Genomic DNA, 72,089 nt, shown 5'->3' on the forward strand with positions numbered 1-72,089 from the left:
ATGCATTTTAAAAGAGAGTTGCCCCATTTTGTGTTGATGGGAGAGAGAGAAAATAAACTCTAACAGCAAACTTTTAAAGGACATCAAATTTGACCTAAGTACTCTTTCTTCCCTTCCATATTCATATATCTCTTCTTCTTGTACCACAATTAGGTCCTTATTCTGGATTGTTTTTTTTTTTTAAGGCTTCTATTCTCAACCAGGAGTCCATAAAGACATAGGTTAAGGGGACTCCTGGGTGGCTCAGATGGCTAAGCCTCTGATCTCAGGGTTCTGGGATCGAACCCCGCATTGGGCTCTCTGCTCAGCAGGGATCCTGCTCCCCCGCACCCCTGCCTGCCTCTTTGCCTACTTGTGATCTCTGTTAAATAAATAAATAAAATATTTATATAAAAAAAAAGACATAGGTTAAATAGCTGTTAGTATTAGTCCCTGTAGAGTATCTGAATTTTAAACGATCATCAGATACTTCTGGTGCCTATCTTGTATGTGCGGCCCTGTGGGGTGTCAGAAGACCTAGCTACTGCTCACAGGATATTATCTTAGTTGGGTTGATAAGAAGCGATGGTAAAGAGGGGAATAAAGATGATAGCTGATTAATTGCTCTTCATATAATCACTGACTTAAAGCATTATCTATTCCAAACATATGGAGAATATATGGGAGAATATAGCCTTCTAGAGAGAATTATAGAATCTGGAGCCAGCTTACTTGGCCTTCCCTCTTGGTTCTGCTACGGACTAGCTACATGACCATGGGGGAAATCTCCTAAGCTACATATGCCTTGGTTTTCATATTTTGAACATGGAGACAATTACAGTACCTTCCCCTGTAAGTATTCTATTAGTATTACATAGTAATTCCATGTCTACATACTCCTGTAGTGTTTGTTCTGCTCCACGTACTATTCTAAGCACCAGCGTGATTATTATAAATAGATGGTCATAATTGGATACCACTATTTATTTTATTCTAAGGAACACAAAACAGTTGGCCACAATTAATAATGCTAAACACATTATTGGCTTTCAAATAGATAATTTATGTTGCAGGCTGTTCAACAATAAGTATTAAGTAATTACTTTGTTCAGACACCGTTCAAGGTGCCGTTATGACATAGTAATCATTACAACATCCATGTTGTCACTGAGCTTGTGTTCTAGTTATAAACAATTGCATAGTCTGATAATGTCAAGGAATACTGACTTCTCTGATGGTAAAGGAGCAATGAGTGGCGAAGGCGCCATTTTAAATAGCATTATCAAGAAAGGTTTCCTTGACAGCTTTTTCTATGAGCAGAGATGTGGGTTTGATGAGGGAGAAAGCTATGTGACTATCTAGGGGATAAACATTCCTCTCAGGTGTTGTGAGTGTAAAGGGCCTGAGACTGGAAGGTACTTAGTGTGTTCAAGGAATAATGAGGAGCTCGTTTTGTTTGCTGTGGAATGAGGGAAGATAGGAAATGAATACAGGAAAGCAACGGTTGATCATACAGAAGCTGGTGGACAAGGTTCTTATTCATAATATGTTGGCAAGTCATTAAAGGGTTATAAGCATTACCATGACATGATCTCATTTACATTTTGGAAGCACTGGAGAGGTTTATGGGTAGGTTATGGTCCAGAGTAGGGGTCAGAACATAGTAGAAGAAAAGTGAGTTAGGAGGCGAGGCTCTTGCAGTTCAAGGAAAAGCTAGGACATGAGGATAAGCGTAGAGGAGGTAAGTTGTGAGATTTGGGACATATAAAATAGAAAAGAGGATTTTCTCAGCACTCTCACAATTTCTGACCACATTTACTGTAGACCTCTCCTTATTTCTCTCAGTTTTAATAAAACTCATAGCAAAGACAATGAGGATGATGTTTCTGTAGAGTCTAAAAAACATGAATTATTCACAAATGACTGTGTTATTAGTGACAGATTATGTGTGAGGCATCATCCTCACCCCCCCCCCATCCATGGGGGCTGATGTGTTTTGGGGAAACTAAATCAGAGAGGTGAGATCAGAACTTGAGTCTTTCATGAGTGATTTAGGTTTTCACTCAGAAGGAAAGGAGAAAGGCATTCTATTAATGGCCAACAATCTCTTCAGACCCAAGCCTGATGCTCTGGAGAGAAAAGAAAGGCAGTCAGCTGCCACTTGGGGGAAGGAAATCCGTGTTTCTTCTCTGTAATTAAATATACCTTGTTTTACCTACTCATCATACTGTCTAGTACAAGTATGAAAGAGGAAATATCTTCAGAAGGCAAGAGTCCAAGTGATGTGTTCAGCTGTATTTGTCATTCTTCCCCTCTCTCCCTGAGAGTTGTTTGCTGGGGGATGAACCTTGCCAAGCATGTGTGTCCAGCACCTTTCAGGTTTAGCCTATAAACGTGAACACTGAAAGATTCACCACACCTAATTAATATTATGAGGCCATTTCATAGGGCCACAACTACATTTTTAAGCAGAAACACTAAATGACTTCTCTTCTTCACCGAAGTCCAGATGGCTAAAGAGGAAAGAGCAGAAACCGTGTGAAAAACCTGGCACCAGAGCTCTAGAGATGGTAGAAAAAGTCCCTGTCGCTGAACCACGTGGAACCGGAAGTCATTTAGCTCAGTGACAAGGGTGAACACATTCTTTCTCCCTAGTGGAAGGGGACATGGCTCAGTGGTTCTGAGAAGCTCAAACAGCAGGAATTGTCTGGGGTGAGGAAGCCAACACGAAGACTTTGTCCTGAAGGGAAAAACATCAGCTGCTAATGGAAGAGCAGGGGAGTGACATGACATTTCTACTCCCTGATCATTTTGCCTAGCCTATGCCCTTGCATAGTTTTCCCACCACTGATACATTTCTCGCCACTCTCTTCGTGTGCTGAAATTTTCCTTGGTCTTCAAAGCTGTATCAGTTATGAATATTAACAAGGTTCTGTATCACTTCCAACAAAAAGTTAAACAAAGGCAACAAAAATGGGTAGGGAAAAATGCATATAGACTTATTAAATTATATAAAGTATATAAGATATATTTTGTATAGGTTATATATAATTTTATATAATTTATATATTATATGTAATTAAAATTTTATATATATTTATATATTAAAACATATAATATATATTTTATATATAATTTATATATATATAACTTATATAAAATATATAAGTTAAGTCCAAAAGTGGAGGTTTAGCTTCCAGCATGGCTAAGCTCAGTGCTTAAATGACGTCATCAACAATAGTGATATGGGAATAGATTCCAGACATGTATAGAAACACTGACGAGCAGTAGGAAGATACCCAGTCTTAGAGAAGAGGGAGGCAGCTTTCTGTTAGATCAAAGTGAGACTGGGCCTCATTGGCCTGGTGGTCACGTGTTATGTGTCACTCCCTGAACTAAGTATTAGGGCCAGGAGCATACACTTTCTAGTTGGCCCAGACTTTGCCAGCTGCGTACAGATAACCAGTTGGAGTCAACCCCACCAGACCACAAGGGCTGGAACAAGGAGAGCAAGTCTCCTAAATAAAAATAAGACCATAAGATTTTATTATAGCAGGAGGCATCAGTGGTTGCTGTATGGAGGGCAGGTGGGGGGCGGGGAGCCACCATCACCAAATCACCTACAAATGCTCACTTGAGGCCTTATTCAAATTTTCTGTCCTTCAGGAAATTTTTCCTGATATGCCAGCCAGAAGTAAAACTTTCCTCTCTAAATAAGCTCCATTAAGCAGTTTTGTTTGTTTGCCTTGTCACATATCCTTACATGTATGCCTTTTCTTTCTTATTATCCTCACTGAAGGGCAATTTTTTCTATTTGCACCTAAGCTAAACATAGGTTATAGTGCATGTTCCATACCAGAAGTATGTTATTAAGAAGAGATGGTTATTGCGTTAGATTGTTTTTTTTTTATTTGAAGAATTGGTTATATAATTTTTTAGAAAAATGAAATAAGTATGAATGATGACAGACCCAGGGACATCAGTCATGAACAGTTTTTGTGGATTTCTCCTATCATTAACAGACACTATTGACTGTCATATTTACGATTTTCATAGATCCTTGATCATTCATAATTATTTCATTTTCTAAAAATAACATTAAGCAGTACTTGTTGAATGCCTTGTATGCATAGGAAATGAATCATGCAATTTTACTTTATAAGCCATTTCCCATACAAACCTAGTATTATAATTTCCATTTTACAGGTTATGACGCTGAAGTGTAGAGAGCTTAAAACACTCGGGCCAACTGTAGAGACACAGGGAAAGCCTCGATTTGAATTTGATTCTGACTCCAAAAAATTTGCTTTTACCATATCATAAATATCTTTTTTTTTTTTTTAATGTTTTCACACTTAAGTGTCCTGGTTTCCATCACCTGGAAGTAAGCTGATGCCTTTCAGTGATAATAATCGGAAGATGAGGACATAGTTTTATTGTTTTCTTAAGTTTTAAGACATACCAGATAATACATTTTCCCCTCCTTCCCTCCCTTTCTTCCTCTGTTACTATGCTTGAAGGGTAAGTTGTAGGACAGTCAACATTTAGAAACATGGACTGGCATTGGGGTTCCCTGCTTGGCCTCTTGGGGTGAGCAGTTTTAGGCTCACTTACTGCCTCCACCACTGAAAATGCTATGATTTTGATGAAGATAGTAAACCTTTGTTTTCTTTTTAAAAAGTGGCTAAAATAATAGTACTCATTTTAAAGGGTTGCTATGAGAATTAAATGGAATACTTTATTAACACAATTAGCTTTGAGCCTGGCGCATAGTAAATACACAATAAAATCCGGGCTCTCTTGGTTACCATTTATTTTATGAAGTAAATTTGATCTCCCAGACTTTATGATCTTTGAATCGTTTTAACAACTTGAGTATCTATTTCCATAACTAAAAAGGAGAACTATTTGAAATCATCAAAAGATATTGGTCAAATAAAGGTTAGTGATAATCATTTATGTCCACACCATCGTTTATGTACACATTAAATATTTAAAGAATAATAACAGAATCCTACAGCAGCAGGTTCTCAAAGGAATCAGGTTCTCACGGAAATAGTCCAGCACTGTTATCTCATGGACTCAAAAACTCATAGAATCAGTTTCTAATGAGGTCAGGCCCTTCTCATAAGAAGAGAATAGGTCCAATATCCAACTGCAAAGTGAAAATCAGCCAATAAAACCATGGAAATATTTTGATTTTTTGGTTAGTCATTTTTTTCTTACCTGAAAAATGTGAGAAAGATCAGAGTTATAATATCCATACAGGTCATTGTCATTTGTAACCATAACACTCCCTCAGCTCTGTGAACAATCTCTCTCTCTCTCTCTCTCTTTTTAGTTTGATCAGATCACTGGCTTGAAGGGTAAAGGACTGAATAGTGAACCCTGAGTTCTGGGGCTGAACTGACCATTTGGGAACACGAAAGAAAGGAAGATAGGAGCTGGATCACATTTAACATCTGCAGAGTTAATGATAGTTCCTTCTTTCTGCAACCTGCTCTAACATCTCCCTCTCACCAATGTCCTGTGGTTGCTAAGCAACCCCTCACAGAAGTAGTGGAGTGAGCAAGATCTGTCAAATTCATTATTTTTGCCTCAAAGAGGCAGTGGCTATGATGAAAGCCCAAGTAGTATATTTTATCTCTGTTTATAGGAGTGCAGACTAGTAAAAAGGAGCTTTGCTCTTTCAATCTCCCCTTCCGTTTTTTTCCCACTTCCTGCTTTTAGATATGAAAGTCCTGGAGATCCAGAAAGAATTGGAGGTAAAATTATGTCTGACATAGAGAAGGAAGTAAAGGAAAAAAAAGGCCAAGTTGCACACTTATAATTTTTTTTCTTAATTTTCATTTCCAGTCACTCTGGAAGCAAGTTACAAAATCTCTCAGAATCTTGGAATTCAGCAAAATAAGAGCTGGAGGGAAATTAATGGTAGCTCTGCATATGCTTCAAGAGGAGAAGAAATCATAGCTTTTCTGATCCCTTCATTATATGTTTCTGGGAATATCTGGTGTATTTGATATGTGTGAGCTATGAATCTAAGACAAAGTTATTTAGCATCAGGCAGCGGTGACAGAATAAAGACCGAGGTGGCTATTAGGTACACAGCTTCTATTTCTGCATACAACTTTCTCCTAAATATTACATTATGATTGAAATTTCTTATGTGTGATTTCTTCTACTGGAAATAATTTCTTTGGAGACTAGATTGGTCTGCATTTCCATTTTTCCATGGCAATCTAATGGATCTTTTCAGAATAATACCTTGGTTTCTTTCCATGGAATAAATAGCTATACAAAATAAAATAGTGGTTAATAGCATTCATCTGGGAAGTATATTGAAGACATATAGCATATGATCTCTCTTACCTGTGGAATATAAACAGCAACAAGAATGACAACAAGAACCGAGCTCATAAGTACAGAGAATAGATTGGTTGCCAGAAGCAGGGGGTGAGTGGTGGGTAAATTTAGTAAAGGCGGACAAAAAGATAAATTTTAACAAACTAGGAAGCTATAAAAAATAATTAGGTAAACATTCACATTAAGTTTACAGTCAAAGATGTATTTTTGGCTGACTTTTGAGCTGTTCCTACCTCGGAAGAGCACATATTTTGAAAGTTTTTAATGAAAACAGAAACACACACACACACATAAAGTAGTGGTTAATAGCATTCACTTTGAAAGTACACAAGCACGAAGTTACAGCTTAATTCCAATTTACTAGTTGTACAGTCTTAGACGAATCATTTAAGCCCTGTTAACTCTTGGCATTCTAATCCATAAAATGAAGACACTAAAAATACTGTCTCCTGGGGTGGCTGTGGAGAGTAAATGAGGTAGTAATCCATGTAACTGCTGTAGAAGGGTGAATGACAGAAGTAACTGTCAAATAAGTATGTTATCAGTGTAATTTTTGATTTTTATTATTTTTGATTTGAGTCCTTCCCAGTGCTTCTGCCTTATTTGGAGGTTTTATGTGAGCATGCATTACTTCTGTGACAATGCTAAGTATAATGTTAAAATAAAAAAATGAAAAGTAAACATCTCCATTCAGGCACCAGCACCATCTCAACTCCTACCCCAACTCCCATAAAACAAACAAACAACAATAACAACAACAAAAACAAAACAAAAAAACAACAGTCTTACATTTTGAGTAGCCTTCAAAGTTGATATTAACAAAGAAATGCTTTTTCGAAGTTCCACTGAATATAAGAGCTTTTGCTGAGATTTTGTTCTGCTGGAAGTCCCTATATGTTATTGATCAAGGGTGGTGATCCAATGTTCCTTTTCTCCTTCTCCACATGACTCCAATCCCTCAACAGAGCCAAAAGGGACATCAGTGACTGATGTCACATTTCAACAACAATGTTAAAGAAATAATTTGACTGACAAAGTATAATAAAGGAAGATTCCTGAAATGAGATGAATCCTAAGAATTCTAAGCCTTTAGGAATTTACTGATTTTTCAATATAAATGGATCAGGTTGGGAAATCCTGTGAGTCTTATAATACCCCCACTGTCAGAAATAAAAGGACAGCATTTCATTTCCACTCTCATGGTTTCACACAAACACTGCTGAGTTTTATTTAAACTTTGATTTTCTCTGTAGCCATGGTACTCGTGAGCATGCTTAAGAAAAGGCAGGTGTGCAGTAACTTACTGATATCTTTGGGAATGAAGCATTTTAGAACTAAAATTAATGTTAAGCAGTAAAGAGTATTTGTATGTGTATATCACACATTTTAAATGTGGTGTACATAATCCTTTGCAAAAAGATAGCCAAATTAGGAAACTCGACTGGAATTTGGGTAATTCTGTTACAGGCCTCATCAGTAATCCTAATCAGACCATTCTCTCTCTATTTCCTCACCTGATTAATAAGATCAATATCACATCACCACTGTGTGGCTTTCAAGAAAACTAAGCAAGAACATAAGAATAATTAAGAACAGCTCTAAATCTTTCGGAGAAAAAGCATCAGGAAGAGAATTCTAGAGGAAATTTCCATTGATTCAGCTGGGTTGGAGGATAAGGACTATTTCTCTGATTTCTTCATTTGGGTGATCACGTTTTATAATGATCAAGGGCATATAAATCAGTCACATCTGGATTTAGACCTAGATTTTAACGTGCACTTACTTAACCTTTCTGCATCTTGGGTTTCCATTATAAATGGAGAGTTAGAACAGAGCTGTTGTAATGACTGTGTACTCAGCACAGTGGCTGGAACATACGTGAACTGTTACCACCACCATTATCTTCTTCATCAGTATCACCTTTTAATCATTTAAATGAGCAAGTGTTCTAAAAGTATTTCTAAGGCCAGGATACCTCTGTCTATAGGTAGCCCTATAATTCTCTTTCAGAGGAGGCACCAAATTTTTACAGGGATATAGATTCTCACAGATTTATATTTCTGTGGCTTAAGTTAGTTAGAAAAGTGACTGGAAGGTAGGCAGAGATGACCAGATATCGACAAATATGCCCGGTGACTAGGAATCAGGGGAATTTTACCTTCCCATATTATAGACATTGTTAACTCAGATTATACATTTTTCCAAGTCGGAAATCAAAGTGGTAAGTAAGTTCTGAAAAATGATCCGGAAGAAGTGAGATGTTGGTCTAGATTTGACTCTCTGGGGAGCAGGAATTTCCTCACTAACCAAATTAGGTGTCAATTGAGGGTTTATTTAATGTCAGCTGTAATATAAATATTTCATATTAAATATATCATCAAATCTCTTGTGATCCTAGTATTATATTCCTTGGGATTTTAGTTTCTTACCCTTCCTTTCTCTCTCAACTTGGACTAGTTATGAGGAATCAATAAGTGACATGCCAAAGTGTTGAGAATTTTCATTCAGTTTCTGTCAAGGGACTTGTCTGCAATTTCATGAAGGCCAGTGGTGCTGCTGGGATTATGCTTATAGAAATGATCTAACATGGTGCCATTATGTCTTTTTCAATTAAAAAGCAAACAGAATTTGCTGTAAGAATGCATAATATAAATACTGGGCGTCTCATCAGGGTCTTCTTTCAGCTCTAATGTGTAGGTTATGCTCAGGCACTGATTTCATGTTTATTTGTAAGGAAAGTGATCCTAGCCATGCAAACTTCTGCCTTAAAGTGATTTTCAACCACTCACCAATCTATCTTCTTTTTCTGGGAAGTTACATCTTCCTGGACGAATTCCCAATTCATTAACAGTGACTAATTCTCCACAATTTATATATATATAAAAATATATTATATATAATAATATATTATATATATATATTATAAATATATATATAATTATATATATATAATATATATATATAATATATATATATAGTTCCTACAATTATCTATCTATATATTTATTTATATGTGTATATGTATATATATATACACACACATATATATACACATTATATATGAATTCCTACAGTTTTATATATATATAAATATATATGTATATATAGTTTAAGCCAATGCAATAATACATTTCTGAAATAATTTGTCCCCAGGTACAGTTTATGTCATTCAACTAGCACTTACTTTGTCCCTGCTGCACACCTAAATGAGTGCCTTTCCTAGACGGAAATTCTAAACTAGATCACTCATATCAGTCTTCATTTCCTATGATCAGTACACCCACGTTTTTGAGTTAAAAATATCAGATGTTACCATGAGTTGTCCTCGGAGGAAAGGGGGGTTGGACGTCTGGAAAGTAAAGCTTGCTTTCTGTCTGATAGGGTTAGATATGACCAGTTGCTAACTCACGGCCATTGTCAGATGCAGAGCCACAAACTTCCACTGCTTTCTTTTTCTTTGTTCAGGAATCAATTCCGTCCAGAGCAGAGAATCTCAACACCCTCCCCCCATCTCTCTCATCTGTCTCTCTGTCTCTCTTTGCTCCATGTGCAGAAATTGTCCTTTACTCCCTCTGATATTATGTGCTGAACACATTAGGCTGTGGAGCTTTTATGTGTTTCTACGGTAATTATGCAGCTTTAACCTTTACACATGAATAAGTTGCTATGTGGGTGGCAGGAGGAACAGTGAAAGAGCACTGCTGTTGCAGAACAAGGACGTGGGGAATGGCACCGCACAGCGATTTAAAAACTTGACGCTCTCTCGTGCTTCCTGTTTTGGTTACCTTAGAGCAGGGTCTCAAAAAGGATTGCCAGCATGCTTGTTTATTCACAATTGCATTTCTTCCATCCTTTAGAGAAATTGCAGATTTCTTAATCTCATTGGGGAGGAATCATAGTGGAAGGATCCTCTCTTTTCAGAATAAATTGTTTGCACTAATCAGTGGGCATTTTTATTCTGTCCAAATTCAGATCAACCAAGAAGGGAATCTTAGTGCCGATCTCATCTCTCTAAGGAGAGACACTGGCCATGATCTCAGGGTACTGGGATCGAGCCCCGCATTGGGCTGTCTGCTCGGCAGGGAGCCTGCTTCCCTCTCTCTCTGCCTGCCTCTCTGCCTGCTTGTGATCTCTCTCTGTCAAATGAATAAATAAAATCTTAAAAAAAAAAAAAAAAAGGAGAGACACTGGCATCTCCTTGGGTCATGGTCTCATAGAATGCCTGGAATCTACATGAAATATAAATAAGTATGATTTTAACAGGGTCAGTAGCAAAAATGACCCAATTTTTTATCATTCTCCAATGTTTTACTGTGTGTATTGGACTCTATATGGGTGTTCATGTGTGTCTGCAGTGGGGAACGTTGGGTGGATTAGGAGGACGCTAGTTATCAAGAAACTAATATTTTGTGTTCCTTGGTATGTGTTTTCCATTAAATGTCACTTCGATTCTGAACTTCTTCTGAGAGATGGCAGAAAGCTTGCTCTGAAGATACGACATTTGGGGTCCTTTCTTCATGTGACTATGCTTTTATGAGCATTTACAGACTCCACAGACCTAATCATATGCAAGGGGTCTGAGTAGAATTTAGCGAGCCAATATATCGCTTTTATTTCAGAACCTTTAATGACCACCGCCATGTTCCCCAGAAGGTAGCAAGGAAGGTCAAAAGGGAAGATCAAGAGCATAGGCCGTGGAAGATAAGGCAACAGCAGGTGAATAAGAACAAGCAAAGCCACCAATCAAGTTAACTAAATAGTCCTTTAACCGAGCTGTGCTTTATCAGAAGTATTCACGAATTCATTGACCGAACTTAGATGCTATGAATAATTACTTACAAATTCCAGACACAATGATTATTAATGACTACTCATGGCCATGACCTAGACAGAATCTCCCACAAGCCCGACTCCTATATGGTTCCTTTCAGTGAGCACAAGAACCCCATCCATTCCTCAACCATAAACATAAATTAGGAGTCAGTCTTTCACTTTAATGTTCACTGGCTCAGATCTAAGATAATTTGGGTTTATAGTGGGCTAGTATTTAGTTAGGCTAAAATCTTAAAGATCTAGTCTGTATTTTACCTCAAATAAGGGTATACAGAGTAATCACTGTTACTCTCTAAGAGTAGCAGCTAAATTAAGAAGAGGTGTCAAAGAAGAGAAATCATAACCCATTTTTTGGGTGCCTATGTATGTTCTAATGACCATTTTGGGTGCTTTATAAAGACGTTTACTTTTTCTGGTTGAGACAGGAGGTAGTCATTTCTGGTTAACGTTTAGAATGGCCCCTCCCATTGGTAGCAGCCCGAGTTTGGGCTCTAGTGATCTTCTCTCTGAAATGAGGCTGTCTCTCAGAGCTCTTAGAGTCCCGGGGTTAATTGGAGTGCTAGTTTGATATGCAGTCACAACAGATCAGTCTCACGTTCTTGCAATCAGAACTAAAGCTTTGCGGCACACTTATTAAATTCTTCCAGCACCACAGCCATTGTTTAAGAAACAAAGGCATGTAGTAAATGCCTCTGGAGGCATGAGAAGGATGAGAAAAATAAGTTGTCCTCCGTCTAGCGTTGTCAGACTTGGAGAGAGAGACGCACAGCTGTTTTTTGTCAGACTAGAAATTTGAATTTTAAAACATCTTTCAGATCAAGAAAGAAGCAACTGTGATCCTAATCAATGAATACCGCTGGGATTTCCGCTGATGAAATAAGGAATTCTGAATCTACGGGACGACTTTAATGTGGCCTAGGGATCTGCTGTGAATGCTGTTCTATGAAGAAATAGTGATGTGTAAAACAACATTAATTGATGCAACTATGGGAAAAGAAAGGGGAAAGATACCCGAGAGATACGACTTAAAGTCCTGGTACTGTGTCTTTGATAACTTGTCAGCTACCTGCAAAATAAGAGGGTTTTATGAAGCAAGATCTCAGGTCCCTTTAAGCTCTGATATTCTATAAATTGCTTAGTGCCGGTTGGTTTTCATGAATCACAACGGGTGCTGGGAGACCACAGGCATGTTGATGGCACCAGGCACCTGCCAATGGCTCAGGAAGGGAGGAATAGGACCAGGTGGCAAACTAGTCAGTGCCTTTGCCAAGGACACTAAATGCAGTGAGCCTCAGCCACATTAATTACAAGCCCGCCCCCTTGGTGTTTCTACTCTCTCAGCCTGATGGCAGTTTCCCCATTTTTCCCATTTTAGGATTCTGTGAAAGGGAATTTGTTTTGTTTTGTAAAAGTGCTTACTTGGCAAGCAAGCCCCCTCCACAACCCATTCCTCCTCTCCCTTCTCACAGACGCCATAATAATCAGCAGCACCAAAAGAGGCAAATTTTGCCAGACTTGGATTCCATCAGCCGGCGCTTTCCAAAGATTGCCATGTTATTGCAAAATTAGACTTTTTATTACTGGAATAAATACTGTGCAGTCTTTGTAGCCAGCATGTAATGGATTCCTTTGCTAATTCCACTGAATAACAAGGATTCCTTGTGAAAATAAAAGGCAGACAAGGTAGAGTAAACCAGCTATTACATATAATGAGCTGCTGTTAGCCTGCCAAAGCAGTTCATAAACCCTGCGGGGAAAGACTAGGGCATTTTTCAGGGCTTTCACCCCAATTGCCTCGCGGAACGCTTCCCTCTGGTGAGTGGTTTCATGGAGGTGAATAGATTCCGCAGCTGTCTCTTTCTCTGGCCCGGTAGGAAGGCTTTCTTACCTTCTTCCCTTGTTCCCTTTCCTGGGAGAATTCAGTTTCCATCCCAATACCTTATTTGCTTAGGAGCCAAATCTCCGCGGGGGCCAGAAATTCAAACTCTGTATCAAAGAAGGATTATAGATTGTATTGGTTGTATTGTTTACGGAGTCTGTGGGTTCAGAGCATGGGTTTTAGTGTTAGAGAGACCTGAGTCCAAGTGCCCTGCCCACCACCACTTGCAAGCTGAGTGATGTTGAGGCACGGGGATGCCTCACTCTTGGCAGCCCCGACGTTAGGATGGACACAGACATGGTCCAACTTCAGTATGTGTGTGAATCAGCTGGAGAGCCCAGGTCAGGGCATCAATTACTGAGTTGCTGATACCCAAATACTAGGGAGGGGGCCAAGAATTTGCCTTTCTAACGGGTTGCCATGTGCTGCTGGTTGTGCTGGTCTGGGATCACATCGGGAAATCCAGCACAGTGATACCATGAGGATTAATAAGGGAACATATTAAAAAAAAATGTTCATCTCTCCCAGAGATGCCATTTATCCAGTAATCAATACATTATATGTCTGTGTGAATACGTACCATCTGTTTTCTATTTTTCAGTAAGAAAGTGTGTAACCACCTTTCTACCTTCCCGAATTCTTTATTTCAACCTTTCTTCCTGAAATACTTTGTGGACTCTGTTGTTTATTTTAAAGAACCATGAATCTGAGGAGTGCCCCCCACACCTTTAAACATTTCTACACAGATTGAAATTTATTTGAATGGGGCTCAGAATTCACTTCTTAGCTACTTATCATTCGAGAAGTCTACCTGTCTCTATACCTACCCTGCATTTTATAAAGCTGCTGGCAACTTTTTTCTTTGTCTATTGATTGTGTTGTGTTATTTTGTTTTATTTTTGGAAGGATGGTAAGATTCACATAGCAATAATCATTTATTAACCTGCCCTTGTTGCTACTAAAGTATAAATTATATTTCATTTGTCAGTTACAATTTTAACTTGCTCATATTCGTGGGGGAGAGAAGTGATAAGACTTTCTCTTATTCCTGGAAGAAAAGGAGGAAAGGGTGACCCGATTCATTCATGGCTCAGATCCTCGGACTGTGCCACATATGTTCTGGGGGTTCTTAAGAGATCCCGGCCCCAGAAGGCAGTTCTTTTCCAGACACTACAGTGTGAGCGGTCCAGAGGAGTGACAGGAAGATGAATGAGCTGCCAATGTGGGGGGCTGGATTCTCACCCTGGTTCAATCACTAACTACACGAGTAATTTTGTCTTAAGTTTCTTATCCTTTCTAGACTTGGTATATTATTCTACGGTGGCCATATGTAAAACATTAGGGAAATAATTTTCTAAGATCCCTAAAATTCTGTGAGTCTTTGAGAACTTTTCTAGAAACCTGGCACATAAAAGATTAATAAGGGCTTGGGCAACTTTGATTGTTTTTCTAAATTTTTCAGATGGTGTGACTAAACACAAACACACCAAAAAAAGGTAATTTGAGGGGAGAAAAATGAAAGTGACTTGACCAGCGTTTCCTGGACTGTGTTTTTAGGAATGATGTTTTAAGAAATCATGATAGATATGCTATTCTTGTTTTCTCTCAGTTCCAGAGTCTAGTAAACACTTGGTATTATAGGCTTTTTTTTTTTTTTTTAAGTAAATCCACAGGGCATGTTAACACATGAAAGCCTCTGAGAAGTCCTGCAGTAAATAAATGCAATTTTCAAGTCTGTCTTCTTTGGTTTATATGAGGATATAACACATTTGCAACTCACACACACACGCACATTTGCACACACACATGAACCCACACACTCTCCCCTCACCCCCAACATCAACTAACAGTCTCCTAAAACCTATTCCAGAATAAAAAAAAAACATTTGGGCAAAGCTGATCTAGAATTGACTCGAACAATTTGGTTCAAGCTATCTAAATTTCAGAGCAGAGAGAGATTATTATAATAGCTGGAGAAAGCAATAACGTCATGAAAGCACTGACCTTGAAGAATGGGGAGATTTCACATACTAGTCCTATGTATATTTTGGGGAGCAATTCATGTCTTTTCTCCATGCATGAATGTCCCTCCATTAAATAGGTATAATAGCTGGGACCCAAGCAACTCCTACGCTGTCCACACTCTTGTCTTTATGTGAGTGGAGTCTTGAAAACAACGTGCTTGGTACCATCAACCAACACTGGAAATGAACAAATGAAAAAAAGTTGAGAGAAAAAATATTCGTGTCAGGATTGTTTTGTGAAGCATATGAGGTGACGTACATGCTTATATCATCCTATTTATATACAGGAAAGCATTATTGTATGGATTATATTAGTGGTGGTTTACTTGTATTAATCAAAATCTTCAGGTTTCTGTTTCAATGTGCACATTTCCCCAGAATAGTAATGTTTAAACCTGAAGCATGAATGCACTGAGTATATTTAGGATGAGATGGATGGAAGTGAAAGAAATGAGAACAGCAGAAAGATTGGGGTGCCAGATTTGTCATGCTGTCCCTCCTCTGCTCCGTGGCTTTGCCGAGGGACAGTCTGGGGCATGCTCCAAGGTGAGGGAGGGACAAAAGACAACTCTCTCAAGAATGGTCTCATGATGGGGCACCTGGGTGGCTCCGTGGGTTACTCTGCCTTCGGCTCAGGTCGTGATCCCAGGGTCCTGGGATCGAGCCCCGCATTGGGCTCTCAGCTCAGCAGGGAGCCTGCTTCCTCCCCTCTCTCTGTGATCTCTGTCTGTCAAATAAATAAATTTTAAAAATCTTAAAAGAAAAAAAAAAAAGAATGGTCTCATGATGTATTTCAGACTCTTTTGAGCTGCAAATAACAGAAAAGCATCAAGTTGACATACCGAAAAGAGACAAAAAAAAAGTGATGGAGGGAGAGTGGAGTATTATTGGAAGGACCAATAATATAGTATGTATACTCTATGGATAGTATGTATTGGAAGGACCTAGGGAATAGTTCAGATAATCCATGGGGTAAATCAGTAAACATTAGGTCATGGAGAATTGAACCAACATATAAAAAGTTAGGAGAAAACACAATTATTTCACTTTCTTTAGAGATACAAGTCCTTTAGTCTCTGAATTGTTTTGGTGAACTAGGATCCTATCCTCTCTCTGCACTGGTTTTCTCGGTTTCCTGTGAATATGCCGAATGTGGCCACTCTCATTCCGATTTCACAATTTAAGTTCCCCATTTTAGAAGGTGTCAAAACTGACTAGCACCTCTGAATCCTGCTTCTAAATTCCCAGGATACATTGTCTTGGCCTCGCACTGAGTCAGTGCCTGACACCTCAAACGTGGCAGAGGCCCCCTTATTTGGAAACTTTTTTGGAATTAAGGGGGACTTAGGCCAGACAGAAATCCCAAAAGAGTCATACCATGTTTTGTGACTAATATAGTCATTGAGACTGCCTCTAGTGGGAGGGAGAGTCTGTGGGAGTGAAAAGGCAAGAGATTCAAGAGATTAACAGGCAAACAACAAAAGCAATAAAGATTTGCAGGGTGAGCCTGTGCATGTCACCCAGACAGCCTCCCAGAGATCCACACTTTACCAATCTGTTGACAAATATCTTCATTTATAAGGGATTTCCCCTTTCATTTCCCTCTGCTTCCCTTGACATGCCGATGAGAAAGAGAAGAATTTGAGAGCCACACACTTTCTTCAAGCTCCATCCTGAAAATGGCACTCATTTCCATTAAGCACCAAACATGCTTTTGTGCTTCTGTTTAATCGTAGGCAAAACAAGGCTAATGGTGTCTGTCCTGTGAAGTTTTTGGAGAGGACTGAATAGGATATTATCTGTCAAGTACTTAAGATAGTGCTTACCACGTGGTAAAGAATCAACATATTTTAGGGTTTTTTTTTTAATTACTGCAATTATTATTGCACAAGTATATAGCATAAGCATGAATAAGAATAATCAGGTAGCATAAGGTTTTAGGAGCGGGAAGAAAACCCTTTAATTTAGTCAGGATTTTAGAGCTGGGGCAGGACTCGTGATTGGTGTGCCGGACGGAACATGGTGATGAGGCAATTCAGTCTGGGAAGAGAGGGCAGCAGGAGCAAATGAAGAGAGGTGCAAGTGTTTCTGCTTTATTCTGTATTGTATTGCATAGAAAAGCTTGGTTGAAACAGAAGAAATTCTTAAGAAGGTATTTAAAAATGCAAGTAGAGTCCGACTTTTAATCTTTATCAAAACGGATTCTGAAAAACAATCTGGGGGTTTTGAAGGGGCAGGGGGTGGGAATGTGGGTGAGCCTCGTGGTGGGTATCAAGGAGGGCACGTATTGCATGGAGCACTGGGTGTGGTGCGTAAAGAATGAATTCGGGTGCACTGAAAATAAATAAAAAAATAAAAAAATAAAGTAAATTGGTAATCTGTAAAAGATCGTGCATCCAGGGAAATCCTTTTGTGCAAACAGAAAAAAAAAAATAAGTACCCAAAGGATAGAATATCCAGCATAGAAATACCTGTTTACTTACCCTTTCCAACATAATTCCAATGCTTTCCAACTCCAAGGTGATTTCAGGACACTCCAAGGGGTAGCTTTTTCCAATCTGAATCAAGCCTCACATGTTTGGAGTAAATATATAAAGATCTTCTTCCTAAATCATGTTATTTGAATTATCAATCAAGTATTTTAGTTAACATGACCTAGGTCAAGGAGTGTTTGGTGAATTGCTGAACCCCCAAATGTGGTTTGCCAGAGAGAAAAAAATCACACATGTATCTTCTGGACCTACGGAGATATGGATAAGCAGGTAAAGATAACCTAGGGCCCTTCGAACATGCGTGAGGAGTTCTGAACAAGATCAGTGACAGCTGAAGAGAAAAAATCATCTCAAGACTCACAAATATATGGTGATGATTATCATTGTCATCACCGCCACCACTGTCACTGTCGTCATCATCATCATCGTCAACATCAGCATCTATTCAACACTTACTATACACCAGGATCTGTGTTGGATGTTTGACACGCACCATCTCCAAATGTCTCAATACATAGTGAGTTATATATTATCATTACTTCCATTTTTTTTAAGATTTATTTAGTTATTTGAGAGAGAGAGAGCACGTGTGTGTTGGGGAGAGGGGCAGAGGGAAGGGGAGAGAAAATCCCAAGCAGACTCCATGCTTAGTGTGAAGCCCTACACAGGACTCGATCCCACAACCCTGCAACCACCACCTGAGCCAAAACAAAGAGTTGGCCATTTAACCAACTGTGACACCTAAGTGCCCCTATTTGTCCTATTTTCTTGAGGAAGTAGATATGCAGAAATATTAATGAAATGTCCAATGTTGCACATTTATTAATGGTGGAGTTAACATTCAAATGCTAGAAGTCTAATTCCAGAAACCCAAAATACTTACACATCCAACTTTCCATACTAGATATTTAGAACGGCCTGTCAGTGACTAGGTGGGTCTCTCACTGTTTGACTATTGTTTGCTAAGGTCTTTTTCAGAACATATGGGTTGTAGCTCACGAGTTCTTAGATTAAAACTGAACCCATCACAATAGCTTCAAAGAAACCATCAAAAAGATCGATATAAACCTAACAAAAGATGTGCAAGACTTCTGTACTAAAAGTTACAAATATTACTGTGAAAAATTAGACAAGACCTAAATAAATGGAGAGATATATCATGCTATGAATTGAAAACTTTATATTATAAAAATGTCATTTATACTAGATTGTATTATAGATTTGAAACAATTCCAATAAAAGTATCACTATTTTTTTTGGAGATTGACAAAGTGATTCTAATATTTGTATGGAAATACAAAGCTCAAGAATAGCCAAGATACACTAAGGAGAATAATAAATACAGAATATTATTTCCCCAAATATCAAGACATATTACAAAGCTGTAGTAATTAAGACAGTATATTATTGGTCCAAGGATAAAGAAATACATCAGCATAACAAGATAGAAATTGTCAAACAGATCCACTTAGTTTATAAAAAAAGTGATACTGCTGTGCTTTGATGCAAATGATGGTCTTTTCAATAAATAGTGCTGGATTAATTAGACATGTATTCAGGGTTAAAAAAATATCTTGATTCCTGATGTCCCACTCTTTATTAAAACAATTCTAGGGGCACCTGGGTGGCTCAGTGGGTTAAAGCCTCTGCCTTCGACTCAGGTCATGATCCCGGGGTCCTGGGATTGAGCCCCACATCCGGGTCTCTGCTGGGCAGGGAGCCTGCTTCCTCCTCTCTCTGACTGCCTCTCTGCCTACTTGTAATCTCTGTCTGTCAAATAAATAAATCTTAAAAAAAAAAATTCTAGATAGGCCATAGGTGCAAATATAAATGAAACGATAAAAGTTTTATAAAAGCAAGTATTTTCATGACCTTGATGATAAGCACAGAGTTTATAAACAAGATGCAAAATGTGCTAACCATCAGGTAATAAAGTGACGAATTTTATTTAAGAGTTTTTTTAATCAAAATATACCATGGGGGCTCCTGCGTGGCTCAGTGGGTTAAAGCCTCTGCCTTCGGCTCGGGTCGTGATCCCAGGGTCCTGGAATTGAGCCCCACATGAGGCTCTCTGCTCAGTAGGGAACCTGCTTCCTCCTCTCTCTCTCTGCCTGCCTCTCTGCCTACTTGTGATCTCTGTCTGTCAAATAAATAAATAAAAATCTTAGAAAAAGAAATATACCATGGTAAGTCATACCCTGGGACTGGTATAGCAAAAGATAGACACACACAAAAACAGCATAAATCAGTGAGATAGGGGAAGAAAGATCAATTAAAAATGGACGAACAACTCAAACAGATACTTCATGGAAAAGGGTCTTCAGTTGACCAATGTATACTGAAAAGCTACTCAGCTTCCCTCATCATCAAGGAAATCTGTATTAAGACCACCATGCACTGCAACTGCGAGGTGCCAAGGGCAAAATGTAAGCACATGGTGCCAAGCGTTGGTGAAGACACGAAGCAGCAGCAGGTCCCATACTTTCTGAAGGAGAATATATCTGTACAATCGTGTTTGAAAATTCTTTGTCATGAGCTAGGAAAGTTGATCATATCCATAAACTTTTACTCAAAAATTCATTCCTAGGTGCCTAACAAATCAAAATGCATATTTGACAAAAAAAACAAAAAACAAAAATAAACAAAACAAAACAAAACAAAAAAAACCCCTCAAAACCATACAAGACTATTCCTACCAGCACTATCCTTAATATTAAGTCCCCAAACTGAAGACAACCCAAAGGCTAAAAAAGTAGAATTGATACATTGTGGTATATTCAGATAATAGAAACAAGACTGAGTTGAGAATAAATAAACTATGAAAGCAGAAAATATATGTGAATCTCACAATGTTGAGCAATGTAAGTCAGACACAGAAGAGGGTAAATACTACATGATTCCCTTTATGTAAAATTTTAAAAATAGGCTAATTAATCTATGGTGTTTAAAGTTTAAGATTCTAGTTGTCCAGGAGGATTGGTAACAAATAATTGGAAGGGGAAGATGAGGGGAACTTCTGGAGTGGTAATTTTTGTTTCTTGATCTGTGTGTATGTTGGAGGAACGTTTTTCCTTTTTGAAAATTTATTTGGCTGTAAACTTGATTTGTGTACTTTTCGGTAACCATATGGATTTTATTTCAAGGGAAGACATACTTAAAAAAAAAGACCAAAGAAAAACCCTGAAATTATTTTCACTTCAGTAATTCTTGCTAAAGAGTTCCATAAAAATAACCCTCTGCTATGGTTAGAACCCATGTCTGTTTCATATAGCACTGCTTGTGTTTATATACTGTATGATTTGTCAGCTCTGGGCACATGGGTTGGTTTTGAGAGGACAGATGCTTTATTTGCAAATGCTTTCTCTGTTGTGCTGTTAAACAGGCTGCATACAGAGTGGCCTGAGATTTACAGCTGAGCTGTACATGCTCAAGACAAATGGGAAATGTGGGTCCAGCCAAGTGTTGCATGTTGATAAAGTGCCAAGATATCTTCAAGTCATTCAATGTCCAAGAAAAACAGAGAATAACTCACGAATCCTTGACCTGTACCCCTGGGACAAATAATACATTATATGTTAATTAAAAATATTAAAAATAAATAAATAAATTTAAAAAATATATTAAAAAAAAATCCTTGGAATGGGCTTGTAGGAGAACTTCCACTTCCATGACGTCTGTATTCCTATAAGCAGGAATCAAGTTCAGGGCATATTTACAAGTCTTCCACTCTAAAGGAAAAATTAAATTCCTTTTATGTGATTATTCCTGGCAGGGCACTACAGAGTATAACAAAGACACAACTGAAATGGTAGAAATACCTTCCAATCCGAGGAAACTCACAAGATGTTCTTACTAGTTTTGAGAGAAGAAGAAGCATCCTCCCTTATCTAAATTGAACTTCAAGATTTTTTTACTTAAGAAATACGTCATGCAGAAATCAACCTCATTGTAGGCCTGCAAGAAAAGTTCAAGATGCTGTTGCCAGCACTCAGTTGCCACCCCTCAGGTACACACATCTTGGATTTGATGGAGAGTGTTCATCTTAGCACATTTACTCTGCTTTCTTTCATAGCTGGGAGTTCTAAGATCATTGAACAGACTGTGGTTCTCAGAACCAATGATCCAATACAGGGGAAGAGTTGGCTCTCAAAGACGTAGGCCTCAAAAATGTAACCTTGTCTTCCACATTTATAATATTGTCCAGCTATGTTTGTAGCTCTCAACAAGGCTGCAATGGCAATAGCCAATGTTGACATGTAGGCTGAAGACCTCCCCATAGCTTGTGGTATACTTTCTCTCCTTTGCTTAATGTTGGAGTACAACGATAGCTCCTGATTAAACCAGGCAGTAGGTTTGTGTGCTGTGGTGGAAGTTGGGGCGAGGGCAAGTGAGAGTCATTTTTATTTTGTTGAAATGTTAAACTATAGGAAGAAATTGAGAGTTACTAGGTCAGGGAGGTTTAGCTCTAGGGTATATGATCAATAGAAACTCCAAATCTCATTATCTCCTCATACTGTATTACATACTAGAAATCTGATACAGGAGCTATGATGACGATCCAGCATTAACAGAAATGAAAGTGCTTTGGGGAAAGCCCTTATCTTAAACAGAGTAGCAGCTGTGATAGTTTTTGCTACATGCAACAATATTTCTGTTGTCGCATAGTATTTCTTTGTAAAAATTAGATTATTTTTTCTTGTTTCATGACCAGAAAAAGAGCCATGCTTCACCACCACTGGTTGCTGTATCACACTGTAGAATTTATGCATTGAGTTAGATTCCTGGGCTGACTACATCCCTTAAGTGATGAAGAGACATTAAGAGAGTCACTCATGCTTCTGGACAGAAAATTTTCAGTGTCTTCCAGAGACAGCTGATTTCAGCACTTTTTCCTTTTACAGGAAGAAGGGAGTAAAGATATGTTTTAAAAAATCCAAACAGAAAAAAAATAAAAATAAAACATGAAGATAGAATAAGTTCTAGACTTACAAATTTATAGATTTTATTTCTCCAACATTCCACTGAATTATTTTAGTCTGCCTATAGATTTCTCTCAGAAAAGCATCCATCACATTCATGTGTCTATGTATGTCACATATAGATTTGGTACAAAATATACTTATTAGTATACACACATACATGTAACATACAATATATCGAATATATACATATATCTATGCATGTGATATATACATGTAGCATATTTCATACATATATACAGCATATTAATATTTAATGTCCATAAAGAAATTGATATTGGATGAACCATTTCTACAGATAGGATGAAGCTAACCATTTCTGGATTATCCATGCCCAGAGTTTTTTGCATAGGGAGACAGAACTAATGAATCACAAGGAAATGGAATGTACTTGACCAAGTAGGCTATACTGAAGTGCATAATAACAACAAAAATAACAGAAGTGAGAGTAGAGGGAGTTGAGGTGTAAACAGCCATCTTGTGGATCAGCTTGGTTCTAGGCCTCTGTATGATCTTTCAGACCTAACCTACAGGGCATTACAAGACCCACCTGACAAGACATCAGACTTGGCATATAGCAAGTTCATGGCAGTTTTCTGGAGGATGCTGTATTCAAAGTCTATGTTCTCCGTTCAGAAATCTTTTTATTTGGGGCCTCAGGTAAGACACTTTCCTGGCACCACTACCTAGATCACAATATTGGGTGAGGCACTTTTCCTCCATTTTAACTCAGTACCTTTTTATGCCTAGCCCTCCCCTCTCACTCTCCCTTCTGCCCATGTGTCTACAAAGAGACAGGACCCTTTTGTTTGGGGTACATTCATAGTGAGATACTTTCCCCAACTGTGCTACTTCTACCAGACCTGTTCCTGGTACTGTTCCATGGAAATCAAGGGAATATTAGAGAACCAATGCTTCTTTTTTGCCTCTTGCTCACACTGTCATAGTAAGTGAATAACAGGTTGTTGATTGTTACATTCAGTTTGGCCCCTTTTCTTAACTGACTACCTTGATGCCTAATTCATTGACAAAATTAAAAAGCTTGCTGGGGCACCTGGATGGTTCAGTGGCTGCCTTCAGCTCAGGTCACAATCTCAGGGTTCTGAGATGGGGCACCACATTGGTCCTCCTGCTCAGTGGGAAGTCAGTTTCTCACTCTCCCACTCCTATTTCTTCTGCTTGTGTTCTCTTGCTTGTGCCCTCTCTCTCAATAAATAAATAAAATCTTGGGGAAAAAATTAAAAATCTTGCAAATGACTTGTGCTTGAGGCAGAATAGCTTCTATCAAACCATTGTACAGAGAGCAACTATTAACATTGAAAGAAATACCAAACAACCTGTTTGGGGGTATCAGAAAGCAATTGAGAGGGTCAGGATTTGATGGGTCATGAGTTCTAAGAAATTGGCAACACAGTGAAGTAAGTCAAACATGCTCCATCACTTTTCTCCTTAACACATTTGCCATTCTTAAACATCATTGGACTGAGAGGATCCTCAAAATTTGAGATTCTGAGATTTCTTCAGTCTCACAGGGAGGGGATATAAAAATTAGAAATTATTATAATCAAGGCCAAATATTTGGAGAAATGGGAACCTGGAGAAGGAAGCCTCATAATTACCATCACTTCTCAGGCATTTTTTGATTCTGAGTCTTCATGAAACAAAAAGACCATGTAGTATTTTTGTTTTTAACTAATGAAAGTTAAGTTAAAAAGCTGAACTTTTATGGTCTAAAAGTGCAGAGCAGACTAAAATTGGATAAGAGAGCAATAAGGATTTGGACCTTTGGTAAACCTAGATTTTCAGTTGCAAGAGTAAGAAGACTGCTCTGAAAAAGCAATAGCATTCTGTATAGAGCAGATTTCACCAAGACTGAGAGCCAAACTTGAGCCATTTGAAAAGCTAACTGGATTAAGGCCATCTTCTCTTACATTAGTTGTTTTCTAGGAGAACACCAAACCTTCTCTGGATAAAGATAATACCCCAGAGATTCTGAAAATTCTTGTCTATAGGGACAGAATTTAGTTTATAGCAAGAGCATCAACTAAACCTGGAGACAGGACCAAATCAAAATCCAAAAAAGAGGGAGAAAACAAAAACAAAAACAAAGAACCAAACCAACCCCATAATAAAATAGATTCAGATCTGGAGTTTCAGATATAGGTTTTTAGATAATTGAGACTTAATTTTATAAAAAAGAGATAAGATAAAGAATTGAACCAAAACTTACAATCTATAAAAGCAATCAAATGGAAATTATTGAACTAAAAATATCATAAATTAAATGAAAAAAATTAAGAGGTTTAATAACATATTAGACACAGCAGAAGAGAAGATTAATGAAATGGAAAATAAGTCAGAACAAAATATCCAAGCTAAAGCAGGGAGATACAAAATGGATGAAAAGTACTGAAAAAAAGGTGAAGACCCATGGACCATGTAGAAATATTTAAGAAATGTACTTTTTAGTTTTGATGGAAAGAAGAGAAAGTATGGGGTAGAAATAATATTTAAAAAGATGTTGGCCAAAAGTTTTCATAATTGATGATTGGTAAATCAAAGAGAACAAAGTAATCAAAGAAAAATATACATAGGAACATGATAAAAAAATTTTTAAATTAAAAAAACACCAACTGGAACAACAAAAATTTTTAAGTCAAATAGAAAGCTATTTCCACCTATATATTATAACGAACATAGATAATTGACTTGTGAATGAGACAATACAAGAAGGAATAAAAAGTTACCTTAAATGATATAAAAGAATATGCTTCAAGCTTAAAATTCTATATTCAGCAGAAATATTCTTCTAAAAATTAAGGCAGAATAAATGTTTTGAGGCAAATAAAAAAGAAATTTTATGCCAATAGTCCTACCCCCATCCAAAATAGTAAACCAAATTCTTCATGTAAAAATAGTATTAATTAGAAGCATGGTAGTGCAGGAGGTAATGAAAAGCAACACATGAATATACATGTGAGTGAATGTAAATAATATTGGTTACATACACAGTAATTAAAATGCTTTGTGTGATTTAAATTTAAAATTAAGATACAGGACAACAATAACACATAAGTATGAAGGAAGTAAAATGGAATTAACATTTTGTAAGTTTTTTAGATTGTCCAGCATTTTCAAAATTGATGTTAGAATTAAAATATTAATCTTTGTGTGATGATGCACAGTTTTATGCCCAGGATCATCCTAAATTAAAAATATGTCATCCTGGTTATGGAGGTGGATGATGATGATAATAATACCTAGTTAATACAAATAAAAACAAGAAAAAAGGAAGGAAACAAAGGAGAAAGTAAAAAACAAATGGGGAAAGTGGACATAACATAAATTTAAACCCCCAAATACTAACAATTACATGAAACATTGAAAAACTAATTTGGTAAAAAAGACATAGACTTTCAGATAGGATAAAAAGAATGATGCTTACAAGAAAAATATCTTAAAGAAAAAAGCAAAAAGGTGAAAAAAATGATTATATAAACACTAACCGAAAGATAACCTGGCCAGTTATACTAATAACTAATACTATAACTAATACTAGGCATATTAGTTAATTCATTAATTAATCATCACTTCATTAATCTAATTCATTAATCACAAAATACTAATATACTACATATTACTAAAATTATGGAAGGGTGTTCTCTAAAGACAAAAGTGTTAATCTATCAAGAAGATACGACAATTCTAAATTTGTTAAAATTCAAAAGACTAACAATACTGTTGAAGAGGGTATGAAACCCTGGAAATCTCATCTCATACACTGGTATTATGAAAGTAAATTTTTATAACTATTTTGGAAAACTGGTAATTTCAATTAAAGTGAAACATGCTTTCCTTATAATTCAGCAGATCCATGTCTACATATAGTCCCAGAATAAATAAAAGCAGATGGCTGAAGGACAATTGCAATAATGCTCATGATAGACACAGATTGGGGGGGGGTGCAATCCAGATGTTTATCAGCCAGGGAGTAGATGAATAAATTCTGGCTTACTCATACAATGGGACACTATAAAGGAATTAAATTGAACAATCTAGAGCTATGTGCCATGATGTAGGTATAGTTCCTAGGAATAGAACCCATGAAAGAAGCTAGATACCAAAGGTACCTATTACATGATTCCTTGTCCATGAAGGTAAAGAATAGGTCAAACCATTCTATGTTATAGGAGTCATGATATTTTGTGGGTGTCTGGATATTGCCCGGAAACGGGTATGAGGTGTTGGAGGTGTCTATACTGCCACTTTTATGTGTGTATGTGCATTTATGTGTGTACTTATCTCACCAAGCTCTACGCTCAAGATTTTATGACACACTGCAACTAAAATGTTCACAGAAAAAAATAAGCAGCAGACAAATAAACACAAAACTAAATATACGAGCTGTTTAACTTGCCTCCAGTGCCATGACACACTTCTCTTGAAATCCCTGCAAATCTGAACCATAACCATGTATCAAAGCCCACTTCAAGCTCCCACTCCTCCATGTAACCTTTCTTGAATCCTTATATTTTTGCATTCCCATTCTCTTCCTTAAATTTCTTTAATATTTACAGTGACATCCATCCACCTCAACTTTACACGCTATTTTGCAGGTTGCAAAGCGGTAACAAAAAAAGCCTCCTAAATAGCTTATGATATTATCCAGTGGGTCAGAGGATCAATAATTTCTACCTGTGTCCAGTGGTGAAGTAAAGACAACTTGAGTATTATATCAAATTTAGCAAAAGTCAATACCCCACACAGATGTTTTCTGCCTGAATGCTGAGGCTGAATGACTAATCTTTGGATTTCTGCAACCTCAATAATAGAAAATATGTACATACACACTTTGCAGTTAAATGTGATACACATTTTTAGCTTTCAAAATATAGGGATCTCAATGCTTTTTTTTTTTCCCTCAATGCTTTTTTAAGAAAGTTTCTTTGTGTTTGAAAAACAACATAAACAAAAAAAAATATGTAAATAGATTTTCCTATTCTAACACAGAGAATATGCTAAATTCTGATCACAAGCCTTTTCATCTCTTTGGAGCTATATCTCCATGTCAAAAACAATAATTTATTATGCAAATTGAAGCCAGCCACTTAATATCTACCTGCCAGGCTACTTTTAAAAATGTCTCTTCACTAACAGAGAAGATAAGGTGGATGAGAGAGGAGTGAGAATCCTTTATTTTTTTCCCCCACGTAGTCTCTTAGACAGTGTTGGGCTGGCAGAAAGGGCTACTTAAGATGGCGAAAGTTCCCGCCACAAGACCTGAACTCCGACAGGAGAACAAAGGCATAAGCAGGAATCTGAGACCCCCGCCCCGGGCTCCAGTGGACCAATGGGACCTTGACGAGCAGGCGGAATATCCAAATAAGGGAAACTCACCAAAAGATCCCTGAGCTTTCCCCAAGACCCCTTAAAAGCCCCCTCCTCCCTGCCTTGGGCGCAACTTTGACCGCTCTGCTTTCCAGAGTCGTGGAACCTCGCCCGAGGGTGCCCACCTCCTCCAGGCGCAACTTTCCTGGCTCCCCTTTCTCCTGAGCCCTGAAACTTCACCTGAGAGTGTTTTTAATAAATCTTGCCTTGCACCCTCTTTGCCTGGTATTGTGTTCATCTCGCCGGAAAAAACTTTACAGATAATTTGTAAGTGAGGTGCAGGAGTTAATTGAATGCATTCCTGAGAGGCTTTGTGACTTCTGGTATCAGCCAATCTACCTCCAGAGAGTAGAGCAGGGTGCCATTTTTCCTATCTCCAGATGGAACCCAGTCCTGGCCTAACACTGAGAATTAGTAGTTAATGATGAATAATACGTTGCCTGGAATTATTTATGGTACATAGAAATGATACTTTTTATTTGTCGTATCACAATATCACAGTGCACTTAGTAGGTATGTACCCCAAATTATCATTTTACTTGTCATCTTTGTAATAGTCAATCTGTGCCCACTTCTTGCTTTACCACGTTGGCTATAAATACATTTTAACAAATTGTAAAGAAAATGTTGTTGGGATTGCTGAGTGCTTAAGGGAGTGATGGCTTTAGGTATAGAGATGCTGGAAATAGAGTGACAGCCATGAAGCCACAGCAGTGACAGCTCAGGTGCTAAAAATTCTAACTTAAGCAAGGGTGCAAGTTGAAGAGAAGGAAAATGTTATAGGTAGAGATGTTTGACACAATTAACTGTAACTTACTATTTGAACATAAAACAAAGAAAATGCATAGACTTCAGACTTGAAACATTATCTATTATAAGGGTTCTGAAATCTGACAGGTCATTGGAAACAATCCTAGAAGTTTTTTTCAGAATAGATTTCTGGGACTTACTGATTTCACAACTTGTTAAAATCGTTTGCAATAATCTGTATGTAAAAGTTCCCAGAGTTTGGATGATAATTCAAATATGGGAAGCAATTTTCAAATTAACAATGAGTAAAGGATTTGCCATAGCTTGATAGTTACTAAAATATATTTGTCAGAAAACTAGTGGAAGATAATTATTTTAAATTCCCAATTAAAAAAACTGGTTCAAGGAATTTCATTTTAAGAAAAATGAGTAGATATTTAAATTTCCCTTTATAGTGCTACTGTCTAGCAATCTAACTACAAGTAAAACATCTTATAGGGATTTATATCCATGTGCTTTATTTTCAATTGTCAAAACAGCTATACAAATGTTGTTTAATTTGCTATTCATAGCCTGAAAACTAATGGCCGATGTTTATTGAACATTTATGTATAACCACATGCTGTGCTGAACACTTCGCATGCACCATCACATTTAATCTTACAACAACCCAATAAACAGGTATAATCAATGTGTTTCAGACCAGTAGATTCTACCACGGAGGCTTATAGAAACCAACAAGTTGTCCAAGTTGACAAAATTAACAGGTGGTGAAGTCCAGATTCATGCTCATAGAACCTACCATAAACCCAGGCTCTAACCAATATACCAATTATATCCTCCACACTCTTCAAATGCAGACCTAATGAGTCCCTAGTGCTGCAGATCAAGGCCAATGGAAACAGCAAACAAAGAATGCAAGTCAGGTTTCTTGGTTTCCTTGAAGTTCATTAGTTAGCTAATCCCATCGACACACAGTTACAGAAAACCAATGTGCTTTTCATACTTCCATATTTTCATATACTAATTTCTCTATCCCAGGAATATTTGTTCTTGCCATGTGGATGTAATGAGACCTAAATCATGCTTCAGACTTCCATCTACGCAGGGCATGGCATCCATACTAGCACAGGAAGGATGATGATGTCTCTGGTATATGAACAGCTCCCTCCAAGAAAGTAGAGTCCACAGTTCCCCTACCCTGGTGCAATTTTAACGTCCAGGCTATGAGACTGACAGTGAATATAATGAGGGTCTGGTTCTGTAAGGCTTCTGTGGAAGCCTGGATGGTAGCATTACCTATGGGTTTGAGGCCTCAACAGATGATACTTACATGAGCTTTCTGGCATTATTAGAGAGAGATACTCAAGGCCCTCCTGCCTGTGCCCTTCCTCCCCAGAGCTCTGGATTTGGCTTATCCAAACCTGTTACCCTGCTCACAAAGAAATGGAGGACGATCGATGGTTATTAGACAAAACAAAAAAGGAGGGAACTGGGAATTAGACTCAGTATTATAGTCTACCAGAGCTCTAAAACTATATCTTGTTAGTGGGTCCTTGTGATTTTTTTGTTTTTCACATACCCTATGTAGAGCTAATTTTGCCCTCCCTTAAAAAGCAGAAAAAGCAGGGTATCATCTAGTCACCAAGAAAAATATCTGTGAAGTCCCTGAACTATTGTAATAGATAGCATTTATAGCCCACTGTTTCCTATAAGCACTTTGCTTATAGAATATTATTTAAATCTCATTACAACTCTATGAGGATAATACTGCTTGTATTTTCATTGCAGAGTTAGTAAATAGGTAGAGTTAGTAAATAGCAAAGTCCTGATTAATGCAGGATTTGTGTTGCTAAAACCAATCTTCTTAACCACTCTTCTATACTTGTTATTCACCTCAATCATTAGGCTGTGTTTAACTCACTTTACCAGAGAGCTAGCTAACATCAAATGTTTAAATATATGGAGCTATCTCTAAGAGGGCTGTTCTCTGCCAAGTGCTGTCTTATAAGCAGTTTTTAGGCTACTCAACAGTGAAGCAGATTAATACAGGTAAAAACAGAAAGGATATATAATCAATCTCTATGATAAACTTCAAATAGGAATCCCAAACAAATAGAGAAAATAGTTTGTTATTCCATAGAACCTCCCTGCTCTTTGTACACTCTCAAAGTGCCCACTCATTTTTTTTTTTTATTAACATGTATTGTATTATTTGCCCCAGGGGCACAGGTCTGTGAATTGTCAGGCTTACACATTTCACAGCACTCACCATAGCACACACCCTCTCCAATGTCCATAACACACACTCTCCATATCCCACCTCCCCCCAGCAAGCCTGGTTTTGTGAGATTAAGAGTCTCTAATGGTCTGTCTCCCTCCTGATCCATCTTGTTTTATTTTTTCCCTCCCTAACCCCCAAACTCCTCACTTTGCCTCTGAAATTCCTCATATCAGGGAGTTCATATGATAATTGTCTTTCTCTGATTGACTTATTTTGTTCAGCATAATACCCTCTAGTTCTATCCACAAATGACAAGATTTCATTTCTTTTGATGGCTGCATAGTATTCATATATATATATACACACACACACTACTTCTTCTTTATCCATTCATCTGTCAGTGGACACCTAGGTTCTTTTCATAGTTTGGCTATTATGGACATTGCTGCTATAAACATTCGGTGCATGTGTCCCATTGGATCACTACGTTTTTATCTTTAGGGTAAATACCCAGTATTGCGATTGCTGGGCCATAGGGTAGCTCTATTTTCAACTTTTTGAGGAACCTCCATGCTGTTTTCCAGAGTGGCTGCACCAGCTTGCATTCCCACCAACAGTGTAGAAGGATTCCCCTTTCTCCGCATCCTTGCCAGCATCTGTCATCTCCTGACTTGTTAATTTTAGCCATTCTGACTGGTGTGAGGTGGTATCTCATTGTGGTTTTGATTTGTATTTCCCTGATGCTGAGTGATATAGAGTACTTTATCATGTGTCTGTTGGCCAACTGGATGTCTTTTCAGAAATCTCTTTCATGTCCTCTGCCCATTTCTTGATTGGATGTTTTGTTCTTTGGGTATTAACTTTGATAAGTTCTTTATAGATTTTGGATACTAGCCCTTTATCTGATATGTCATTTGCAAATATCTTCTCCCATTCTGTCAGTTGTTTACTGTTTCCTTTGCTGTGCAAAAGCTTTTGATTTTGATGAAGTCCCAATAGTTCATTTTTGTCCTTGCTTCCCTTGCCTTTGGCGATGTTCCTAGGAAGAAGTTGCTGCAGCTGAGGTCAAAGAGGTTGCTGCCTGTGTTCTCCTCAAGGATTTGATGGATTCTTTTTTCACATTGAGGTCTTTCATCCATTTTGAGACAATTTTTGTATGTGGTGTCAGGAAATGATCCATTTTCATTTTTCTGCATGTGGCTATCCAATTTTCCCAACACCCTTTGTTGAAGAGACTGTCTCTTATCCATTGGATGTTCTTTCCTGCTTTGTCAAAGATTAGTGGACCATACATTTGAGGGTCTATTTCTGGGCTCTCTATTCTGTTCCATTGATCTATGTATCTGTTTTTGTGCCAGTACCATACTATCTTGATGGTGACAGCTTTGTAATAGAGCTTGAAGTCTGGAATTGTGATGCCACCAACTCTGGCTTTCTTTTTCAACATTCCTCTGGCTATTCGAGGTCTTTTCTAGTTCCATATAAATTTTAGGATTATTTGTTCCATTTCTTTGAAAAAGATGGATGGTACTTTGATAGGAATTGCATTAAATGTGTAGACTGCTTTAGGTAGCATAGACATTTTCACAATATTTGTTCTTCCAATCCAGGAGCATGGAACATTTTTCCATTTCTTTGTGTCTACCTCACTTTCTTTCATGAGTACTTTATAGTTTTCTGAGTACAGATTCTTTGCCTCTTTGGTTAGGTTTATTCCTAGGTATCTTATGGTTTTGGGTGCAATTGTAAATGGTGTTGACTCCTTAATTTCTCTTTCTTCTGTCTTGCTGTTGGTGTAGAGAAATACAACTGATATCTGTGCATTGATTTTATAACCTGACACTTTACTGAATTCCTGTACAAGTTCTAGCAGATTTCGGGTGGAGTCTTTTGGGTTTTCCACATAAAGTGTTATATCATCTGCAGAGTGATAATTTAACTTTTTCTTTGCTGATTTGGATGCTTTTAATTTCTTTTTGTTGTCTGATTGCTGAGGCCAGGACTTTAGTACTATGTTGAATAGCAGTGTTGATAGTGGACAGCCCTGCTGTGTTCCTGACCTTAGGGGAAAAGCTCTCAGCATTTCCCTACTCAGAATGATATTCACTGTGGGTTTTTCATAGATGGCTTTGATGATATTGAGGTGTGTACCCCCTGTCCCTACACTGTGAAGAGTTTAGATCAAGAAAGGATGCTGTACTTTGTCATATGCTTTTTCAGCATCTATTGAGAGTATCATATGGTTCTTGTTCTTTCTTTTATTAATGTATTGTATTACATTGCTTGATTTGTGGATTTTGAACCAATCTTGCAGCCCTGGAATAAATCCCACTTGGTCGTGGTGAATGATTCTTTTACATACTGTTGGATCCTATTGGCTAGTTTTTTGGTGAGAATTTTTGCCTCTGTGTTCATCAAAGATATTGCTCTGTAATTCTCTTTTTTGATGGGGTCTTTGTCTGGTTTGGGGATCAAGGTAATGCTGGCCTCATAAAATGAGTTTGGAAGTTTTCCTTCTATTTCTATTTTTTGGAACAGTTTCAGGAAATAGGTATTAATTCTTCTTTAAATGTTTGGTAGAATTCCCCTAGGAAGCCGTGTGGCCCTGTGCTCTTGTTTGTTGGGAGATTTTTGATGACTACGTCAATCTCCTTACTGGTTATGGGTCTGTTCGGGTTTTCTATTTCTTCCTGATTCAATTGTGGTAGTTTAGATATCTCTAGGAATGTATCCATTTCTTACAGATTGTCAAATTTGCTGGAATATAGTTGCTCATAATATGTTCTTATAATTGTTTGTATTTTTTTAATGTTGGTTATGATCTCTCCTCTTTCATTCATGATTTTATTAATTTGGGTCCTTTCTCTTTTCTTTTTGATAATTCTGGCCAGGGGTTTTCAATCATCTTAATTATTTCAAAGAACCAGCTCCTAGTTTCACTGGTTTGTTCTACTGTTTTCTTTTTTTTGTTTTGTTTTGCTTTGCTTTTGGTTTCTATTTCATTGATTTCTGCTCTGGTCTTTATTATTTCTCTTCTCCTGTTGAGTTTTGGCTTTCTTTGCTGTTTCTTTCTCCAGCTACTTTAGGTGTGTACTCGAGACCTTTCTTGTTTCTGAGAAAAGGTTTGTATCACTATATACATTCATCTCAGGACCACTTTTGTTGTGTCCCAAAGATTTTGAACATTGTATTTTCATTATCATTTTTTCCATGAATTTTTTCAATTCTTCTTTAATTTCCTAGTTGACCCATTCATTCTTTAGTAGGATGCTCTTTAGCCTCCATGTATTTGAGTTTTTTCCAACTTTCCTCTTGTGATTGATTTCTAGCTTCAGAGCATTGTGGTCTGAAAATATGCTGGGAATGATGCCAATATTTTGGTACAGTTGAGACCTAATTTGTCACCCAGGATGAGATCTATTCTGTAGAATGTTCCATGCGCACTCGAGAAAAGTGTGTATTCTGTTACTCTGGGTTGGAATGTTTTGAATATATCTATGATGTCCATCTGCTCCAGTGTGTCATTTAAGACCTTTATTTCTTTGTTGATCTTTTGCTTGGATGATCTGTCCATTTCAGTGAGGGAGGTTTTAAATCCCCTATGATTTTTGTATTATTGGTGATGTGTTTCTTTGTTATTAACTGCTTTATATAGTTTGCTGCTCCCATGTTAGGGGCATAGATATTTAAAATTTTTAGATCTTCTTGTTGGACAGACCCTTTGGGTATAATATACTGTCCTTCCTCATCTCTTATTATAGCCTTTGGCTTAAAATATAATTTATCTGATATAAATACTGCCACCCCAGCATTCTTTTGATGTACATTATCATGGTAAATTATTTTCCACTCCCTCACTTTAAATCTGGAGGTGGCTTTGGGTCTAAAATGAATTTCTTGCAGACAGCATATTGATTTTTTAAAAAAAATCCATTCTGATACCTGTGTCTTTGATTGGGGCATTTAGCCCATTTACATTCAGGGTAACTCTTGAAAGATGTGAATTTAGTGCCATTGTATTACCTGTAAGGTGACTGTTCCTGTATATTGTCTATTTTCCTTTCTGGTTTACTACTTTTAGGCCCTCTCTTTGCTTAGAGGATCCTTTTCGAGATTTCCTGTAGGGCTGGTTTAGTGTTTACAATTCTTTTAATTTTTGTTTGTCCTGGAAGCTTTTTATCTTTCCTTCTATTTTCAATGATAGCCTAGCTCGATATAGTATTCTTGGCTGTGTGTTTTTCTCATTTAGTGCTTTGAATATATCATGCCAGTTCTTTCTGGCCTGCCAGCTCTCTGTGGATAAGTCTGCTGCCAATTTTTACCATTGTCTGTTACAGACTTCTTGTCCTGAGCTGTTTTTTGATTTTTCTCTTTGTCACTAAGACTTGTAAGTTTAATATTAGATGACGGGCTGAGGGCCTACTTTTATTAATTTTGAGGGGGATTCTCTGTGCCTCATGGATTTTGATGCTTCTTCCCTTTGTCATATTAGGGAAATTCTCTACTATGATTCACACCAATATACCTTCTGCCCCACTCTCCTCCTCCTTCTCCTCCTCCTCTTCTTCTTCTTCTTCTGCAATCCCAATTATTCTAATATTGTTTCATTTTATGGTAGTACTTATCACTCTAATTCTCCCCTTGTGGTCCAGTAGTTGTTTGTCTCTCTTTTGCTCAGCTTCTTTATTCTCTGTCATTTGGTCTTCTATATCACTAATTCTCTCTTCTGCCTCATTTATCTTAGCAGTAAGAACCTCCATTTTTTATTGTACCTCATTAATAGCTTTTTTTATTTCAGCTTGATTAGATTTCGGTTCTTTTATTTCTCCAGAAAGGGCTTTTATTTCTCCAGACAGTGTTTCTCTAATATCATCCATGCCTTTTTTGAGCCCAGCTATCATCCTGAGAATCATCATTCTGAATTCTAGATCTGACACATTACCAATGTCCATATTTATTAGGTCACTAGACATCACTAGACGTCAGTACTGCCTCTTGTCTTTTTTTTTTTTTTTTTTTGTGGTGAAACTTTTTCTGCCTTGTCATTTTATCCAGATAAAAATATATGAATGAGAGAATAAAATACTAAAAGGGTGGCAAAGACCCCAAAATAATGTGCACTAACCAAATCAGAAGAGACCCTAAACCAGGAAGAGAAGTAAAGAGGTAAAAAGAAATGTAAATTTTTAAAAATATGTATGTATATTAGACTGGTGAATAGAACAGAGTCACCCACTTGATTTTAGGTATACTTTGGTCTCTTAGAAGAAACTACCTCCCAAAATTTTAAAGAAAGAAAAACATATATATATATATATATATTGAATGCTATATATATATGGATAAATACAATGAAAGGATGGAAAGTGACTGTAAAGATGAATTTTTTGTAAAATTCTAAAAAAAAAAAAAATTGATAAGATAAGTTGGTTGGAAAAAGAAAGAAAAAAGAGTAGAGAGAATTTGGTCAGGCCTGAGACTAGAACAAAGCCCGGTGCTAGATTTAGGGTAGATTTTTATCTATTAGAAGAAATTGTATCCCAAATCCTTTTAGGAAAATAAACCCTATGTGTATACAAAAAAATAAAGTTAGATACAATGAAGTATAAAATATGAGTATAATAAGAATGTTTACAGTTTTTTTTAGAAAGGTATTGTTAAGATAAACTAGTTAAAAGAACATTTAAAGAGGAAAGAGGAAAAGTTTGAAAAATGAATAAGAAAAAAAATAAAATTTAAATTTAACCAGCTTTGGAAGACTAAAGAATCATGGGGAGAAAGCCATGAATTCCATACTTGGTTTCCCCTAGCTCTGGAATTCTGCTGTTCTCTTTAATCAGTGAGCTTGGTCTTGGCTAGATGTTCTTGCTGATCTTTTGGGTGAGGGGCCTATTGTAGTGATTCTCAAATATATTTGCCCAAGGTGGAATTGCACTAGCCTTGCCAGGGGCCAGGCTATGTAATATGTTTGCATTCAATCTCAGAGCTTTTGTTCCCTGAACGTGTTCCATAGAGCTCTGGAGGATGGGAATGAAAATGGCAATCTCCCCATCTCCCACCCAGAGGAGCTGAGAGCTCAGGGCTCTGCCCCTCAGTGCATCCTCAGAGAAAAGGGATCATCATTCCAGAGTCCTGGTCTCCGGCCACGGTCCGAATTCACCTGGCCTGTGACTGAGCGTTTCTGTCTCTGGCACATAGCCCTGTTTGGAGTCTCCAAACCCAGCAGATTCCTACTGTGCTGCTCTTCCAGCAGAGAAATGTGGGTCTCCCCAGATCTGCCACTTGTGGGGTTCCTGCTCAAAGTGCAGTGCCCTGACTGTGCCTTGGATCATGGTTTAAGGTAACCCTGAGCTGAGAGCTCACTTCTCAGCTCTGTCTCTGTAGTTGTCTTCCCCGCTCTGATACCTGGGAGCTCTCCCATACTCAGATACCCCCACCGATCCTTCTGTGACCCCATGGGACCTGAGACTACACTGTCCCTGTGGGAGCTCCACTCCTGCTTAGCCTCTGGAGTGATGTCCCTCCATGGAGCAGACTTCTAAAAGTTTGGATTTTGTGCTCCATTGCTCCATCGCTTGCTGGGATCCAGCACCTCCCACTGCGAACCTCCCGTTGCTCCAAAATCACTTCTGTGCACATCTTACCTTTCAGAAGGTGGTCGGTTTTCTGTTTCTAGAATTGCTGCTCTTCTCTTCGATCTCCTGTTGGGTCTGTAGGTGTTCAGAATTGTTTGATAACTATCAAGCTGAACTCCTGCAACCTGATGTCTTCTCAGTCTGCTACTCCTCCACCATCTTGACCAGTATTTCTGCCCATTCATTTTTAATGTTCTGATCTGCCTGCACTTGTTTGCCCAATCCCATTAAAACAGCTGATCACTGCTATTGCTTGAACTTATTTAACTTCATTAAACCATTTAAAGGCAATAGCATTCTTGAAAAAGACACAGAATCAAATCAATAAAAGCAATACAAGAAAATTGTCATCCTGAATGCTACAGGAGAATATCAGTTTCTATTTTATTGGAAGCAATTATCTAATGAAAAGCATTCTAAAATACACAGAAAGTCTCCCCGTGTATATTCAATTCCCAAATGCATTTTGCTTTGCTTGGGGAGGAAGAGAAAGCCCATAATTATGGTTAAGGCATAACTAGAAACTTCATTTTTCCATTGTTTCCACTTTTATGAGAACAGAAAGTTCCACATCTGGCAGGAGACACTCAAACCACTCAAACTGACATTCTGTTCTTAAATAAATTATGGTTCTAGTAATTCCTAGAAAGTTTTTGGAGATACACTGTTTGGTGTGAGAGTGTAAGGCTGGAACTATATTCTAATTTACTTCCCAAGTTTGAGAACCCTTCAAGGATTAGGACCCAAATCAGTTTGCATGTTACTGGCGCAAGGACTTACAGCAGGTGGTCAACATATATTTTAAAAGGCACTGAACATGTTTAGTGTCCATGTACCTTCCTACTGTGTCCTCTGTTAAAAATTCCTTGGACACTTATTATATGCCAGGCACAGATGTCAGGAATGTTTATTGTGGAAACTCCCATAAAGAAAGGTAGTGATATGATGTTTAAATTCTCAGGAAGACATGGATGTCCAAAATTGGATAGTTTTTTAAAAAGCCTACTTTGGCAACACAAAAAGGCAAGAGAAGGGGATAGCAGATCTTGCAGGCAGAGAAATGTACACAGACCAGGGTTGAGTATCCAGGGTAAAGAGTTCAAAACCAGAGGTTCATAGTACTCAGTCTCCAAGGAAATAGTCATGTGTGGTGGACATGGCAGAGTCGGTGGGATCCAGGGATGGCTGAGCGAGCACTGAGCTTCCCTCTGAGTCCCAGTTGTGGTACCTGGCAAAAGGACAAGATTTCACTCAGCCTCAGTTTTCTCACCTGGAAATAGAGGTAATAATACCTTTTCACAGAGATTTTGAGGAGCCTAAGTGAGCAAAGTTATGGAAATGTTAGTACCATTTCTACTAGCCCCCATTAGTTGAGTGCCTATTGTTTTTCAAATTGAGCATGATAGCAGGCCTGTTCTGTTCAGAACCTGACATTCTTTTTAAATTTAAATTTAATTAATTAGCATATGTATTAATGGTGTCAGAGGTAGAGGTCAGTGATTGATCAGTCTTACATAACACCCAGTGCTCCTTAAATCAATCACCCAGTTATCCCATTCCCTCAACCCTCTCCCCTTTCAGCAACCCTTAGTTTGTTTCCTATGTTCAAGAGTTTCTTATTGGCCTTGGGGCGGGGCGGGGGGGGGAGTGGGGAGTGGGTGGCGCTTGAGTGGCTCAGTCATTAAGTGTTTGGCTTCTGTTCAGGTCATGATCACAGGATTCTGGGATTGAGCTCCACATCTGGCTTCCTGCTCAGTGGGAAGCCTGCTTCTCCCTTGCATTCTGCCTCTCCACCTTTCTCATGCTCTTTCTCTCTCTCAAATAAATAAAGTATTTTAAAAAAAAGAGTCTCTTATGTTTTGTCTCTCTCTTTGATTTTGTCATTTTATTTTTCCCTCCCTTCCCCTATGCTCCTCTGTTTTGTTTCTTAAATTCCATATATGAGTGAAGTCATATGATAATTGTCCTTTTCTGATTGACTTATTTCACTTAGCATAATACCTTATAGTTCTATCCACGTCATTGCAAATGGCAGGATTTCAGGTTTGTTTGTTTGGTTTTTTTTTTTTTATTATTGAGTAAATTTTCTATATATATATAGGAATATTATATATAGGAATATATAATATTAATTATATATATTGATATATATGTATATAGGATATATATGTGTATATAGGATATATATATTTTATATATAAAAAAGATGCGATATATATGTGTGTGTATGTGTATATATATATAATATATATCCTATATACATATATACACACACATATATATCCTATATACTATATATATCATATATATCCTATATCATATACACACACACACACATATTGCATCTTTTTTATCCATTCATCTACCTGACATTCTTTTTAATATAAGAATAATGATTATGATGTTGAGGATGATGCAGAGAACTAATTCAGGACAATTCTTCTTTATCTTATTGCAGAGCACTTTTGTTCATATTTTGGTTCTTAAGCTATGACACTATGTTCAAAATGTTTCTGTTCCCCTGTGGTACCACCTAAGGAAGGAAAACATCAAGATCAAATTGTTTCCAAGTCCATGAGTAGATAAGGGAGGGAGTGTATACCAAGATCTGAATTCAGATGTTGGATCTGTGACCTACCAGCTCTATGTACTTGGACTGGTCTTCTACCTGCCCTGACTGTCAGTGTCCTCGTGTATAGATTGGAAACAGGCCTCTTTTCGAATTGTCATGATGACGGAAGCATGTATAAAATCACACATTACCATAACTGTCATGTGAGACTTTAGCATATGGTCAGTATGATGACTTGCTTTAGGTCTTACAAATATTCTGGTTCTCTCTCAATCTGGGCACATATAGCATTGTGATTCCCTAACCATGTGGTTATTTGGTAAATGACATGTAACAAGAAGTGCCCTCTCATTTCTAGGTAGAAGCTTTAAGGGCCAGGGTATGCTGAGCTCTGTTCTCTTCCTTCCTCTGCCACAAAGACCAACACTCACTGAAAGAAAGGGAGGCGCCATTAGCCTGGAGTCAGGCATGAGAACCATGAGGAGCATGACCCCCAGCTGACTCTCAAGACTTAGATCTTCATTGTTTTAACCTACTGAGATTTGAGCTTTGTTTGTTATTGTGGCCTAAACTATTTTATCATTTCTCATATTATTATTATCCTTGTTATTGATAAAAACCTCACCTTTGTTTTTGAGTTCTTGCCAAAAAAAGTCAGTACCTGTTTGATGAGGTAACAAGTCTATTGAACTGCTAATTAATAATAACAGTGATAATGGTATGAGTTTTTGACATTATATAGTACGTTCTATATTATGCAATTTTCTTATATAACAGTATTTAATTCTTACAATGATCCTATGAAGAGAGTACCATTACCCCATTTTACACGAGGGAACTGAGAAAGAGATTTGAGTTTGAATCTTGACACACACCCTGTTATCACTTACTTGTGTGATCTGGTCCAAATTACTTAACTTTTTTGTCCTATTACACAGCATTTTCTTTTCTGGGTCCATATAGGGTGGCTTCCAGCATCTGGCATTAGGTATGGCTTGAACCTGAGAAAGAAAATAAAGAAACATAAAACAATTTAGAAAGCTTATATTTAGTTTCTTCTTGATTACAAATAAAGTTCAAACAGAATCATTTTTGATTTAACCATTTTCTTTTGTTTTCTCTAAACTTTATTTAAATTCCAGTTAACCTACAGTCTAATATTAGTTTCCGGTGTAGAAATCAGTAACTCATCACTTAAATACAACACCTGGGGCTCATCACAAGTACACTACTTAACCTCTTTTACCCATTTAGTCCATTCCACTACCCACAACCCCTCCAGAAACCTTCAGTGTGTTCTCTTTTGTTAAGAGTCCATTTCTTGGCTATTGTTGGTAACGCTGCTATAACATCAGGTGCATGTACCCCTTCAAATTTGTATTTTCATATCCTTTTGGTAAATACTAGTAATGCAACTTCTGGATCATTGTGTAGTTTTAACTTTTCTTTAGAACTACTAGTTTTAACTTTCTGAGGATATTCCAAACTGTTCTACAGAGTGGCTACACTAGTTTGCTCTCCCGAACAGTGCAAGTGGTTCCCCCTTCTCCACATCCTCACCATCAGCAAAAGCCAAACTGTGGAGAAAGCCCAAATGTGCATCAACTGAAAAATGGATAAAGAAAATGTGGTACATATACACAATGGAATATTACTCAGCCACCAAAAAGAATGAAACCTTGTCATTTACAATGACATGGATAGAACTAGAATGTATTATACTAAGTAAAATAGGTCAGAGAAAGACAAATACCAGAGAAAGAAAACAGATGAACGTACGGGAAGGGGGAAAGAAAAAAAAAAGGCAACAGAAGGACAAGCCATAAGTGACTCTTAATGAAAGAGAAAAAATTTAGGGTTGATGGAGATGGATGGAGGTAGGCCTAGATGGGTGATGGGTATTAAAGAGGGCACCTGTGATGAGCACTGGGGGTGTATGTAAGTGAAGAATCACAGAATTCTACTGCAAAAGCCAATATTGCAGTGTATGTTAAGTAACAAAATAATTAAAAAAAAAAGTCTGCTTTTTGGTTTGCCTCTTTCCCCCCATATTCATTTGTTTTGTTTCTTAAATTCCACATATGAGAAAAATCATATGTTATTTGTCTCTGACTTAACATAATATTCTCTAGCTCTATCCATGTCATTGTAAATGACAAGATTTCATATTTTTTTATAGCTGAGTAATGTTCCAATGTATGTCTATACCACATCTTCTTTACCCATTCATCAGTTGATGGACATTTGGGCTTTTTCCATAATTTGACTATTGTTGATAATGCTGCTATAAACATTGAGATACATGTTCCCCTTTGAATCAGTATTTTTCTGTTCTTTGGGTAAATACATAGTATAAATACCTAGTAGTGCATTTGCTGGATCATAGAGTACTTCTTTTTAATTTTTTGAAAAAGCTTCATACAGTACACTGAAAGTATCATTCACCTCAGTCAAGTGGGGTTTATTCCTGGGCTGCCAGCGTGATTCAACATTTGCAAAGCAAACAACGTGACATACCACATTAATAAAAGAAAGGACGAGAACCATATGATCCTCTCATTAGTTGCAGAAAAAAGCATTTGACAAAGTACACCACCCATTCATAATAAAAACCCTCAACAATGTAGGGATAGAGGGATAATACCTCACAAAATAAAGCCCATCTCTGAAAAACCCACAGCTAATCTCATCCTCAATTAAGAAGAATCGAGAGCTTTTCCTCTATGGTGAGGAACAAGCCAGAGATATCCACTCCCATTACTGTTATTTAACACAGTACTGGAAGTAGTAGCCACAGCTATCGGGGGCGGGGGGAGAAGAAAGAAAGAAAAAAAGAAAGAAAAGAAATACAAGGCATCCAAGTCGTCAAGGGAGAAGTCAAACTTTCACTATTTGCAAAAGACATGATATTCTGTATAGAAAACCCCAAAGACTCCACCAAAAAACTGCTAGAATTGATAGAAAATTAAGTAATGTTGCAGGATACAAAGTCAACGTGTGGAAATCTACTGCATTTCTAAATACCAATAAGGAAGCAGCAGAAAGAGAAATCAGGGAATTAACCACTTTCTGCCTTTCACTTCCCTTTTCTTTTTCTCTTTGTCTTTCTTTTTTTCTTTTCCTTCCTTCCTTCCTTCCTTCCTTCCTTCCTTCCTTCCTTCCTTCCTTTTCTTCTTCTTTCTTTTTTTCTTCTTTCTTTTTTCTTTTTATAAGTTCCCCCTTTGTGAGGGACAGTGAGTCAATTCGTTCTTTGTCCCTGTATGGACTAACATGATGTTAGGTACCTACAAGTGGAAGATTTTTCATATTAATTTTTCTATTATCTGCCTCTTCCTATCCTTGCTTTTTCTGTTGTGGATCTTTTTATACCTGAAAGATGGAATTTAGCAGAAATAATGGCAGAACTTTCGATCTTACTACCTCCATTGCATGTCAGAAGTTAAAAACAGAGAAGGGTAGTTTTCATTTTCTGGATAGACTGTGTATTATTTCAAACTCCTCCTTAAAAGATATATGTCCCTACAAGCGTAGACCATAGACCATGCTCTGCCTCTGATCTAGGCTGCATGAGACTCAGGGCAGCTCCCAGGGCACTGGACAACACCCAGTGCAGGGGAAGTTTACAGGGAAGAGAACTTGTCATTGAGAACTCCAGATCTCTATAATTCAGGACTTAAAGCCAAATTATGGGAGGTGAGACACATTTAATTAACATTTCAGTTTACTCAGGTTTAATATATTGTGCTCTCTGCCCTAGCCAGTGGCAGCTCTAGAAGGTAGCAGTACATCCTGATTGTTAACAGATACCCTCAAGCCTGTTGTCAGCCATCCTCACCAGGACCATCCCCTCCTTTTTTCATATTTTTAACCTTTTTCTGGAAACTTGTTCCTTTCCCAGGCTTAAAAATAGATTCCAGACTCTCCTAACTTAAAATAGTATGACATAATTAGTTGGCAATGAAAGCAGATACACAGGTGTAAGACGGGTCTGAGTAAGACATAAGACAACAGGACTTGCACCAAGCCCGGCTTTAGTAGAGTAATTAGTAACATCTATTGTTTTTGGAAACAAAACAAAGCAAAATAACTGTTTACATGTGAGTGGTCTAGCCATTGCTCTACTTTAAAGATTTTTTTTTTTTTAATTTATTTGACAGAGATCACAAACAGGCAGAGAGGCAGGCAGAGAGAGAGAAGAGGACATTGCTCTACTTTAGATATAAAAGTATATTCATTTCACTCTCTCAAAATGAACTGATGATTGCAAAAACATTTGCATTTAAAACTGCTGCTTTGGTTTGAGGGAGGCAGGGAATATACACACACGGGACACACCTCACATATGTTTTACCTAGGTATTTTAACCACAAGCAGATACCTCAAATACAACCTCATATGGATACCCAAAAGCTCCCTGGGAAAATTGAGGCAGCTTTGATGTTGGCTTTTGCTTCCCTTGTGGAGAGTTGCCATTTACCTGAAGGAAAGCAGACTGTTTTATGGGTGGTTATTCTCTTGCAGCAGAGGTCAGCAAGAATAGTTCTGCATAGTCCCAATGATTGTGTGCTCACTCCTTCTTCATGGGCTGTAAGCTTGATCTTTCTTGCTCCTTTTGCCCGGGCAAGCAGAGCAGTGTAAAGACTGGTAACCCCAGAGGGAGGTACGAGTCCAGGGCATGGGTCATGAGGTCACTGTAATGATCTCTTTGCCCTCTCTGCACATCCTTGAGAATGGACTCAAAGATCTGTCACAGTGTATCTACCAGGGAAAGAATATTCTCTGGATGAAAGCTGTGGGCTCTATAGTATTACAGTAATTTTAGTGACTGAAGCTATACAGAAAAATACGTACCTTTCCTTCTTCAAACTTCTGAATAAGTAAAAATGGAGAGGTTCCTGGAATGTGAGCTTTTAAAAACTCTCCTGGAGATTCTCAAGAACTGCATGACTGTGGAAGCAGCAACTAGGTATTTAATCTGACCTTATGCCATAATCTTGAATTTTCTTGACCATTTTCTTAAAAGTGGTCTATCTGGACCATTTTATTTTGAATAGATATATTTGACATGTCCTACTTTACATGACTAGATGATAATTTGGAAGCATTATCTACTGATCTGTATATGTGGATATATTTGGGGGAGGATGAACCATCAAATGTATTTGAGAAAGGAAGGTTCTGAATTTCCAGGCACCTGAAGCTCGGGAAGGAATCAGTAGAGTTAACTGAATGTGATGCCAGAGGCAGAAGAACCAACCCTGAAGCTACTACAGTTCTTTAATAGTTTCAGAGATGTTCAGATTGTCCTGTGCCCCTCAGAAGGTTTCAAAGATTATCTGAGACAGGAGAGCTGATGTATCTGAAGTATGTTTACCACAGCTAAAAAGCTCCATGATGACTCAAAAAACTGAACTCCAGTTGGAGATGTGGACATTTTGTTGGATGTGCCCTTTCAGTGGCCACAGCCCAGTGAAGACAAGTTAAATTTCAGAAGATGCTGAAATTTTATTTCTTGGAAAAGAAGAAAGTCCATGGAGAAGGTATCTTTCCATGAAACCAGGATAAGTTTTTGCTTATGCAAAAACTAGATTTTACATAAGCCATGCAAAATCTACTTATGAACCTCCGGGGGTGGGGAAGGAAGAATTTTGACTTCACTGAACTTTAAACCTGAAATGACTCAGAAAATACTGCAGCACTTGAGTTTAACCAGAAATGACTAAGATTATAGGTTCTGCCTCAAGTAAAATGGGGGTTTGACAGAGAGGTTAAGTTGAGTTTGAGAAGCATAAGATAAAGACTTTTTTTTTTCTTTTCACACCTGAGTATATGTCTTTAAAAATGTTATACCTACCATATATTGAATTGAAACTGACCTCTCTTAAATTTCTCTTTATTGATCTTTATTGTACTTTCTGGATTCATTAAAAACACCCTTTTTCACATGACAGCTCTACAGAAATTGAAAGCTAACTCTGTTGCTTTCACAAAGTCATTTTTTTTTCTAGGATACTCATGGTCAAAAGAATTCAGTCGATAATCCAATTCCTGTATCCCCAAACTTTCAGCATTTTGGTTTCATTTCTACCTATATATTAGGTTTAGACAATCCTCTTAGAACAGTGGATGACATTTACTGAGGAGTTTTTTGGTTTTTTTTTGTTTTATTATTATTTACTTTTTTTTTCTTTTTTTCAGAGACAGAGAGAAAAAAAGAGAGAGAGAGTACATGTGTGTGTGAGCAGGGAAGGTGCAGAGAGAAAGGGAGAGCACACTCAGGGCAGAGCCCCATGCAGGGCTTGATCTCACGACCCTGAGATCATGACTTGAGCCATATCAAGAGTCCAGTGCTTAACAAATGAGCCACCCAGGCACTTGTGAGGAGGTTTTAAAACAATACCAAAGATTTGGCCCACACCACCAAAATTATTAAGGTTGCTAAGTTGGCCTGGGGTAGGACCCAGACTTGAGTGCTTGAGTGCTTTCTAAAACTTTAGATACAAGAGTATCTAAAACTTTAAATAAAACTCTAAATAAATAAATTCTAAGAAAAAACCTTTAAATAAAACTCTAAAACTTTAGATACAAGAGTCATATACAAATGCCCTCAGAGATGAAAACCCAGACTTGAACACAATGAGCAAGTTGAGAGGTGTACAGTCTTACATGATCATTTCCCTCTTCCCGGATATTAGTTCTTCATTAAGGCTCCCCTTGGCAGCCACCTAGCTAATTGTACCACCGATCATCTAATTTACCTTTCCTCCACGCTTTTCTGCTGGTGAAGTTAATTGAGTACTCATTGTGTCCACTGTGTCTAGCACACTGTGTCACTCTTAGTGTGCTACACCAAAATGATGTAGTTATAAATCATATCATGGGGGAATTTACAGTCAGGTAGGAAAGACTGATAAACAGATAACTTTGGTGCAATGAAACAACCTCTATGAGCGATGAAGTTACTCCAGGGATATAGCAAGAGTGAAAGCAGGAGAAAAGTTGGATATACATCTAAAGCTGGGAAAATTCTGGACTGGAGTCTGAAAAGTATTAGCCAGGTGGTAACCATTCCTGAAAAAACTGATCATTGAAGTATGATGGCTTCAAAACAAGAAAAAAACAGTGGGGGGGGGTGTTCCAGGTGTATTCAACTAAATATAACAATCTAAAACTCTAAAACTCCTGATCTGTTTACGTAACACTCTGACTTATACCTACTGTATCAGTATTTCACAAACTGCAATAATGAATGTACTAATTATCTGGAGGCACTGGTAGAGGACAGATCCCAGTTTCATAAGCCTAGGATGGGGTCTGAGACTCTACATTCATGAAAACCTGATACTAATATCACTGATCTAGGGATCATTGCATTGCAAAGGAGCGTGGAAACACCGTGAGAGAAAGGAAGGTGCCATGTTATGAATGTGGGTAACAAAAAGGTAACTAATTCTCAGAAGAGAAATCAACAGAGCACAGTTTTGGAAGCCTCATCAGCACAGTAAGAAAGGAAATTTTCTCTAATTAATTTTAATTTGCTACCAAATCATCATCAACACAAATTATTAGACAGATTCATTGCATAAACGGATGTTCATTGGTTTGGCAAATGGAACCTGTGTAGGCTTCTGTGCTACCCATCCATCAATCCATTCCCTTGTCATCCATTCCAAGGTAGAGTTTTAGTGATAGGCCCACATTTCTTTCATTTCACACATGAGTCCATTTCAATGAGAGAAGCGACAAATAGGAAGTGTAAATATGGATCTGGTATGTGATTCAAAAAGACTGCCTGCCAGTCCTTCTCATTCAGCTCCTATTCTCTCTGGCTAATTTATCCTACATGGGGATTCATGTGCTAATTTATCCTACATGGGAATATTGGAACAGATTGAAACAAAGCCTTCCATCCAATTTCACTGCAGATTTCCAGTAGCAGTGCAGGATGGCTTGGGCAAAATTTTCCCAGAAGCTTACATCAGTTCACATTGGGATACGATACTCAATTTCAGATATATCGAATATTTAACAACATGTCAGTGTTTGAAACTCAAAAGGACTGCTCCCAGGGTTTCACAGGCTCCTTCTGGTTCTCTGCTCGCTTTGCCACAAATAGTAATGGTATTCCTATTATTCTGCTTGTCAGTTAGACATTTCCTGTGCCATGTGGTAGAATTCTGCTAAAAATTTCTTTATGTGACCTAGGTTCAGAGCTCAGTGAGATTGATTTAATTAGCAGTCTCTACTGGGTAGTGAGGGCAGAAGCACTCATGGAATATCTTAGAACTATAAAAATTTGGTTCTCATTCCGGATATGCTGCATCAGAATCTCTCATCAATTAAAAAAAAAAAAAAAAACAAAAACAAACCCTATAGCGGGTGATTTCAGTACAGACCACTGGTTAAGAAACCCTGGATTAGATAAAAAAAATTTTTTTTTAAAAATATGGGTTGTTAAACTTCATCCTAAAAAAAATAATAAAAATATGGGTTGTTAGATACTGAAATAAAGGGCAGAGGATTTTCTTTTCTGAAGAGCTATAAGATCTAAGTAGATATTGAGAGACATTTCATATGCAGTCTGGAGCTGAGAGCTTATGGTGGGGATTTTGGACCAGCAGTCTATGGACAGTGTACCCTGATTCTAGAACATGTTCAAATCAAAAGAGCTGCAACCACAAAACATATGAATGTAGAGGACCTATCCAATCTTCTACCTTTAGGAAATAGAAAAGGACAATAAACAAAAAAAAGACCATTCCTAAGTGACCAAATTATTTTTTTACAGTGGGCTTCTAGAGTTTTTTGTGCTGACCAAAAGGGTGATGCAGACAAAACTTCCATTGGATGGATGTATCACATTTTGTGTATCGATCTGTCTCTTAAGGACTTCTTTGTTGCTTCCTGTTTGGGGCCATTATGATTAAAGCTGCAATAAACATTCACAAGAAGGGTTTATGTAGATATTTTTTCAAATCTTCTGGGTAAACCTGGGCATGCAATTGTGGATCATATGGTAAGACTGTGTTTAATTTTGTAAGAAACTAACAGTTTTCCTAAGTTGCTATACCATCTGCATTTTCACCAGAAATGAATGCATTCCTGATGTTTCATGTCTTACCAGAATTTGGTGGTAGTGTTTAGGATTTGGGACATTCTAATAGATGCTTAGTAGTATTTCATTGTTTTAATTTGCAATTTCCTAACAACAAAAGATGTTGAACATTTTTTCATATAATTATTTGGCATATGTAAATTTTGATGAGGTGTCTGTTCAGTTCTTATACTCTTTTTTTTCAGTCGGTGTATGTATTTTATTATTGTTCAGTCTTTAACATTTATTATATATTTTGGATATAGGTACTTCATCAGATACACATTTCGCAAAAATTTCTACTTGTCTGTGGTTTTCCTTTTCATTCTCTTAATGGTGTCCTTCACAGAGCAAAAGCTTTTAATTTTAGTAAAGTCCAATTTATCAAATTTTTCTACCATGGATGGTGTTGGTAATTATATTTGAAATCTCATTACCAAACCCAAAGTCGTAGTGATTTTCTCCTGTTTCACAAGTCTATTATCCAATTTTAGTTAATTTGTTAATTTTTATGTAAAATGCAAGGTCTGTATCTAAGATATATATATATATATATTTTTTTTTTTTTTTTTTCCAGACTTCTGGACTTCAGAGCTGTGACAGAATAACTTTCTGCTATTTTAAGCCACCAAGTTTGTGGTAGTTTGTCATGGTACTTCTAGGAAACTAACATACAGCCCATTGTTCCAGTCTTAGTAGTATTTACCCAAGTTTATCTTCTAATTCTTCTGTTAACTTTCAAATCTCTGCTATCCTATTTTTAACACTCTGTCCTTTTTTATATCATTTGGTTCTATTTATTCATGTCAGTTATCTTATTATTGAGGTTATCTTCTATTCTTTTCAGTGACACTATTTCTGCCAATTTATTAATTTTTATTAGTTGTTTTTGTCTTTCTTACTGAGACCATTACTAAAACATCTGGTGTAACCTGGCTGTATATCCATAGTTTACAGTATGCAAAGCTGATTGGAATCTCCATGTTTGTTAATGGTGGGTCTGACTGTTAGGTGCCAGGTGGCCATTTTTTTTTTTTTTTTTGGAAAATCCTGAATATCAGTGTGTGGGATGTTTTCTTTTGTATAAGTAAGTTTCTTTAGAGGCGAATTCTGCAGTCTTTTGGCTAGAGATATATATATATACCTCAGAGTCGATGTTCTGTGACGTGGAGGTCACACTGGTCAGTGTTAGTCAATTCCTGAATGTCAGTGAACTACATCATCCTGCCCTCCAATGCCTGAGTTCCATAATTCTGCAAAAACATTCTAGTTACAATTCTCCAGGGAGTAAAACTTTCCTCACTGGTAAATTGAAAGAAGGTATATTTACTTGAGTGAAGTGGAGGAGGACATCTCAGATAACTTTAGTCTTTCAATAATTCCTTTTGTTTTTAGCACACTTCTCACATGTGCCTTAAGAGTTTCAAAATGCTACTATGTCTAAGACCTTTCCAAAATACCAAACATGATTAGGTTTCATATTTGTTGGGATCATCCTCTTCTAGCACCTATATTTCATCTTTCTCCTTTCTTCTAAATTATTCTGCACTCTTTCATCTGCTTTGCATCTACCCCAACGTGTTTAGATTCCTCCATTACCATTGTCTACTCTCCCATTCTCTTAGTCATTTAGGATTTGGAGCATTTATTAAAATGTCTTTTTTTTTTTCCTATCAAAATAAGAAACTAAATTGTTACATTAGGGTTTTTAAAGCTGTCATAAAAGGGTATGTGTAGCTACACAATTCTATATTTACTTAAAAATCTAAATACAATCCATTTACATATGTATCTATAAAATAGGTTACCTATACATATGATGGGAAACAAGATAGAATTGTATTCACCAAAATACTATATGATAGATCAAACTGAGTTCATGCAGGATTGTGCAGGGTTTTAACCTATTCTCTTTACTTTTCTATAATTTTTAAATAGCTGAATATGAATAGGGATTAGTTTTTCAAATGCAATCTAATTTTTTTAAAAGTCAAGGTTTTTATCTTAAAGCATTATAGTGTTCTTTGCAAAGGAAGTAGAGTCATTTATGTCAACAATTCATACTTCTTAATTATACAGTGTGAAGAACAACTACATAGGCATTTAAGACAAATAATTTGAACATAAAAACTCAAGGACTCATACAAAGAAAATAACTTCAAGGGAATCCAGTCATACACATTTGGCATAAAGCCACTAATGTTCAAATGCATAATAAAACCCTTAAAGCCAGTTGTCTAATGCAAGGGAAAACTAGCAAGTCATGTGCTTCAATGCCTCCATTTTCTCACTTTGATATTATAGCATCAGTATGATCCATGACATCAGTAATAGATCTCCGTCCTGATTAGTCCAAAATACACATTAGAATACTTCTTAACATGTTGTTCTGGGCAGCCATTAGCAATGATCTGGAATTTACAAATGAGATAACACGTATTTGTCATGCCAGTCTGGAACAAAAGTCTGATAAGTCTTTGGGGTCAAATATGGCTAATATTCTCTCCACTGCCCTGACTCAGTGCGCAAGTGACATAGAAATCCTCTCTATGCATCTCTCTACCCCCAAAGTATTTTGAAAAGTCTTATTATTTCCCTGGCTCTTAATTCTTCAATATGCATTTGTGTGGAACTTCTCAATTGGTGTGAAAATGTTCTTGTGTACTGAATTTTTTGTTGTTGTTGTTGTTGTTTTATTTATTTGACAGAGAGAGATCACAAGTAGGCAGAGAGGCAAGCAGAAAGAGAGAGGAGGAAGCAGGCTCCCTGCTGAGCAGAGATCCCGATGTGGGACTCGATCCCAGGAACCTGAGATCAACCTGAGCCCAAGGCAGCGGCTTAACCCACTGAGCCACCCAGGTGCCCTGAATTGTTATTTTTTATATGCCCTGCTCCCTACCTGAATTTTCCATTTTAGTTAAGGATTGAGGTCCACTCATATCAGGTAACTTGCCTGACATGATGTAGCTAATTCAAAATGGGCTTTTAAAAAGTAGGCTTACGCAGTTGAATTTTAGGGGCACCTGCATGGCTCAGTCAGTTAAGCATCTGACTCTTGACCTCCACCCAGGTATTGATCTCAGGGTGATGTGTTTGAGCCCACACTGGGCTCCACACTGGGAATACACTCTTTAAAAAAAAAAAAAAAAAGGCAGCTAAGTTTTAAAGTATATAGGAAAAAAAGGGGGAGGGGAGATAAGGAGGGTGTATGTGAATGGTGGGAAAGCCTCTCATTACCAAGCCCCAACTAATAGAGTTGTGAGGTAAATAGAGTTTTGAGATCAGTTTTGTGCAGCTCTCAGAAGCCACACATCAAAAATCACCAACTACTCCATCAGTATTTGGAAACAAATGAGTTGGGAAATTCTATAATTGCATATGATCCGTACTTGCAGAGTGGTAGCTGGGCATTCAACTCTACCTTAGCATGCATGGTTTCCACACAATATTACAATAATTTAAGAACAGTATCTAGCATATTGGAGCTAAAGAAGTCATCACCTGCCCCTTCCCAGGAAACTTTGATTTCAACTGAAAATTTAGGTGTCACAAGAATTTTAAAATTTATAGAATCTCTCTTCTTCCTTGCCCGACCATTCCTGACAAAGTTTGAATCTGCAGCACAGAAATTTTCCTCATTGATAGAATAACTTGATAACAAACACAGTTTCTTGGCTTTGCATTTGCATTGTTAGATTTTTTTTTTTTTAACTTGAATGTAGCAATGGCAGTATTGCTGCCAGATTTCTTTCTAATGAACATTTCTCTGGTAGTACAAGAATCCAAACTATCTGATATGTCTTGTGCCATTAAACATGGCATTTTCATTTCTAAAGGGTTTATTAGAGAGATTCAGACTTAAACAATTGTTTAAAATTTCAAACAAACTAGGAGGAAAGAGACAAAAATCGAACTTCCCTGGAACAAATTTGTATGAACAACAACTTGATAATGCTGTATAAATTGGATAGAAAAGATATCTCCAGAATCTCAACACGAAAGTCAAAGGAAAGAGGACTGCAAAATCCACAAGACGGGTGGAACGATGTCGTAGACCAACACCGTAGCTACGTTTAAGACCTCAGAGTATTCCTCTCCTCATCCAAATTCTTGGCATATAACATGCTTACAGTGACTTGTGACATGAATTTTTTCTTATCAGCTCTTTCTCACATACTCCATATCTAATTCATTTGTATGTCCCGTTGGCTATAAGTAAAATATATCCAGACTTTGAATACTTCTTACCAGCGTCATCCATCTCTTGCATAAAATCATGTCATTATTCTACCTCAACACCCGTTAGTAGCTTTTTGCCTCTTACTCCACCTAAAAGCTGAAGCCCTACCATGGCCTGCAAGGTCTTATGTGATTTATTCCTTAGATGTCTTTCTGACTTAATCTCCTATTTTCTCCCTATCTTCCTGTTTTTCAGTCATTTTTCTATATTAACATACAGTGTATTATTTGCCTCAGGGGTACAGGTCTGTGAATCATCAAGTTTTCAGTCATTTTTTATTAAGATATTTGCTCTTCCTGATTACTCCAAGCGAGGTTCTGCTCAGGGCCTTTGCACTTACCATTCCTTCTGCTTACTCATTTCATTTAGGTCTGCTCAAATTATATGCTATGACAAAGACCTCCCAGAGAGTACCACCAAAATGACCCCCAAATGGCCTTACCTCCTCACTCTCTATCTTCATTTGCAGTTTTACATTTTTCACGGTGCTCATTGCTACCCAACATATATTTATTTCTTTGTTTATTTTTCATATCCTACCTACTGGAATATAACTATCCCAAGAATGGGGTTGGGTTTGTTTTATCCACTCTAGTCTCAGCCTAAAACATTTTTTGAAGAGATAAAGGATGAGGAGAAAAAAGGAGGAAAAGAAGTAAAGACACGTGAAAATTATTTTCCATTCTATCCATTGTGATGGAAGGAAGGCATCAATCAGTGCCCCAGTAATTTTTATCAGCTGCTTTTCTCATCTTGAAAATAATATTTATGTAGTGTGTATAGGGATATTTGGTTTCAAATCTTGCTTGCTAGCTATTAGTTACACCACCATGAACAAATCTGTTTCCTTTACAAAGACTTCTTCACTGTTTTGTGAAATTAGAATAATATTTTATAAGACAGATTTAGGATTATAAGGATTAGCATATATGGGGTGCCTAGCAGAGTGCCCAACACATAGTAGGTTTTAAAAGATTAGTGTCCTTTTATTTAATCTCCAAATTTTAAATGGTAAAAGAAGTAGTCACCTTTTTCTCAGACTTTCAGGTTTCCTTGACAAAGCTAAAAACTTTGCATTTACACAGGCAGGAACTAAAGGAAAGGAAGGAATTGGAAACAAAAAAGCTAAGGGGAAAGTAGGCCCATGTTGTCCCTTCCCACATTTTTTTTTTTTTAGATTCTGTTATTTTATTTCATTTACATTCAATTAATAAAAATATAACATATCATTAGTTCAGTGGTAGAGTTCAATGATTTATCTGTTGCATATAACACCCAGTACTCATTGCATCCCGTGCCCTCCTTAGCCCATCACACAGTTACCCCATCCCTCCAAACTTCTCTCCACCTGCTGGTTTAGTTTGTTTCCCATGGTTAAGAGTCTCTTTTGGTTTGTCTTCCTCTCTGATTTCATCTTGTTTTATTTTTTCCTTCCTTGTTCTATGTTCCCCTGTTTTGTTTCTTAAATTCCACACATGAGTGAAATCATATGATAATTACTTTTCTCTGAGTGACTTATTTCATTTAGCATAATGACCTCTAGTTCCATCCACCCATCTTTGGCCAAAGACAACAATCATTAAAGCCAAAAGACAACCCACAGAACGGAAGAAGATATTTGCTAATGTATTATCAGATAAAGGTCTACTATCCAAAATCTATAATGAACTTATCAAACTCAACACCCAAAGAACAAATAATCTGGTCAAGAAATAGGCAGAAGACATGAACAGATATTCTTCTAAAGACAACGTACAAGTGGCCAATAGACACATGAAAAAATGCTCAACATCAGGGAAATACAAATTAAAACCACAATGAGATACCACCTCACACCATTCAGAATGGCTAAAATTAAGTCAGGAAAAGAAAAGTATTGGCATAGATACAGAGAAAGAGGAACACTCTAACACTACTGGTGAGAATGCAAGCTGCCACTCTACAAAACAGTATGGAGGTTGCTCAAAAAGTTAAAAATAGAGCTACCCTATGACCCAGAAACTGCACTACCACATATTTACCCCAAAGATACCAATGTAGTGATCCAAAAGGGCACATGCACCTGAATGTTCATAGCAGCAATGTCCACAACAGCCAAATAATGGAAAGAGTCCAAACGGACATTGAATGGACAAAGAAGATGACGTATATATATACAATGGGATATTTCCTTTCCACTTTTAAATAAGACTAGTCCTCAGCATGTATGTTAAGTGGGTCAAATATCTTAGGTACTTTGGTGATTTCTATCACCACTTCCATCATCTGACTCTGAACATCATGAGACATTTGCCCTGTGAAATCGCTGACAATCTCTTAGGTGTTACTCTTCCATGAGATATTCACCTTTCAACAGAAAACGCTTAAACTTGGAGATTAATGTGTCTCCAAACTCCAAAAAGAAGTAGATGAGCACCACACTGTCTTAAGCACTTTGATTCACCAGTAGGCATTGCATGGGGCTGAGATGTTTTCTCCACGTCCTTCAGTTTTTACCATGGATATGCTTACACAGGGAAAAGTAAACTCTCCCTTCTATAAGACAAATATTGCATTTTTTGTGGCCTCGGAAGACCATTATTTCCCATTATAGTAAGCAGCTCACCCTCAAATGGCGAGCCAGGCTGATCTGTAACAGTGGTGTCACGTGATCAGGAAGGGGATGCTTGGTTGTCTGGCTTTTTTTCCATCTCCCCTCACCAGTAGGGATGACTCCATTTGCCTTCTGTGACTATTTGCTCTTGGGCATTTGAAGTCACTCTATCTCTACACATGTGTCCTCAAATTCTTAAATCTCACTCATGCTTTACTAAGTGTCAGGGATTCTTTCTTTGTTCTGTGTTTCATATTGGAAAGTTTCTTACAGAATGAGGCTTGGAACATTCCTGAAAATGTGTTATAAATAATTAAGGTTGACAAAGCTCCTTTCCCTTCCTTGTTTTGTGTGTGTGTATGTATTTTTCTCAGAAGGCTGAGGATATAACATTGCCACTGGATGTCTTCAATCTTAATGATGCTTCTTCTCTGCCATTTGATGGGATGGGTTTTTTTTTTTTTTTTTAAGATTTTATTTATTTATTTGACAGAGAGAAATCACAAGTAGATGGAGAGGCAGGCAGAGAGAGAGAGGGAAGCAGGCTCTCTGTTGAGCAGAGAGCCCGATGCGGGACTCGATCCCAGGACTCTGAGATCATGACCTGAGCTGAAGGCAGCGGCTTAACCCACTGAGCCACCCAGGCGCCCGGGTTTTTTACTCTGATGATTATTATTTTGGAAACTAGGTAATATCTTCTACAGAAGAGAAGAAAGAAAGAAAGCCAAATCAAATCAAACATAAACCTCTGGGCTCTATTATGGTATTAGGCTTTATGTCCCAGAGCAGGTCAGAGCATATCTTTGATATATGAAAATTTGCCATTGCTGGGTACATTTCATTTACTGAAATGCTGTTTGAGAGCAACTTTATTAAAGATGCAAGACACTGGTACAATGCTGCTTTATTTTGTGTCACTGCTTTCATATGAAATCCTTTCACCAAACACTTTGGAGAATTAAATAATACAAGACAGGAGAGAGTGTTCTGTATAAATTATACAACACTATGGCATAAGGAATAATTTAAAGAATCAGTTAGAAAGCTGATAGCTAGAGCTCACAGAAATTGAAAGAAATAGGAGAGATTTTTCAGATTTTTTTTTAATCCAACAGAGAGTCTTTGTTATGAAGAGAAGCTTCAAGTAGTGAGGGAAATAGAGTTCCTGGTAGAACATGGGGTCGAGGTGTTACTATCCCAACGTGCAACCTTCTCCGCTTTCCACTTCCATTACATCACTTTCTAAATAGTTTCAGTGCTTTTATTTTGTGAATAACCTATGAGTAATGCTAGTAGATATTAATGCCCTATAATCATTTAATTTCCTTGAAAATCCTAAGGGTTGTTATCACATATAGAGGTGAGAATCACAGAGGTAAAATGACCTGTACATGTGGTCAGCCAGTAGTAAAGCAAAGTAATAAATCTTTGAGTCAGACTCAGGTCTAATTGAACCTAAAGCTTGGTGCTTGCTACCACCCCAGTGAATTTAGCACGTACTGGAATTAACAAACATCTCTCTCTGAGCATATTTCTATAGTTTTCTAATAATTCTATAAAGTCAAGCCTTCTCAGTCTTTATTCTGATGTAACTCAAGAGCTTAATTCATAAAAACAAAAGTAGCTGCAATGGCATAGACTCTGAGAGGGGTACTACATACAATTTTCATTTCAAAGAAATTTCTATGTCCTTGCTTTTAAATCAACAATAAAAGGTGAATGGGTATTACATAACTTGTCAATTATACTGAGGTGACATCATCTTTTATCTCGTGACCTGCAATAAACATGAACATATAGTAAGACAAATATTATATTCATTCTCTTCTTTCTTGCCAGCAAAAATCCTGATTGTGTTCTGGGAGAGTATATGCTCACTTTTAAGAGATGAATTGGTCCAAGTCAATCATGAAAATTCTGGTTTTCAGTTTTTCAACATCTCTCACCTTGAGAAGTGAGTGTAAGTCACAGTCTTGGCCAGTGAAGCTGAAATGAAGTCTGCCAGCACTGTTCTGCTTTCTCCTCTCTTCTTCCTACTTCATATGCGGCTATGATGGCTGGAGCCACAGCATCTCTTTTGCAACCATGGTTGCAAAAGTGAAGGAATACATAATAAAGACTGAATAGAAGGATCTAGATTTTGAAAACACCATTGACTAGCTGCCAATCTCCAAATATTTGATATGTGAAAAAAATAATAACAACTCCTGTTTGTTTAAGCTACTGTTAGTTTGGTGGTGGTTGTTATTTATACTTGAACTCAGTCCTAACAGATAAACATAGACAATACACATATACTTACATGGGGGGGGGGGGAGATTGTGGTTGAATTATATAGAGAGAACTGCAAGGCTAGAGAACAATAAAATAATTCCACCTGTGATCATGATTTTGGACAAAGTTGTGCTTTTCCATGATATCTAAATTGTAGATGTGACTAATAAAGTCATGTATGATTTCTAAAGGCCAGCTGGCTAAGGGACCATAGGTATTACTCATCCAGCCCATGTAATGACTACCATATTTTCTTGGCCACATGTGACTTGGCACACGTATTGGTAGGTACTTTTACACATACCTTTGTATTGTAGGACATGAAATGGGCTACAAATAAGTAAATTTGTATGCTGCATCTGGAAATTCCATTTTCTAGAGAAATACATTAATCAGTATAGGCTAGATTGTGTCACAGTAAAACAAAACAAAATAAAACAAAAAACCAATAAAATTAAAACAAAATAAATAATCTCAGAGTTTAAGGGGCTTAAAAGAATAAAAGGTTTATTATTCATTAACACTAACTACCCATCATGGGTCCACTGGGAGACTTTGTTTTATGTGATCTCTCTAAAGGATCTAGGCAGTAGGAAGCTTCATTTCCTTGCTTCCATATTTTCCCTGATAGGTAAATGGAGAAAAGGCAATTTACACATGACTCTTAAGTTTCCAACAGAGAGTATCATTTTGCTCCACTTTTAATGGACAAAATAAGTCACATGGCCATACCATCATCATGCAAGTTTTACCTGAACCTTTGAGGATGAAGAACTGAAAATTTAGCAAAAAATACTAAACACTTCCTCAAGCAGTGATTTTAGATCTGTCATCTCCCTTCTTTAGGGACTCTTTTTCCTCATCTTTAGCAAAAATTTATTTCAAATCCTTTCTTGACTGCTCTAAACATATATAATCCCAAAAATTGAGTTGTGGGACATTTTACCCCTAATTCACTCAGCTTTGGAGCTAAACTCAGCAACTATTTGCCATCCAGGAGATGAAGACTGAGTCACTTTCTTCACCCTCAGCTCTCAGTAATTTAAAAGAACTTGGGCAGTTACAATGAGAACAGGAAATGGACATCTATACCTTCTCTGCCTCAACAAAGTAGTGAAATGCAAAATTTTTACTTCGTCTCATTGTCTCCAGTTTCCTGTTACATGAAGGCAACAAAACAATAATTTCTTTGGACCCCCAGCATCCTCTACAGAACATTAGTTGGCCAATGGTGCTCTCTAACTGTGCTGGGTAAAGGGTACCCGGTATGATGGATGAAAACAAGGAAGAGTGACTGTTCTCTGAATCCAGTGTGAGGGCCTGATTTCATGTAGAGGCACAGACTTCATGGAGACCTTTCATGTAATGTTTGGTGGGGATTCTGTTTCCTAATGCCCAGCTATAGCTGCTATCACCTATAGCTGCTTAAACTCCTATAGATTTGTAAGGAGAGAAAAATGATCTCTCCTGTTAAAATAGCATGCCACCATTCATCACAGAATTTAGAAATAATTTATAAGCTCTTGCATACTTTCGTGTGGTCCTACAGCTGTTACTGTGGACTTCTCATGCAAAAATCTCATTGCTCTTCTAGCAAATAAATGACTTGGCTAAAATGAATGTACAAGTCACTTTGTCACCAAAATTTCACATTGAGGAGATATGTAACAGATATCAGACCATCTTTTGAATTGCCCAGATTGAAGCAAGAGCTTGGAATCAGCAACTTCAACTGAACCAGACTTTATTACCAGCATGGCCTGATATGTTCTAATTTTTTGCTCGGAGGAAATAAAATTATCATCTATATGCTTATAAGACATGAGATAACACCTTGGCCTTGACATTTTTAGGTCAGAATTATTCAACCATTTCAGTTTGTTTATTTGTTTTGGTTTCTTTGTTTTTTGTTTGTGTGGTTAAGGAAAGCCCAGAATGCTTCCACCTCTACACTTTTTTTTTCCAATTTAACTTAACTTAATGTGTGTGTGTGTGTGTGTGTGTTCCAAAATTCACCACACCCAGTACATACCCTCCTTAATATCCACCACCAGGCTCACCCAACCCCCCTCCCAAACCCTCTGTTTCTCAGAGTCCACAGTCTCTCATGGTTTGTCTCCCCCTCCAATTTTCCCCAACTCACTTCTCCTCTCCATCTCCTAATGTCCTCCATGTTATTCTTTATGCTCCACAAGTAAGTGAAACCATATGATAATTGACTGTCTCTGCTTGATTTATTTCACTCAGCATACTCTCCTCCAGTCTCATCCATGTTGATACAAAAGTTGGGTATTCATCCTTTCTGATGGAGGCATAATACTCCATTGTATATACGAACCATATCTTCTTTATCCATTCATCTGTTGAAAGGCATCTTGGTTCTTTCCACAGTTTGATGACTGTGGCCATTGCTGCTATGAACGTTGGGGTACAGATGGTCCTTCTTTTCACTCCATCTGTATCTTTGGGGCAAATACCCAGTAGTGCAATTGCAGGATCATAGGGTAGCTCTATTTTTAATTTCTTAAGGAATCTCCACACTGTTTTCCAAAGTGGCCGTACCAACTTACATTCCCACCAACAGTGTAAAAGTGTTCCCCTTCTTAATCTTATTCTTTCAAAAAACCAGCTTCCAGTTTTGTTGATGTGTTTTACTGTATCTCTAGTTTATAACTCATTAATCTCTGCTCTAATCTTGATTATTTCCCTTCTTGTGCATGGGGTTGGCTTAATTTGTTGTTGATTCTCCAGTTCTTTAAGATGTAAAGAGAGCAGTGTATTCTGAATTTCTCAATTTTTTTGAGTGAGGCTTGGATGGTTACATATTTCCCCCTTAGGACTGCCTTTGCCGTATCCCATAGGTTTTGTACCAATGTGTCTTCATTCTCATTGGTTTCCATGAATTTTTAAATTCTTCTTTGATTTCCTGTTTGATCCAAACATTCTTAAGCAGGGTGGTCTTTAGCTTCCAGTTGTCTGAATTTCTTCCATGCTTTTTCTTGCGGCTGAGTTCCAGTTTCAAAGCACTGCGGTCTGAGAATATGCAGGGAATAATCTCAGTCTTTTGGTATTGGTTGAGCCCTGATTTGGGACCAAGCATGTGGTCTATTCTGAAGAAAGTTCCAAGTGTGTTCAAAAAGAATGAGTATTCTGTTGTTTCAGGGTGGAATGTTCTGTATATATCTATGAGGTCTATCTGGCCCAATGTGTCATTCAATGTTCTTGTTTCTTTATTGATTTTCTGCTTGGATGATCTGTCTATTACTGTGGATGGCATGTTAAGATCCCCTACCATTAATATATTCATATCAGTATGAATCTTCATCTTAACAGTTGTCTTATGTAGTTGGTTGTTCCTGCATTGGGGGCATAAATATTTATAATTGTTAGATCATCTTGGTGGATAGACCCTTTAAGAATGATGTAGTGCCCTTCTTTATCTGACAACAGTCTTAAGTTTAAAATATAATTTATCTGATATGAGAATCGCCATCCCAGCTTTCTTTTGAGGCCCATTGACACGAAAGATGCTTCTCCATCCCTTCACTTTAGTCTGAATGTATCTTTAGTTGCCAAATGGGCCTCTTGTAGAGACAGGGTCCTGTCGTTTTATCCAATCTGCAACCCGGTGTCATTTTATGGGAGTGTCTAGGCCATTCACGTTGAGAGTAATAATTGAAAGATAAGTTTTTATTGACATCATGTTGCCTATGAAGTCCTTGTTTCTATAGATTGTCTCTGTAAATTTCTGTTCTATGTCATTCTTGAGTTCCTTCTTCTTTTATAGAACCCCCCCTTAATATTTCTTTCAGTCCTGGCTTGGTGATCACACACTCTTTCAAACCTTGCCGGTCTTGGAAGCTCTTTATTTCACCATCCATTTTGAATGTCAACTCTACACCTTTATTTTAAGAGCTCTTCCTTCCTTTTTCTCCTCATTTAAACATAAGGAATGCTTCCAAATATGAGTGACAAAGTTGCCAAAATGGTGATGAATATTTCCTTCAAAGCTGATAAAACAATCTCTCCATATCACCAGCCAACGAAGCACTGAACACTTCGAATGAGATTTGTATTATATAGAGTTTTATTTGTTTCAATTTACAATGAATTGAGTTTTTCAGATGGAAAATGAAAGCAAGAATTGATTCATTATGAGAGCACCACACTGGGGAAGGGAACGAAAAGAGTCTCATCCAATCTTTGGTCTTTGCTGCATGTTCCTTGGAGAATGACAGTTCTTTCTTCACGTGTTACTAAGCAGATCCATTTTATAGATTAAGAATGGCACGGATAGACTCCTGCAGGGTGAGACCCCAGGAGATCAATGCAGGTATAGAATGACACGTGTTATAATATAATGATAACCAACACCTCCTCTTGCTCTCCTTGGTGTTGTTTGCAATTGAATAGTTCTTTGCTTGCCTCCCTTCTTGTTTGTCACTTAGCATTCTTATTTCTGGGTTTCCATTTTAAGCCTCCATATTTCCCATATGATGTACTCTTCTTGGATGATACCATGTTCCTCTCCATTCTGAGACTCCTGAAGGGCACACCAATAAAAAGTTCAAGTTCAACATGTTCAAAACTGAGTGTACCTGATTTTGCATATTCCTCCTCTGTTTCCTGCTTCAGAGAATGTTACCAGCATCTTTTTAAAAGTACAAGCCAGGAACCCAAGAAAATATATTTGATTAAATATGAAGAGAGAGGGAAAAAAGTAGACTCAGACTACAAGTCTCTAAATGATTTAACTTTAACATGCTTTTTCCTCCTCCCCACCTCCTTGAGGGTAGTCCTCTACTCTCAAGTATGAGAATGAGTTTAGCACAAACTCATCCCTGTTTCCTAAATTACTGAAATAATCTTCCAACCATTTTTACCTTTAGTCATCTCCATCTAGAAGCCATAGTTCATGTCACATCATAAGTGAACCTTCAGAAAACATATCTATTTGTATCACTTCCCTACATAAAATTGTTCTTTGTCTTTCCATTATTCTCAAGATCATGTTTAAATTCACTAGCTTATTATAGAAGAGGGTTTTATAGTAAATAAAAATATGGCTCATCCCTTCATGGAGAGTAGTGTTCAAAGTGGGGGAGGAGGGATAGAGAAGTGAATCAAAGGTTACATTTCTGTGTGATGAGTGCACTGATAAAGACATGAATCTGTGCTGTGGGAGCAAGTAGAGGAACCCTCACTTAGACTGGTGGTCAGGAAGTAAGATGGGAGGAGGGAATATTTGAGCTGGGTTTTGTTTTGTATAAATATTTTATTTATTTATTTACATGAGAGAGAGAGAGAGAGAGAGAGAGAACGCAAGCATGGGGAGGGCAAAGGCACAGGGAGAAGCAGATTCCCCACTGAGCAGGGAACCCAGCACGGGGGCTTGGTCCCAGGACCCTGGGATCATGACTTGAGCCAAAAGCAGACACTTAACTGACTAAGCCATCCAGAATCCCTTGGTTTTATAAAGTAAGTAGGGACTAGCTAAATGGAGAACAGGCAAAGACATACAGTACTTGGTGTTTGCAAGGAAGAAATTATGTAGTCTAAATTATGTATGTATATATGTTGGCATAATTTCACACCATATCATAGACATCTACCAAGATCAATTAAGCCATCTACAAACATTTGTGAGATGTGACTATTCTAGATCTTGTCTCTGAAAGGTGAGTTAGAGCCCATGATCATTCTATCACTGAAAACTTAGGAATTCAGAGATATAAATATTAACATAAGGATCAGAAATTTATTTGCAGCTATAGATGGGCAAACTGCTGATGAATAATTGAAACAATGAATAAGGATTCTAATAGTGTAATTGGAGGTTCCCTCTTAAGCAGCAGAGATCAGGAGGGGTGCCTGCATGCTTCTCTCAGTTAAACTTCTAACTCTTCGTTTTGGCTTAGGTCATGATCTCAGGGTCATGAGCTCTATGTTGGGCTCCCTGCTCAGTAGGGAGTCTCTTGAGATTCTCTCTTTGCCCCTCCCCACCCTGCATTCTCATTCTCTCTCTCTCTCTCCAAAATGAATAAGTCTTTTAAAAAAAAAAAATAGAGATCTGGAATTACAGTTTTTCTAAACCATATATCAACTCCCTATCATTTTTCAGGAAGTAATTTCAGAGTTCTCCAGCCTGTGCTCATTATCTATCAAACATAGTAGAGTATGGCAACATCCTCTTCTGTTAGAATATTTTATCATTCTTCTGGTAGAAATGTATTATCCATGGCATTCTGAATATTTAATTTTACAACTAAAATCTTCAGTTATTATGGCCTGATTGTGAAGAACATCATAGGTCAAAAGTTTATATGGATTTACCAGAATTAAAAGTAGATTTTGGTATAAAATATAAAACACACTGTCAGGATACTGTTGCATTCATCTTGCCCCATCTGCCACCTATAGCCTTTATATGAAGTAGGTATTGTTGGTGTTATTTTTGGTAAAGGGCTGAAATCAGAGGAAATTGAAAAATGCTGGACAGGAAAAAGAGATTTCTTGTGAGTCCCATAAATCTTGGACAAAATTGAACCCCTGGGAAACTATTTTATGTCCCTTACCTAGCTCATTGGTTGCCCAGGTGTATATAAAATTTCCCAGGTGGTGGATTAGACTGTATAAATCACCCTAGGACTAGATGGGCCACACTATTCAAAGAGTCAGTAATACAAGATTACAAGATTCAGTTTGATCTGTTATAAGGATGTTTTGCTCCCTTCTTAACATATCTACCTCCTTTTAGAACTCTTCTAGAATTAACTGGCAGGCAATGGTACACTCAGCTCTGGTTTTTCCTGATGCTGGTGAACTCCCCTGCATTTCCTCATATTGATTATTGTTTATCAAACACATCTGTCATCTCTGGAATAATCACACCACTTGTAAAGTATGCTCCACACTGAAGCAAACTCTAGGAAGCACACTTAAACTGCCTATTTCTGCTCCTCTCTCCTGCCTGGTGACTGGTGTTAATGTCTTAATTTCTCAATTAACTCGTCAATTTATAAACCACTCTCTCCAGAAGGTGCTAAGATTTGACTAGCTAATATTTGTAAAGGGAATATAGGATCCAAATAGGAAAAAAATTAAAGTTGATTATTAAATTTTTGTAAAGAATAATGACACAAATAAAAATTCATTCTATGTTTGTTCACTCACTCTTAATACCAGTGACAGCCATAAATACAAGTTGAGTGATTTTTTCCTAATAATATACCTCTTTACTCCCAAGGGAAACCAAAGGGCTTGATAAGTATATCAAAATGAAATAGTGGACATATGGGAGAGAGGGGGAAGGAACGGAACCTTAGTAGTTTTCACTGGCTTTACCATTTTTGTTGTCTTTTTATAACCCAGGAGAATGACATTTTTCATTAGAAGGCCATATTGCTGGAACATAATGTGAGCTAAGCCTTTTCAGTATTTTTTTTTTTTATAAAAGACCTGAGAATTAAAAGCTTAATGCCATCTTGCTTTGATTTTTTGATCACTCATTATATATCCTTAATGTTATTTATCTTACAACATTGAAAGCTATAGCTCTATGCCTCCCTTAAGATGAATCTTATCTCATTCATTAGAACATGAGCTCTATGAGAGCCGTTTCTCCGTGTGTTTTGTTCTTTGCTATAACTGTATACTTAGAACCAAATATAGCACATAGTAGGTGTTCAAAAAACAATGAATAAATGTGTGAACAGACAAATAAACAGATAATTAAGTGAATGAACAGAAAGTTCTGAATTGGTAGAGGTCAGAAAAATAAAATTCTGGTGTATCTCAGACACATACTTGATCTCTGACCATGATCAAATCATTTACCTTCTCTGAACTACAACTTCATCTTTAAAATGTCATCCCTTCTAAATCAAAAGAGTAAGTCAAGTTGTATAGTTTCTTTGTTTTAAAAGTAGAAGGATGATCTTTACTTTGGATATAAAAGGTGTGAACATTATGTATATCGCATAATAAATTCAGCTATATTTCTGCTTATTAATACTGGATTCAGTCAACAAGTCACTTTTGGTATCAGTAAGCATGTGATTGTAGCAGTACGTCAATACAATGGACTGTCAAAAAATATACCAGTGCAGAGTTTGGTTATTTTGAAGAAGTTAGAGATTCCTGTGGAGGGACATATCTCTATAAGAAAAAGCACTCTTTGGTAAAAATGTCACATGAAAAGATGCTGAACAGCACTCGTCATCAGGGAAATACAAATCAGAAGGACGATGAGCTATCACTTCACACCTGTCAGGATGGCCCAAATCAACAACACAAGAAACAACAGGTGTTGTGAGGATGTGGAGAAAAGGAACCCTCACATTGTTGGTGGGAAGGAAGACTGGTGCAGCCACTCTGGAAAACAGTATGGAGGTTCCTCAAAGAGTTAAAAATAGAATCACCCATTAATCCAGCAATTACACTATGAGGCATTTACCCCGAAAATACAAAAATACTAAGTCAAAGAGCTGCATGCTCCTCAGTGTTTATAGCAGCATTCTCTACAATAGCCAAATTCTGGTGAAAATAGCCCAAATGTCCACCAACTGACAAATGGATAAAGAAGGGTTATCTATTTATTTATTTATTTAATACCCTAATGTCCACCAACTGACAAATGGATAAAGAAGATAAATGTATCCATTTGTCAGTTGGTAGACATTTAGGCTATTTCCATAATGTATGAAATGGAATATTACTCAGCCATAAGAAAGAAGGAACCTTTGCCATTTGCAATGATGTGGATGGAGCTAGAGAGTATTATGCGATGGGAAATAAGTCAGTCAGAGAAAGACAGATCCAGATTTCACTCATATGTGGATTTTAAGAAACAGAACACAAAGTCATGGGGGGGGCGGACGGACAGGAGAGGCGAACGGAGAAATAGTCTCTTAGCAAACTGATGGTTAGAGGGGAGGGGGATATGGGGATGAGGGTCACTTGTGATGAGAACCAGGCGCTGTATGGAAGTGTTGAGTCACTATATTGTACAGCAGAATTTCCTATTAATGTGTCTGGTAACTAATGGGAATTTAAATTACAACCTTAAAAAACAAAAAACAGTAGCACTTCCATTTGAAGAAAAAATGAAACGTGATCTAAGCACCCTATTCTGTGATTCTTTCACCTGGTTTTCTCTCATTCCCTTTATCACATGTATTATTTGAAAATTCCCACCTGTAAAATGGAGCTACTTAAACTGCCAACCTCATAGGGGTTTTGTGAGGACTGCATGGTATATTAAATGTAAAATGCCCAAAATAATGCCTGGCACGTGCTAAGTTCTCAGTAGATGTTAATTGTTACGATTTGACTATGATTACTCTGATCCATGACCTAATTGGTCTCCTTACCTCCCCCTAGATTCTGAATTCCTTGAGAGCAGAACACATGCTCACTTTTTGGCATACTCAAAGCACTTTATCATTATATTGAGCAAATGGCTGCTTTTTTAAATGCAGTGGGATTCAAACGTATGCAACAGGTCTTTGTTTTCATTTTGTTTTAGTGTTTCACATATGTACAAATGAAAGGATGATGTTCTTTTATTCTTAAGACATGATGTGCTGTGCAGATGAGATTTAGAGTTTTAAACTTGACAGCTGATTAACTACAAAGCCCTCTTCAGACACAGCATAATAAATATTCATGGAACATGTAAGACGGCAGACCATTGGCTCATTGAAGAGGATATGTGATGTACAAGTCATTCTCGGGGGGCTACCTTAGTGTCCATGCTGGACACTAAGCAGATGAAGGACAGCGATAACTATCATAGTCATGGTACCCCTTCCTTATGTTTATATAGCACTTTATAACTTTCAAACATTACTCATATTCCTTGGCTACTAATCTCACAGGTGTGTTGGGAAGATTTAATAAAACATATTTAACAAATCTTGTCGAGAGAGCCTGCATTATGTTATCACTTAATAAATATCAGTTTCCTTTCCTCATTTGAACCTCCTTACAACTATCAGAAGCACATGGTGTGAAAGGTAGGGTCATTTTCTCCCTCACCTCCCGTGCTTCCACCCTAGTCCAAGCCATCATCACAGCTTGCCTGGACCATTGCAGTAGCTTCCTATTTTACTTTCCTGCTTCTTTTATGGCCTCCGTTATTCACATAGCATGAATCTATTAAAAATACTAACCCAGGTCTTTATTGCTTAGAACCAGTTGGCACCTAAACAGGGATCTTAGCATAAAATCCAAGCCTATTGCTTTGTTTTACAAGGCCCTGCATGATCTAGCTCTTGACTACTTCTTGTCTGTTCTCTGCCCCCTCCTCACTGCTCACTGCTCTAGTCAATCTGAGCTCCTTTGTTTCCCTCCGCCCCGTTCCTGTAAGTCAGCTGTGTGGTCTTTACAGTTGTCCCTTTGCCTCAAAGCTGTACCCCCTGACCTTTACTTGCCTGCTGCTTTTGCAACATGCATGTGTCAGCTCACAGTCAACTTCCAAGGAGAACTTCTAGGGACCTTTAAGAAGTAGCCCACTGTGACCCATTGTTACCATAGCACCCTGTTTACAAAGTGGCATCTCAGCAAAATTTGGTTTTCCTTTTGTGCACACAAGAAAAAAAAAAAGTCAAGAGAGATTAAGTGGCTTGGCCAAGCTTCTCAGCAGCATGCCTTGCAGAGAACCCCGATCTCAAGAACCCACGTGAAGTTCTCTTTGCACACTCACATCATGTTGTATTACTTTTTCTACTAATACAGTTTCACCTGTCTAAAATGTCTAGACAAATGTCCAGCACAACTAACCCCAAATGGATACATTTCTCTGTTATTGAAGGGATTTCCTTTCAACTTAATACAAAGCTGATGGTGGCCAAATGATGGCCAGTAAATAGTCCCCAACAGAAATGCATAGATACCCTAAGATATTAGAAATTTTGGGATCAGGAAGATTTTCTTGTACTTTGTGAAAACTAAAAAATGAAAAAACAAAAAATGAACAAACAAAAAACCCCAAGCAGGATCTAATAGTGTCTATAGCTACTTACTCTGAATAGACGAGAAAAGGCTGTTGTGTTGATGGGGTAGATTCTGTGGGATGTCTGTTATGTCTCTATAAGGCTATTACTAAAAATGATGATGAAATATATTATTCTTCTAACCCCAGGCTTTAACATTAAATTAATTTAAATTAAAGAGGGGGTTACTGAAAAGCAGTTAGGCTGTGTCTCCTTCTCTATAAACTTGACTCCACTAATTGGGTCTCGTGACTGGGGAGACTTATCCTTCATGGCAGTGCTTGTTTATTGGAAGATCCTCCCTGGATTTCCTCATTATAAACCACTATAGCACATATTCTTCCCTTTGGGGAAATTTTTGCATATTTCACATATAGTGTTTATTGTTACATTGCTTTATGAGGCAGTTGCAGAAATAGAATTGCACTTTTTTTTTTTTTTTTTTTTTTGCATCCCCAAAGGGAGGAGAAGATACTTATTTACCAGGCAACGGTGATAAGCCAGGGCCCATTTGAGGACGGAACTCACTAATAATCGTAAACAAGCAGCTTTACCCTGAACTGAGGTGTGCCATCTCTGGGTGGCATCTGTCATCCCAGATTCTGGGTGACAGTGGAATCTTGACCACAAGTTGCCAGACCTAGCCCTTCCTGTTTCTGAGGCTATTAGTCTCCCCACCTTGTGGTCTGTTGTTGTCTGCTGACAAAGAAACTAAGACCCTCCTGAGTACTTGGTCTAAGAAAATCCAAATGATCTAAAGTTCGTTCTGAATAAGGCCTGACTCAAATAAGAAATCTGTAGAGCCACTCGAGTTCATTTTCTGCTGGATCATAGCTCTGGCCACTATACCTGTTTTTGCTGTAAATACTTGATTCCCTTTCTTACCCATCAGCTAGGAAATGGTATTCAGCACCTAGAGACCATGGGACTGAAATACGCCTTTTTCAGAAAGAGCAAATTCACTCAGGTTTATTAATCACTTCCCAAAATAACAAGTGCCATAACTAGATGTCAGGTGATGATTTCAAATAAGACCTTGGTTGCCATAGGGAACACAAAACAATAAGGGTAAAGACATCTACCTACATGCAATGACATTTTTAGTACTAAGTAAATCCTCTTCCACTGATACTTCTACACCCGCCCCCCCCCGCCCCCAACCATATAGACACACTCACGAACACAGTCCAGACCCTACTTTACCACAACTACAACTTCTTTCCAAGGATCTGGACTGTAACTCCCTACCTGGGCAGACAAGTGCCCCTGCTGCCTCCCACATACCAGCTTCAGGATGTAAAACATACCACATAAGATGCCAAGATTTTCCACAGGAGTGTGATGACAGAAATAGGCGAGCTGCCTTCAGCCATGCGGCTGCTTAGCCATCTGTTTCCTGGAAAATCACTATCTTTGGCTTCCTGGTCTATGTTAGTCTCCTAGGTGAGAGGTCTTCCTTTCAGTCATCGGATAGTTCTAGATCATTAGTTACCACTTGGTTCTCCAAAGGTGATTGCAATTGTGTACCACTACTGTATTTTATCCAAATCAAAGTCCCATAAAACGGATTCCCAAACTTTCAGATCCTAGATGAAAATCCTCAGAAATAGTTACCTAAATATCCCCAAAATATCAAATCGGTATCACAACATACATTCGTGCTGTAAGATGTTCAGTAAAATAGCATGTTACTTAAAGTCAAATTATGTCATTAAGGCTTAATCAAAAATAAGTTTCTTTGGGGAAGAGAATGAACCAACTGCAGGCATTCCTGAGACAAAAGACAGAGATCTTTTTCTCTGCTACTGTCAATCTCTTTAGAGCTAGGTTTCTCTTCTGTGAGATGGGGATTTACTTCTAGTTTTCCTGTGTCATCTTTTGAAGTCTCTCAGTTCCTGTACCAACGAGTTCCTCTAATCTCGTTCACTGATTTCTTTTCTTGCAAAATTAACATTTTGTATTTAAGCATCCCCTTAATGATTTTCTCTCCTGTTCTTAGCTGCAGCCCACCTGGGGAGGCTAAAATAACACACGCCACATTAACACTTCTCTGCTGAGATTTTGATAACAGACACCTGTGCCGTCTAAGTAGCTCTTGACTTATTCCTTTCAGAATGTGTTAATAATTGTGGCCACATTTATTTTCCTCCAGATGTGAATTAAAAATGCCACAAGGGCCAATTTCAGTGAAAACTTAGAAGTGGATTAAGCTGTGCCCTGTCCTTCACTGTCCCCAAGCCTTTCTGGCATCTTTCAAGTGCACGCATGGAGCATGTCCGTCACTCTGAGAGCTGCTGGGCATCCCAGGAACAAACCACATTTGGCAAATTCCACTGCACGTACCTCGCCGCGCATCTTCTCCTCACTGCTGTGTCAGTAAACGCTCTGCTCTTTAAACCACAACCACTGTCTCCTGTGAACAGAACAAACAAGTATTCAAATTGGTCCCCAGTGTAGGTGTCACAAGTTCACAAGGCAGGACCGTAATCCACTCTGCCATTTTTGTCCTTTAGAAACAATTTTTTAATCAACATTTGTAGTCTTACCCGCATTTCTCTTTCTCTAGGTTAATATTTAAAACAGCTAGTCAATTTGTGAGGTGTTGGTGCCGTCGTTAAAATAAGTTCCTCTCCAGACTCTCCATAGCTCTTTGATGTAGCCCTCCCCTAAGAGCTGGGGGCTGGTAGTATGTTAAAAATTTCTTTTAAGGCTATTTCTTTGTATTTCTTGGAAGCAGCTTTGCACTTCTTTATCCACGTGAGATCAGATCTTCATC

Source organism: Mustela nigripes, chromosome 4 (assembly GCF_022355385.1).
Source record: "Mustela nigripes isolate SB6536 chromosome 4, MUSNIG.SB6536, whole genome shotgun sequence".
In the NCBI taxonomy this organism is placed as follows: domain Eukaryota; kingdom Metazoa; phylum Chordata; class Mammalia; order Carnivora; family Mustelidae; genus Mustela; species Mustela nigripes.